A 72,089-nucleotide genomic window follows, 5' to 3' on the forward strand; every position below is an offset into this window, starting at 1 on the left:
GGCCACAGGGAAGGGCGACCGACGATCCATTCCCATTATCTATCACCTACCTATCTATGCTAGTATAAAGTTAACACCTCTTATATCTATCATTTATTTATTTAAATTATTATAAAGCGAATATCTCTTATAATGTTTTGAAGTCTTTGTTTTTTATACTGTCATGTGTCTATTTGTTTATTTAAAATTAAAAAAAAAAATTAAATAGATAAGAGTAGGCTATGTTAAATGAACAAGATTCTTACCACTTGAGTAGCACACAATATATAATAAATATTTTATTTTATGTCTACTTTTCTATTTAAAATTAAAAAAAAATTAAATAGATGAGAGTAGGGGACTTGAACCTTAGACTTATATCAAATAAATAAGACTGTTACCACTTGACTAGCACATAATATATAATAAATATTTTATTTTATTTTTATTTATTTGAATTACACACGCATCGCGTGTGGCAACCGCTAGTATATATATATACACATATGAGAGAGAGAGAGGGTTCACATATACCAGAGAGAGAAAGGGTGTAATTTTGGTCTGGTCCGACCCATTCGGGCTCGGGCCGAACCCAACTCATGTCGAGCCTTGCGGGCTCTCGCTAAAAAATCGGGTCGAGCCGGCCCACGGGTCAAAAAACTAGGCTCAAGTCCAAACCTAGGCCCAGGGGTATTCGGGCCAAGCCTTGGGTCGGGCCGGGCTTCAAAACGATGGCCCAGGCCCTGGCCCAAGGCCTCGAGTTGGGCTTGGGCCTAGACAGGCCTGTGGAAGCGCCCGAACGTCCCGGGGAAAATCATGTTTCGTTCATTTGGGCTTACCACAGTTCGGACTCAAAATGTCACGGTTTTGAATCTAATCTCACAATGTGCGATGTGAGACCGATAAATCACCAAAGAGTCCAAATCCGGCAACTCGTTTTGGAAAACTGATTTTTATAAAGAAGTGCCAAATATGGACTGTTTTGCCAGATATAGAGTCGTTACCTAAATATTTTATTTTGGGAGAATTTAGGAAACCCTGACTCGTGCCTAAGGCCACGTGTCCGTCATCACCAAAGTTGCCTTGGTTCGGGAACTTGGGTACGAGAGGGGAAGGTCATGCAATGAGAAACCCCGCTCGCCCGATCAAAGATCGACCTGTACTAAGTATGATATCTTATTTTTGAAAACACATGTGCTCTTATTTCGATTAATTAGCTAGTATTACTACGTGATGCGCTCAGCAAACAAGTATAGACTAGATTGCCTAATTTGGAACGAAGCATCACATATCCATTTGTTTGGAAAATGGTTTGAAGTTTGCTACTCGCAAGCAGGCTAAAATGCGGATTTCAATGAATTGTCCCAATTCAAGTAATCCAACCTTCACCCGCAGGCATTCAGGTAGTTATAGCAAATAAGCAGTTAGCCTCATGGCAAGCATGCTAGCATGGCAACATTAACACACATGCAGTATGCTAAAGCGTAAACACTCACAGTGTACTCCGAGCCAAAACAAAGAACTAGTTAGAAATCATGCATGATCCTAGTTCAGGTTAAAATGTCTAATGCAACGTATGCGAAAATGTACCTAAGATAGGCTCGGCTATTCTAGAATGTCATGTGAAATGTAACTTGATAACATGCTGTTAAACACGTATTCAAGTAATGTATTAAAAGTACAATGCAGTTAGTATGATGCGTCGAGCCCGATGCATGCAATACAGATGAATGGATGCACGCATGCGAGCATAAGGTATGCTAAATAAAATATGCCCTAAAACTAACCATCGTAAGCGGTTACGTAAAAAAGAGAAAGAAATGGGGATTGGAAGACATGCATCACACACACGCACGCTTATTACAATAATTGGCCCTCTTGAGGGAGAGATCGAATAAGAAGCTAACTAGCTAATCTAAGTTAATTAAACTAATTATTACAACACAATTAATTAACTAATCCTAGTTAACTAATTATTACAGAACGAATTGAATAGCTAACACATTAACTAATTAAAGTACAAACCAAAGCAAAAGCTAGCTATCTAAGCATGGCAGCTAAGGATAACAGTAAATCAGGAGGTTCTCGGAGGGAGAAAACTGGATGCATGCTCGGTCGCCTCGTTCGGAAATCCAATGCGATGCCCCGATTTGCCTCTGTTTTCATTTGTTTTCAGAAACTTGCACCAAGCTCCAGAAAGCTGAAACTTCACCTTGGGAGTCTTATGGGAGGGTGGCCGACCACTTTTGGTCTCTCTAGACAACTGCCAACCACTTTTGGTTGTTGAAAAACTAGAAAAGTGGTCGGCCAGCTAGTTTTTCTGGCTGACCGGCCAGTTGTTGCTGTTGAACTACAATTTGCTGCAACAGAGAGCAAAAAAGGGCATGGCAATGTATTTGCAAAATATGTGCACAACCACTCTCCCTATCATGTCATGAACTCAAGAGAGTGTAGGTTCTCGACCCTCGGGCCACCAATTGCGCATTTCAATGCATAATGGCCGAGAGGCGAAGTTGCATAATTCAATATGAAATGAATGTACAAGTAAACGCATAAAGCCTAAAACTCTATCATGTATGATCAAGAGCGTCGACGACCGGGAATTGAGGCATGTTTCATCACTTTAAGTATGAAACGTCCCTTGTTATGCAAGCAAGGAACATGGCATGCACAATGCTATGTAATGCAACCTTAGCATGCGAACATGTAACTACATGGCATACTCAATGCAACTAGCAACCTAGCATACACAATGCAAGGCATAACATGGCATACACAATGCTAAATGCTAAGAACTAGATGGCATACTCAATGCAAGTCAATCATGAGGGTTCTGAACACAATGTAATGCATGCATGCACAATGCAATGTAACAAGGGTAACAATGTGCAATGCACCAAACATGCTACAACATGCAAACCATATACTCAATGGACTTAAACTGAAATGGACAGACCTCAGTCATGCCAAAACAGTGGCCATAATGCTAAAATGAAGGCACCGAAAACACATACAAACATGCATGCCAATTGGCTCACCAACTAAGGCACTAAGGTGCAACTCTCAAGAACACTTAAAGAGTGAAAAGCATGGAAGTGTAGCAACACTAATTGCGCTGAAATTAGACAAGAAATGATGCCAAATCACTTAATCAACACAAGCATGGCATGCAATGGTCCTTAAAGCTTAAGACAAGCAAAGAGGACTACACATACATGGCACAAATGCATGAACTAAGTATGGACAGAGCTCAAGTAGGTCAAAATAAGGACCTAAACATGCTAAGATAAAGACTCAAAGGCCTAAGCATGCAAGCATACGAGCTAAGGCATAAACTAGGCAACAATGCATAACACTCAAAGGCACTTAAAGCATGATTGAGGTAGGAACATGTCAATGCTAAATGCTTTGAAATGTCATGTTAAGTGATGCCAAATCATATACACAACACTAGTGAAGCATGCAATGGTGCTCAAAGCTTGAGGCAAATAAGAGCATTTGTACTATAAGTATACAAAACATGAAGCATGTGACCAAGGCAACCCAAAACAGTCCTAGAACATGTTAAATAAGTCTAAAACATGCATGGAAAGAAGCCCAAATAGGCTAGCATGGAGGGTATAAGACATGGTGCATACAAGGCAAATAAGGCGGATTACACTACACCTATTAAGACCAAGCATGAAATGACTCGACCAATAAAAATCAGAGTTATATCATGGCATAATAACCCCAAAAATACATTGAAATGAGAGCTCGCAAGCTATGGCATGAAGACATACGCAATGGTTCATGTTAAGGCATAAAGGGGCAAACCCTCCAACGCATTGAATGAGTGACAAATTTGGATGCATGGCCATGAAACATGGACTGAAATCACATAATAAATGATGCTAAATCATTGAAACAGTCCAAGTAATGCATGCTAGAGGACTCAACACACAAAGCTAACAAGCTAGGTTGAACCATAGCTATACAAAGCAAGTCATGCATGGCCAAGACAACACAAATCAGACCTTAAACATGCTAAAACATGAACAAAGTCTTCTTAGAGCTAAGCCAAAAGCATGCTAAAATGATATGTTACAACATGATGCATGTTAGGCTATTTCATGGAATTACGCTACAAGTGTATGGAGCATGCAAGGGCCAACCAAACCAAACCAAACCAAAACAGAGTCATGATATGGCAAAACATCACCAAAAACATGCTGAAATGGAAAGAAAACAGGCTAGAATGACATGCTATTTCATGAAGCACATAAAGCTAGTTTGTGTGATTTACACTACAAGTGTATCAACCATGCATGGAGTGACCAAAGAAAGCATAAATAGTGTTATGCCTCAGCAAAACAAACACAAATACATGCTAAGAACAAGCTAACACAAGCTTAACAAATGTGCTCAAACATGAGGCATATGAAGGTAGTATACACAATACAAGGAGAGGGGATGACCCTCTCCTATTTAGGACACCAAAACCACCTTTCCACCACTGAAAATCCTCTGGATTTCAGTGGTAGAAAGGTCATGCAAAGGCTTCAATAAGAGCCTAAAGGGATGACTCAAAATAAAGCCTAACAAGGCCTAAGAGAGGGTAAATCACCCCAAACGAAAAAGTGACCTTAAACAACTATTTTAAGCATGTAAAAATAGAACTTTTTCTAGTTAAGAGTTAAGCTTAAAAACGTATTCAAGAAGGGCTAAAAGCTTAAGTAAGAAAGGGAGATTTAAAGGTCAAATGCTCGCCCTTGAAGACCTCCTTTACAACTGCAACTCCAGCAAATTCTTTGAGCTTAAACCAGTCCAAGAACACCAAAAACAACCCCTTAGCGCCTCAGCAACCAAAGGAAGGTGTTTGAGTGTGTGTTTGTGTACAAAAGTGAGACAAATCTACACTTTAAGGCACAAAACAAGAGAGAAATCAAGATGTATAGATATAGATTATATGTATGGCTTCAGGAAGTTTTTCTGAACCTAGAGGAGGGAGGGGGAGCCTTCCACTTATAGAAGAGGAAAGGCAAAGCTTCTAGGAAAAGCTAAGAACCAAGGCAATCTCTCCATACACGTGTATGGAGGATGGCCCTAATGTCCTCCAGCTGGCACAGCTGGAGGAAAATATCTCCAAAAAGGTGTCAAAAAGCAGCCGACCACTTGAAGTGGTCGACCTGCTACTTAAAGTGGTCGGCCGACCACTTCAAGTGACCTCTGAGAGCAAAAATTGGTTGGCCATGGTGGGAGAGAGTCCAGGGCATGAAAACAATGCAATGGTGTGGTGGCCGACCAGAAAATATGCCCTAAAGACCAAGAAAGCCAGTTGTCCGACCAGAAAACTGGCTGGCAGAGGAAGAATTGGTCGGCCAGGAGAAATACTGGTCTCCCACCCTTGTACCACCTTCCAAACAAGGAAAACAAGATTTATACCAAAAACAAACCAAAACGGATGCAAGACGAGAGATCGGGAGGCAAAGCACGCGGCCGAAAGCCTCGAAAACTAGCTGACGAGCACCAAAAGTGGTATGCAACCACAAAAGTGGTCTCCCGGACCACAGTGTTCCTCTAGGCAGAGGCAACAAGGTATGGTTCAAAAACCACGCCAAACGGAGAACGTTAAGCGGTCCCGAGCCAAGGTACGCGGCCGAAGGCTCCGAAAATCGGAAACTAGTCTCCAAACGGGAAAAGTGGTCTACGACCAAAAAAAGTGATCTACGACCACAAAGAGATGGTCTACAAGACCTCTCCCTCCCTCTGGGAAGAGAAAACAAAATTCGGTCCACAAACCGAGCCGAAGCACAAAAGAATTCAGAGGCCCGGAGGCAAGGCTCTCAACCAAAACTCTGAAACCTCTAAATGAGCACAACATACACCATCACCGAGCGCTCAATCAATGACGTCTGAGTCTTAAGGTCGGTCAAAAGTAGGGTGTCTACAAGGCCTTGACGGGCCGAGCCCACCTCGGGCCGCGGGCGGGCTTCGGGCTACCCACGGGCCCCGGGCCAAAATTACACCCCTAAGAGAGAGGGTTTTAGAGTTGGCAGTAAAGTCGAGTCTCCATCAGACTCGTCTCCTTACACCGTCAAACCAGGACTACAGTCCCTATAGTAAGGAATCCGTAAAATCTATAAGTTGATCTAGTCTAGTCTAATGAATTAGTTTTTTGAATTGTAATTTAGTTTCAGATTAAAAAATTAAAAATTTGAATCGCATATAAATAGTCTATATTTATTTTATATACACTCTCGCATAGTATCTTTTCTTATTTCATATAAAACCTAAACTCACATATTATCTTATTTTATTATTTTTTTAATTGATTTTTAGTTTTAATTTGTAATGATTTAAATATTTATGGTGGAACCAGTTTTCTTATGGTAGTTTAAATTCGAATTTGCTATTGTGGAACTAATATGATACTATGTTTTATGTTATTATGAAATTAAAATGTGCTATTTTTTTTTGTTATTTAATTATATGAATCCATGGTCTTAAACCGATCTAATCCGTATTTAAAAGGATTGGTTCGGATTGGTTCCACGATTTAAACGGATTAGATTAGTTCTAATTTTTTAGGAACTTTAGATAACGGATTGATACTAATTTTATCTCAATCCGGACCATGCTCTCCCTTATACCCCTATGCTTGTTTGCTGGGTCCCGCCTATCTATCTTCTTTAGAAATTAGAACAATTATTGATTGATCAGGGTACCAAGGAATTATGTTCTGATCAATTATAAATCCAGCTTCGATTTAGAGCACTAAATTAGCAACTTTAAAAAAAACACTAACGAGCTGGCAACCAACAAGGCAAGATGAAGAACATTTGTATATACAGTGCGTGTGTTTCACGCATTGTGTATAAAAAAAAAAATAGAAATCCCGCTCAAATGTAAAACAGAGGTATTGATGTTCTATTTTCAAGATCTATTCCAACTCTACCAGGTATAGATCTCTCATTCGCCGTCCCTTTTCTCCACCGTTCGGCGTCTTCTCTCTCCCCCACCCTGCGGCATTCGCTGTCTCCCTCTTCTTCGTATTCCCTTTTTCACTTTGAATCTGCAGATCTGTCGTTCACCGTCACTCTCCTCTACCGTCTATCGTCACTCTTCTCTACCGTCCGACGTCTTTCCCCTCATCCACCCTCCGGCGTCTTCCTCGGACAATTCCAAGAAGGTGACTTGCTACTTCGTGTTGCACTCTATGTCATGAGGGGAACCTCTACCCACAAGTTCACCCCCAAATGGCAAGGACCTTACCTAGTAAGAGAGGTTAACGAGAATGATTATTATAGAATTTCTAAACCAAACTCACAAACTCTCTTGAGCCCTATCAACGCCAAATGGCTAAAGACCTATTTTTCTTAGGATGAAAGTGAGGAATCACCCCTGAGAAATTTCATGTTACTGATGTAATCAAAATGGCAATGTAAGGCATGCTTACGATAAATTAAAAAAAAAAAAATCATTCGCTATCTCCATTCTCATTACACTTCATGCAACTGCTAACAATCAAAAAATTTTGAAAAAAAAGAAAAAAGAGAAATAATAATAATAATATTAATGTATACAGTACTTCGGGGTTTTTCATCACAAACATGTTAGCTCAATTCTCCATCACATGAACCCTTAATTCTCCAGTACAAGAAACTCTTCAGCTCACTTAACTTGGACCTATTTGGCTATCTAATTCAAAAGCCTCCTCTTCCATACTGACAAGTTAAGCCTCTACAACGGCTCTCCTCAACTCGAAATCGCCAAGTCCACATCAGCTAGCACCTTGGTCGCCCGCTCTAACTCCACCACAGCCTTCTCTCTAGAAGACGCCGACTCCATCAAAGCCTTGTTCATTTCCGCTAGCTCAACCTCGACATGGTGATTCTTTACTTGAGCCTTTATATGAGACAAACTCTCTCTGAGCCTGCTCATCTTAAACTCATGCCGTTGAAACTCAGCCATAGCAGCCCGAAATGACTGAAATGTGTCAGTAGAAGTCTCCGGAGTAAGGCCATGAAACCTTCTGAGCATATCGCAGAATGCCTCCAACAAATAGCGTCGTAAGAACACAGCTTCCAAACGTATGAAAGTGCTTGGCCTGTGATAAAAAATAAAGCTCAGTCTTGGCAAATACTCGCCTCGCACACCAGTAAATAGTACCTTACGATCGAGAACCCGTTCCTTACCGTCAGGCCCTGCCAAGGATATGCAACCATCATCAAGACGAGTCACAGTAAACTTACCATCCATGAAAGGTAAACTCGCTTGACTGTTACAACCACTGCCAGGAGCAATAGCATCATTAAGGACACAACTACCACTCTCACCAAATGGCCAACTAGTAGCAACTCCCGACAAAGCAAGCAAAGTACTAGGCTGAACATGCTGGACATCTACCAAAACAAAGCTAACTTGAGCACTAACTGAAGGCGCACTAAGACGAGCATCAATTGATGACAAACTGCTACTCCCACCAAATAAGAGACAGTAGGGACTCCACCAGAAGGCATGTAGGACTGAACATCAGACAAAGGCATCCGACCAGTCGGGTCATCAACATCGAACTCCCCATGCCCAACTAACTATTCTACCGGGTGACCTAACTGTAACAGAGAAGGAAGGTCACTCTACTCTTATCACATGGCGCAACAACCTGAGATCTCATCCTATCAATAGGAATGTCTTCCTACTCAAATGTAACCCTAGCAACATCATCATCCATCGCATTTAGATTAGCCTCTAAGTTATCCCCATCGTTACCCTTACCTTCGGAATCACTAAAACCACTAGCCTTACTTTGTCCTCGCAGCCGACAATGTGGAGGCAAATCAGCAGCAGAGTTCTCCTCCTCAGAAGGCACACCGACCGCCTTAGGCGCCACAAAAACATCAAGACGGATAGCTGACCTTTGTACCTGAAGAAACAAAGCGTCTATAGCAAGACTTTTTCGCCCCCCTTTTAGGAAGTTTGAAAAAAAGCCCTACAGTTCGGACTCCTACGGTTCTGAATCTAATCTCACAAGTGCAATGTGAAATTGATAAACATCAAAAAGTCCAAATCCGACAAATCGTTTAGAAAATGATTTTGAAAAAAAAGGCCAAAATTGGACTACTTTGCTAAATGCATAAGCTCCTCCTACAAAATAGGGCAAGGAACGTGATAAGAAGCTACAAGTCGCCATCGTCTCGGCATTACTCAGTCGACCATCAAAACCCACCTCGGAATCTCCCAAGTCATACATCTGAAATGGAACCACCTCGACAACAGGTGGAACATACGGACGAGCTATAAACTCACTCTCACCATGAAAGATATCCATCAATGGTCCCCAAATGCATGCCTTGTACCACCTAGTAGCTCTACCCTTTCGCTCCTCTCCAGGCTCAAAATTCGTCGGTATAGGAACAAGCCTAGGAAACCGCTCATATAAGAACATCTAAAGGAAAGAAGTCGATACATAACTAATAACATCATACCGACCTTTTGACTTCTCTGCTCCAACTTGATACATATCAAGCTGTCTGTATAGAGTCCCTAAAAACAATGGCCCAAGTGCAACCGAAAGACCAATCGTAAGATAAACAACAATATCAAACACAGACGGGTCTGCTCCATCCTTGGGTGATTCCTCTAAGATGTACCAACTTAACCAATATGAAAGGAAAATAGCAAGGTAAGTAGAACTACGCTTATACTTTTCGTATCTAGGCCCATTTACCCCATCTTGCCCTATCTCGGTTCCTCCCGTCGGAGATGGATTCAAGTCCCGATACTAATACCGTAGCCATCCCCCAAAGGTATTCTTATAATGTTCCCGACGCTGCGTACTCTCCTCTTTTATCATAGCCGCTCAATAGGAATCCCACCTCCGAAATCGAGGCTTTCAAAATCAATACAATCTTTAGATGACTCGGAATAGATGTATTAGCAAGTGGATCCGCTATACCAAGTAGAGGCAAACCAGTCAAAGCGCAAACATCCTCCAATGTAGGTGTCAATTCCCCCCCACCAAGTAACAAAGGTGTGAGAACTAGAACTCCAACGAGGAAATGCCACACTCAACCATGATGGCTCCCTCCTTACATTCAGCCTCATAATTGCCACTATGGCACCAGACACACCTGCGTTCTTTAAAATCTCATTGAAAGAAGAATCAATTAGCACCTCCTCAGCCCAAGTATCAAAACCCCCACCATTCTTAGTAAAAGCATAACTATCATGAGCTAGAAATGCATATAGGTAGAGGCCGTGTTCTATGTGCAACCGCATAATAGACTCGTGAGCTATCATTTCCTTTGCCCCCCTTTTTTGCCTCGGGTACTCCCAACAAAACCTAAGATGGATTAATAGTCCTCTTATCCTCAAACTGTTGCCAGAATCTGTCCCCGACTCCAAAATAAGGAGCATAGAACCATTGCTCGACAGAAGGCACTTTAGAAGCCTCTTCCTCACTTGCCTTGCTTGGTAACTTTTTGGCGGCTTTCTTCAACGGACACACAGCAGGTTTCCCCTTCATCCTGAGCAATCAATTTCTACTTGCATCATGCCAAATCGCAACAAGTAAATTTTGTATTCATGAATCATACTTATTCTAAAAAAAAAATTAAAAAAATTAAAAAAAAAATAAAATAATAAAATAATAATAATAATAATAATAATAATAATAATAATAATAATAATTAATTTAAATAAATGAATAAAAATAAATCTTCCAATTATTAGCTCTCCTTACTTTACTTCCTAAGTTCTCTCAAATCCCTGAAACCAGCTCTCTAATTTCACTGGCTCACCAATATGAATAGAGTTACATTCTCTTTATGTCTTCCTCAAGTCACCCAGTTCCTAGCTCTCAACATGAGGCGGACCAAATTTTAGTTTTAGCTCCCTAGCATGTGGCGAATAAAAGTCTCAGACCTAGTTTTTCTCCTAATTCTTGGCTCACCGATGTGTAGCTCTAACTACACTATTCTCATGTGATGTTGACTCTTAATATACCTTCATTATTTTAGACTCTTTCAATTTTACCAAGCTCACAACTCTCTTATTATGCTTAGAGCTAGCTCCTAATTCTCTCATGAATTTTCCCAAATGTCCAAAGTTAGAGCCTACTGTGAAAGCTCTCCAATTTCATAGCTCTCCAATATTTTATTATTAATTTTAGAACTCTTCAATTTTACAACTCTCCAATATTTTATTAGTTTTTGTTAGCGTTCTCTAAGCCATGGTTCTCCTGGTATTTTCATAGCTCACCAATATCTTAGCTCTCTATATTAGAGCTCTCTAATCTACAGCTCTCCAATATTTTATTATTATTCTTAGCGCTCTCTAATTTTTACAACTGTCTAACATTTTTTTTTTATAGAGTTCTCCAATTTCATCCAATTTTTACAACTCCAATATTTTATTCTTTAAACCTGCCCAATTTCATAGCTCTCCAACATTTTAATATTATTTTTAGAACTCTCCTTTCATAGCTCTTAGAGCTAGCTCCCAATTCTCTCATGAATTTTCCCAAGTGTCCGAAGTTAGAGCCCACTGTGAGAGCTCTCCAATTTCATGGCTCTCTAATATTTTATTATTAATTTTAGAGCTCTTCAATTTTACAACTCTCCAATATTTTATTAGTTTTTGTTAGTACTCTCTAAACCACGGCTCTTCTGGCATTTTCATAGATCACCAATTTCTTATTAGCTCTCTATATTAAAGCTCTCTAACTCCCAGTTCTCCAATATTTTAATTTTTAGAGCTCTCCAATTTTTACGCCTCTCTAATATTTTATTATTATTCTTAGAGCTCTCTAATTTTTATAACTCTCCAACATTTTATTATTATTTTTTTTATGGCTCTCCAATTTCATCCAATTTTTTAACTCCAATATTTTATTCTTATTTTTTAGAGCTCTTCAATTTCATAACTCTCCAACATTTTAATATTATTTTTAGAACTCTCCTTTCATAGCTCTTAGAGTTAGCTCCCAATTCTCTCATGAATTTCGCTAAGTGTCTGAAGCTAAAGCCCACATGTGATAGCTCACTAATTTCTTAGCTCTCCATATTAGTGCTCTTTAATTCATAGCTCTCTAATATTTTATTATTATTTTTAGAGTTTTCCAATTTTTACAACTCTCTGATATTTTATTATTATTTTTTTAAAGCTCTCCAATTTCATCTAATTTTTACAACTCTCCAATATTTTATTATTATTTTTTAGAGCTCTCCATTTTCATAGCTCTCAAATATTTTAATATTATCTCTAGAGCTCTCCTCTCATACCTCTTAGAGCTAGCTCCCAACTCTCTCGTGAAATTTGCCAAGTGCCTGATGGTTGAAGCCCACATTGTTAACATAAATTTCAGAACATAAACCTTACACTTTGGATCATTTACCATGTGTATTATCAAGAAATCAAGACAAAATGACATACCTGAATCCATTGATGAACGGTTAAACGGAAGCGTCTGATTGTCAATAAAACCTTTGATATTGACTATGTTATTGTCTTCTAATCCTTTCCCCTTTGGTGCCTTATGTTTCTCCTTGAGAGCATTTAGAAAGAAAAATGACAGTGTTCTTATTTTTTTTCCACTTGGGAAGGAATAGGGACCATAACCTTTTAAAGGTTGTAATTGGTTTTCAAAACTGAAAGGTTGTGGAAGTTCAAAAGGAATGAAAACCAACTTTAACCATTATTGGTTTTAATTTCTATTTATTGGTTTTCAAAACTGAAAGGTTGTGGAAGTTCAAAAGGAATGAAAACCAACTTTAACCATTATTGGTTTTAATTTCTATTTATTGGTTTTCAAAACTGAAAGGTTGTGGAAGTTCAAAAGGAATGAAAACCAACTTTAATCAATATGTTTTAATTTCTATTTCTGTCCCTCATAGAAATAGAAATTATACAACTAGTATCTACACATTAGGTCCATAACACATATACCCTTAAGCCTATTAACTAAATTGAATCACTTAAATTGTAGGCTTCTTATAAATGATAACACCACATTTAATTATGTGGTCCCATTGAGACATTATCTAACACACATGTGATACCTCTCCAATTTTATAGCTCTCTAATATTTTATTAGTGTCCTTAGAGCTCTTCAATTCCATAGCTCTCCAATATTTTATTATTAATTTTAGAGCCCTTCAATTTTACAACTCTTCAATATTTTATTTTTATTGTTAAAACTCTCTAAATCACGGCTCTCCTTGTGTTTTCATAACTCTAACATTTTATTATTATTTGTAGAGCTGTCCAATTTCACGGCTCTTTAATATTTTAATATTATTTTTAGAGCTCTCCTCTCATAGTTCTTAGAGCTAGCTCCCAATTCTCTCACGAATTTTGCCAAGTGTTCGAAATTCTCATGAAATTTGTTAAGTGTTCAATTTCATGGCTCTCCAATATTTTAACATTATTTTTAGAGCTCTCCTCTTCTAGTTCCTAGAGCTAGCTCTCAATTCTCTCACGAATTTTGCTAAGTGTCCGAAATTCTCATGAAATTTGAGTGTCCAATTTCATAGCTCTCCAACATTTATTATTATTTTTAGCGCTCTCCAATTTCATAACTCTCTAATATTTTAATATTATTTTTAGAGCTCTCCTCTCATAGTTCTTAGAGCTAGTTTCCAATTCTCTCTTGAATTTTGCTAAGTGTAGAACCCACAAGTCAAACGTCTCCAATTTCACAACTCTCTAATCTCATAGCTCTCCAATAATTTACTATTATTTAGAGCTCTTCACTAGCTCTCCACTTTTATACCTCTCTAATATCTTATTTTTATTCTTAGAGCGCCCCTCTCATCAATTCTCTCATAAAATTTGCTAAGTTAATGAAGCTAAAGCTCACGTGTGACTGTCCTCCAACTCCATAGTCTCTAATTTTTATCTCCTCTTTGAGCTACCTTTCAACTCTCTCTAAATGTTCCAAGTATAGATCTTCAATTTCATAGCTCTCTAGCATCTTATTATTATTCTTGGAGTTCTCCATTTTTCACATCTCTCTTCTATTTTATTATTATTTTTAGATCTCTCCATTTTTATAACTTTCCATATTAGAGCTCTCCTCTCATAGCCTTCAAGCTAGCTCTCAATTCTGTCATGAAAATTTGCTTAAGTGTAGATCTCCAAATTCATAACTCTTTAATATTTTATTCTACTATTTTATTATTATTCCCTAACCCTACAGCTTTCCAATTATTATTATTATTATTATTTTATTTATAAAAAAAAAAAAAAAAACTCTCCAACCCTTTGGCTCTCCATAGAGGCTTGCAATGGACTAATCCTATTAACAATCATCATTGTTTGTGTACTAAAAGGGTGTTTGAATGAACTAGAGAAGCCAGTTCAAAAAAAAAAAAAAAATGAACTAGAGAAGGGACGTATAATCGTAGGGTAATGAGCTGTTTTTTTTCCTCTTTTTTTTTTTTTGGGGGGGGGGGGGGGGGGGGGGGGGGGGGGCGGTTATTTTCCTGTGTAAACAAAAGTCAATTCTTGCGATATTTGCTTTTCTAATGTAAAATCGTGGAATGAAGAGAGAAATATCCCTGTATTTTGCGATGGTACAAATGCAAAGGCCAGCAAAATTCTAAAAGCAACTGTATTAACTTTCCTCCAGTGTGCTTGAAATTTCAGTCATCTACAAAACTATATCGAGCTTGCTCTTGCGTGCTCAATAAAATGTTTTTACAAGCCCAGCTTAACCCTAACATCTGTTCATTCAACAAGTTAAAATCTCGCCGTGCAATTCGCTTGCTATCTTCAATCAACTGAAACCAATGCCTCGAAACTGAATCTGAATTGTCAGGAGCTTCTAAAATGCTCTCCCACTTGCACACACTTGATAAAATAGCCTTGTGGATATGGCACGCCTACATGATAACATAAACACATCACATGAGATTAATCATAATTGGCATATACCCATTTGAAGTTAGCCCAAATAGATGAGCAAGAGGCAACATGGTTGTTTAATCTAGCAACATCTATTGGCTATTTCTTAATAAATGCAAGCTTGTGCAGTGCAGCGAATTAGCAAAACAGGATCTTCTACCTGCAACAAGCCCATGATAATATCTGCAGTGCCAGCCCCTTCCCGTACACAAAGGAGAATGCCTTGCTGTAAATCATCGATTGTAAAGAAAGAAAAAAAAAATGGTTAAAGAGTAAGAGTCCGCAAATAACTATGGGAGAGTCCAACCAAAAGCTTTTTTCATAATATACTCACTTGCTAGGTTTTTGCCATTCCACTGCAGAGGATCTCCAGACATATGAAATAGAAGTCTTCATTATTCAAAGATTGCATAGTCATCATCGACAATCTTGGTAATTGACTTTTGGGGTTTAAGCAACCAATTCTTATGGGCCACGATCCTCTGCCTAATCCAAATCTCACTAAATGCCGGTATCCAATTCTAAAGCACCCCATATAAAAGCAATAAACATATTTATGGAAAAATTAAGGTGCAAGACCTCACCTTTGTTCCACATGAAATCAATACCTTCTTCTTCACTCACATCTGCAGGTGAAGGGATACATACATCCCAACTGAATCCAGGTATTAATTATAACCTCAAGCCTATCCTGACAACGAGAAATGGATAATAAGATGCAATACCACAAAGCATTTTAAAGAGAATACAGACATTTCTTTCATCCCTGAAACAATGGAGCATTGTTGGAGAATATGTACTCCAACGGTGACTCATTTCCAAGAACATCGCACAAATGAGTTGGGGAATTTGTTTCTGTGGGTGGTTTTAAGCAAGCAATGGCACAGTAAAAATGATGTGGTTTGTTGCAGGCAATGGCACAGTAATTACTGATTACCCATTGAAACTGGTTTTGAATTTTGATAGCAAGACAACCAAAAAAAAAAGGGTTGATTAATGAAGAAGAAAAAAAGCAAGAGAATGTAATGTATAAACAAGTTATCTAATGGAGGCATGATATCCAAACATTTTTAGGAATCCATGAATAAAACATTTTTCGAGCATTAGCTTGTCAGGCACAACTTACCTATAGGAGACTAAAGCCAAAAACTTGAGATAGTACATGAGGGGAACTCATCAAATAGGGAGCAAAATTTACATTCTTTAAAAAAACAAAGTAGTCTCAATATGTGAGCAACACCTTTATTGAAGTTTTCATATACACACCCAATAATGTCAATAGAATGACTGTTAGTTTAGTACAAGCATAAAAGACCAACCTCAGTTAATGTCTGCTGATGAACATGCTTCAAACCTTGATAAATTCCAATGAGGTCGATTGCTGAGAAGATTGGGTACACGACAAAAGGCAAACTTGCTTGCAACCTTTCATATTAATGAAAAATTATCAGTTAGGAGCCAAGTAAAGCACAAGTGCCAGCATCACATTAGCAAATTAGATACATTACATCAGTTAAAAAGTCATAATTTTTTTATCCCTTTCGATCACATATTCATGGGGAGCACAGGTAATATAAAATAGAAAATTTTAGCAAACTAATCAATATTAAACATATTGCAATATAATGTAAACAAGGGAAAAGAATTCTACAATGTTGAATTGCAGCAATAAGATGTACAATATGGTCAACTTAGCTATCACAAAAGGATGGAACGATCATTGAATATCAATTTGATGAAGATTAGCTGTGGCACTATGGAACTAATTTAAAATCTGAAGATGAAAAGTAAAAAGCTTAGATTGTTTCTGAACAAAATGTTCAAGGCTGCGGCAAGCATAAGACCAAGGCTATCGAAGCACACTGTTTAAATCTGAAACCCAACCAAAGATCATTTCAATTTACATAAATAAGATACTAAGCACAACACACTGAATATGATAGGAAAATCTATAACCTGTGCCCTTGCAGAAACTTCACCAAGATTATCTGCTACTGCAAAACTTCGATGAACAGCAGTCTACAAATCCAAATATAACAACATTTAGACTCCAAGTAATAAGGTGAAAGCCAACTTTATGATTATCCAATGAATAAAATTCTGAACATCAGACCGCTCAGAATTAGAATTTATCTAACAGGTAAATCAGCTGAAAACATTCATATCATATCATTAACAACTAAAAATCCTTGAGGAATGAAGCATTTGCATTGACACTGATGGGAAGGCAATAACTGTTGTGTGAATTACATATATGACTGTCCAAGAAAACTGTTCAGAAGAAATAATTTAAAAGACTTGATAGAAAATGTTGCAGGGACCAAAAAAGTTGTTACACAAATTGATGAGGTTTTAGACTGACACCAGTTGCCAGGTAGCATGCTAGGCTTATTTGTTTAGTGATGTTTGCTATAGATGCGACAAGCAAGAAGTACTGGGGAAATGCAGGAGTCAGCAACTCAACCCCAATGCTCAGACTGAATAGCACAGATGTTGAAGACCTAACTCTCTACAAAGGAGAAAATAATTAATAAACAATTTATTAAAATCTAGTTATCAAATAATAGGGAACATACTCTGCAATGTCTTGCTTTGTAATTCTTTTTCAGTTACCAATTTTGCCACTCCATAATATTGTATTTCAGACTTTCCAGTATTTCTTTTGGAAAATAGAGAGTTATTGGTACATCATATAAAAGAATTTTTTTGTCCAAATTCAAAAATGAACTGTGGCGATTAGTAACTGGAAGACATGCCCAAAGAAATGTGTAAAATTGTAATTGCAGACATAGAGTATATGTGACCCCTCATTTTGGTAGGAATCAAAGTCATTCCTTCAAATTGGTATCAAAAGAAGATGCTAGGCTAGCAGTGTAGATGTACCTACTGAGCCTTCCAAGCCCATCTTTCAAGACCCAATTCAGGGCAGCGGCTGATGGAAGTGAATGAGAGTATCCAATTCCAATTGCTCGAAACATTGCCAATAAAAGGTATGTGACATAAGAATAAAATATACCTACATTTTACCTAATTTCGCACACCTTTTCCCTTTTCATGTCCAAATCCCTCCCCAAATTCCCCAACCAAACACAAACACAGCATAATTGTTTCCAATTAAGCATTTTCTCTCTGTTCATTCAAGTTTCTTTCGAAATCACAAGGAAAAGAAAGATCAAAGATGTCAGCGTCTGTTCTCATATTTGCTGCTCAGGGTATCTTGAATTCCTTGATTCCACTGGCAATTGAACAGATCAAACCGGTTTGGGGTTTCAAGGATGACCTGCTTGAAGATAGGTTGAAATTGACACAAGCTCTGTTATGTGATGCTGAGAACCACCGGGGACAGGTAAATCTAAAAACCATGCAAGTTTGGCTAAAGAAACTCAACTCTGTTGCGTGCAATGCTGATGATGTGCTGGATGAACTTGCCTTTGAAGTCCTTCGACGAAAGTTAGAGGTACAAAACCGATTCATGAGGAACAACAAGGTATGCAAGTTCTTCTTCTTCTACCTCTCAAATCCGCTGCTATTTCGTTTCAAGATGGCTAATAAGGTCAAGAATATCAATTTGTTGTTAGACAATCTTAAGAAAGATGCAGAAGGCATCGGTATTAGACCAGCTGATCAGATCTTAAACGCTAGTACTAGTGTTGAATCTTTACAGGTTTGATTAGAATGTTCTTGAAATTTGAGGATTTTGTATCCGTTCTAAAAAATCATCTATGGGATTTGATGAAATGACGTGTTTCAATTTTGAACAAATGCTTTTTTGATGCTCTAATTTTAACTAATTTTATTTTAGCTGATGAAGCTAAATGATCTACATTTCACAATGAGACGGTGCCCTAACTGTGGGTTCCTGAGAGCATTGCTTTTAACTGAGCTATGCCCAATTAAGCCATTGAAAGTTGCATATAGCTTCAGAAAACATGTACAGAGGTAGATTGAGTTAGGAGGCAATTAAACTAACGATGGAGTTGCAACAACAATCCACTTGGAGGATTGAAATATGTATGTAGTTCTAGTTTGGAGTTCAGATCATATGATTTAGTTTAATTCAATTTCAATTTTATCTGTTGTTGATTATCGATGATCTTATACCAGGTTAAACTTGTATGGGGCACCTAGATTTTTGTACCAATTTAAGTCACTATCCTGGTTCTTGAGATGATAGAACTACATAACTATAGTAATTGTACATATGCTGTGCTCTCATGTTAATCAAAATTTAATTTTATGGACTTTTTGTCCATCCTAAAAAATGATCTATAGGTTTCATTAGAATGTTTTTGAAATTTGAGGATTTTGTATCCATCCTAAAAAATCATCTATTGGTTTGATTAGAATGTTCCTGGAACTTGAGGATTTTATATCGCTTCTAAAAAATCATCCATAGGATTTGATGAAATGATATAATTCAATTTTGAACCAACGCTTCTCTAATATTCCAATTTCAAATAATCTCATTTTAGCTGCTGAAGCTAAATGATCTAAAACTCACAATGACATGGTGCCCTAACTGTGGGTTCCTGAGAGCATTGCTTCAGATGACATGTACTTAAACATGGATTTTCCATGCTATCTTGTATATCACTAATTCTAAAAGCCATAGTGCTTCATCCTACCTAGAGTATGCAAAAGTCAGCTAAGTTGACTTGACATTTCCAATTATAACACTTTGGTCAGTCATATTGATTTGTTGCATGTGCAGAGGTAGTTTGTGCAGGAGGCAATTAATCTAACGATGAATTTGCCACAACATTTCACTTGGAGGATTGAATTATGTTTGTAGTTTTGTTTGGAGTTCAAATTGTATGATTCAGTTTAATTCTATTTTAATTTTATCTGTTAATGCCTGCCTTTTTCTGCAAATTGGCTATATATGTTAGTTTCTTTGTTTTGGGACACTTCAATATATGATCTGTTACTTGGAGCATCTAACAAATTACATGTAACATTCTGTTGCCTTTTTTTTTTTTTTTTCATTTGTTTAATCTTCAAATCAAGTTTGGTTCATGTACAGAGTTAAATAACCCATCAAGTCATCTCTAACTCATTTGGAAACTTGTATTCATGTACAGATTATTTTGCATGTGAAGGCAAAAGAATTAATTTTGTCTATAGTTTTGTCATAAAGATCATGTGCAGCACAAAATTTGTAGGTGGTATTCTCCCTCTATCCCTAATTGATTAAGTATGGCATTCTTATAATAGGAAGTGCTAATCTTTCTTTAATGAAAGAATTGGCATGATCACTATCTGATATTTGAATTGAATTAAGGTAGCTTGCTGGAAATAGGTGCTTGAGCCGGAACTCTCGCATCAGTTGATCAGCTTATGCTATTGGAAGGGCCAAGTGCTTCCGAGTTAGCAAAGCTAAAACAAACATGAAAAAAATCAAGTGCAGCTCAAGATTTGCGGGTGGTGTTCTAATTCAGTCTGTTTCAGAATCTAATATTTGTGTTACCCAATCATTATGATATTCCCATTTCAATTGGGAGCCAATAAAACATATGAAAATTGCATATTCGATGTCTGGAATTTTGAATTATGTGAAGCTTACTCTTGGTTCTTAGTTTAAAGTGCTTTGTCTAGGATACTTTACGTAAGAAGCATCAAAGTTTGTAGACATTCATAAATCAATTTGTGTCTTTAGGCAGTGTCCTAGACCAAGCACTTCAAAGTTTGTAGACATCGATAAATCAATTTGCAAATGGAGAAACAACAGAGACTCAGAATTTGTTGTGCTCATACTCTCCCAGTTAATTCCTGCCTTTTTCTTCAAATTGGCAATATAGCATTCTGTTGTCTTTTGTTCTTCTTCTTCATTTCCTTATCAAGTTTGTGAATTAATGTACAGAGAGTATCACATGTGAAGCAAAAAGAATAATTCTGTTTGTAGTTCTGTGTCACAAAGATCAACTGCTGCTCAGGATTTGTAAGTGGTATTTTCTGTCTGTGTCTCTGTCTCTCTTACATTTGATCTAGTTATCTCCTCTTTGGCAAAATGCAGGCTGATAACATAATGTTCATAATTGGCTATCTCATCCAAATTAAAAGAAATCAGTTGAAGAGAAAACTAAAAAAAATGAAAATTTAATTGCAATATAGATGAGAGTTTTAAACTTTCAATTGTTTTGATGGTATTATGTTCTTTTCATTTATTCTATACTTCAGTCTCTTTCAGAATCTAATTTTTTGTGTGAACAAATTATTCTGATCTTTCCATTTGAATCGGAAGCCAACATAAGAAAATTACTTACTTTAATGCCATGATTTATGAAATTATAAGCTTACTCTTGGGTTCTTCACCCGATAAGCATCAAAGTTAAATATAAATTGCTTTCTGTCTTTAGGACGTATCTGCTTGATCAACTTCAGCACCTCATTGCCTTAAAAGTGTTGTCAATTGAAGATTTTGATGGATTGGAAGCTCTGTAGGAGTGTCTGGGTAACCTTTCATCTCTTTCATTCTTTGAAGCTTCAGAATTGCGAGAATCTGATGAATCTTCCTATGCTGGAAGCAATGCAATGCCTCACCAATTTATGATATTTGCATACTTATAATTGCCATGATTTCAGACACCAGCAGCGGTCCCGATAGTGTCTTGATACAATTTGCAGCAGCGCTAAATAGGCGCATCATTGAGCTGAGGTTTATGTTGACAAAGAAAATGATACAACAACTTTAAAGATTGAGGGTTCTCTTTTATCTATGGCTAGGTTTTATGCATTATAAATTTGTTAACATTTATAGTAGTACTGAACTGTGAGTCATCTGAGGCCTCTGGATCCTATTATGAAATCAATTCTGTATTTTATGTTGACAAAGAAAATGGTACAACAACTTTAAAGATTGAGGGTTCTCTTTTATCTATGGCTAGCTTTTATGCATTATAAATTTGTTAACATTTATAGTAGTACTGAACTGTGAGTCATCTGAGGCCTCTGGATCCTATTATGAAATCAATTCTGTATTTTTTTTTGTTGGTAACTTTAGTATATGAGAAATGCTATGCATCTCTAAAAAACTACTAAAAATTCTACACACAAGTTGTTGGAAATGGTAGAAAAATTCTGGGTAAAACCAGAATTTTTTCTCAAGTTTGGTCTATTTTTTAGGTGGGCCCCGAGCGTCGATTTACTCGGGTCAAAATGGTAACGCGTTCTATGCCGCGTTGTGATTCACGTGGTATATTTGGTTGCTCAAAACCATTACTGAGTGAATGGGAAATTGAAGCCAAAGTGTGCTCCATGGAAATGGAGTTTTGGTGGAAATTCCTTAAGGTTGTTAATTGACTTGTCCCACATTGATTTGGTGAGAAGTTTTGAAAGGGTTTATAAGGCTTAGGGTGAGATACTTGGGGTGTGCCCCAAGGGGTACCCAAGTGTTTTAGAGGGAGAGGTTATGGGCAAAATGGGCTAGACCCATTGGACCCAAAAATCACCACACACGCGCGCACCGCCGCCGTCCGGTCAGGCGGGCTTCTAATCTTTTTGGGCCAAAAACATTTGAATTTAATTTTATTTTTTTATTAAAATAAAATCCAGAATTCAAATTAAACTGGTTTGGATTTTTTGTTCATCCAAACAGGACCCTTCCTGTTTTCAAACAGAATTAAACTGGTTTGGATTTATTGCTCATCCAAACAGAGCCCTTTCTGTTTTTATCTGTTTGAATAATTAACCCAACAGATTCAAATCTGTTTAAATTTGAAACTAACAGGTTTCATACCTGTTCAATTCAAAACCAAGAGCCACCTTTACATCTATAAATAGACTAGCCTCCCATTTGGATTTTACTCCAATTTTCGTACTCCATTCTCTGCTTTAAATCTCTGCATTTTGCTGCATCTTATTTCTGAAAGAAAGAGTGTAAACACTTAGTGTGTTCGTAAGGCAAACAATTTGTAGTGCTGCTATTATTTGTGGTAAGATCATTTCATCCTGGGAGATAGACGTCCAAATTCTGATAGCACCGTGGAGAGGACGAATCTGTCTTAAGGACACAGTGTTAAACACTAGACTTGATCAGAAAAGTTATTCAAATAAATTAACCAAGTAAGTTGTTTAATTTTATTCTGTTTTTATATGTTTATTTAATCAGATTTTATTTTTGTTTTTGTAACAAAATAAAATCTGTGGTTTTATTTATTTATTTATTTATTTATTATTTCGAGTTTGATTTTTGTAATCAAACAAATTCTCTCCTTTTCTTTATTTCTTTAAATTCTATTTGTTGTTGTGTACACAATAGAATTAAATCTTTTAAATACAGTGAAGATTGTCCAACACAAGTCACACATTTAGCATTGCTCATAATGGTTGTTACTTATTGACTGATTTTCCTGTTATACAATTGATGTGAAATAAATAGGAAAAATGATTTTTCTTATTATTTTTTATTGTTATGCTTTTATTGATGTTGAATCACATTATATAATTCAGTTCAATATTAATTTTCTCTGTTGTTGATTATCCATGTTCTTGTACCGGGTTAAACTATTACATATATGCTTTTGTATCAATTTAGGTCACTACCCCTTGTTCTGAGATGATAAAACTACATAACGATTCTAATTGTAATTTTTTGTGCTCATATTCTCCCAGTTAATGCTTGTCTTTTTCTGCAAATTGGCAATATGGCATCCTGTTGCCTTTTCTTCTATTTTGTCATTTCCTTATCAAGTTTGTTTATTCATTTGCAGAGAGCATCGCATGTGAAACAAAAAGAATCATTCGGTTTATAGTCTTGTGTCACAAAGATTAAGCGCTGCTCAAGATTTGCAAGTGGTGTTTATTTTCTCGATCTTGCTCACACACATTTGATCTACTTATCTGCTTTTTGACAAAATGAGAGCTGATAACCTCACGTTCATAATTGGTCATCTCATCCAAATTAAAAGAAATTAGGTAAAGAGAAAACTAAAAGAAATGATAATTTCTTTGCAATATAGATGAGAGTTCTAAACTTTCAATTGTTTTGAAGGTATTAAGTTCTCTTCATTTGTTCCATGTACTTCAGCACCTCATTGCTTTAAAAAGTGTCGTCAATTGAAGATTTTGATGGATTGGAAGCTCTGTCGGAGTGTTTGGGTAACCTTTAATCTCTTCATTCTTTGAAGCTTCAGGATTGTGAGAATCTGATGAATCTTCCTACTCTGGAAGCAATGTAACGCCTCACCAATTTTTGATCTTTGCATACTTATAATGGAAAGATGTGCAAGGGAAAGCAGACAAGAAAACCAACTGCCAACTACCAAGAAAACCACCGTATGGGTTTTTTATATTGAAATTTATCACGTGAAACGATGACTTTTGTATATGCTTATTTACTTTCATCATATATATGACAAGCATCATGGATAAGCTACGTTCGTTGCTCCCAGACCCCAAGTAGGAACTAAACAGGTTATATTTATTTATTTATTTTAAATATTATAAAAAACTGACAATGCACTCTGATTTTCCAGACTTTGGCGATTTTCATTCCCATAATTTCAGACATCAGCAGCAGCCCCAACCATATCTTGATACAATTTGCTTATCATTTATCACAGTGGAAGTGCCAGTAGTGGCAACAAACACATCATTGAGCTCTACTCTCAGAGGTATATGTTGACAAAGAAAATGATACAAGTGCTTCAAAGATTCGGCTTTCATGCATTATAATTTTCTAAATATTTATAGTAGATGTTGAGTCATCTGAGGCTTCTTGATTCAATTGTGAAATCAATTCTTTTTTTTACTTTTGTTTTAGTAGTAACTTTAGTTTATAAAACAGAAGTCATTGAAAAGGAGTGTATTTGCTTTCTTTACACTACAAGAAAACATAGCAAAAAACACGGATTTTTAGCGACGCCGCGCCCCCCGTCGCAAAAAACGGTTTTTTGCGACGGTAACTGCACCTGTCGCAAATAATACCCCTTTCGCGACGGTACTGACCCGTCGGTAATGAAACCAAGCGGAGGGGTCGGAAATGCGGAAGTATTAGCGACGGTAAATAAAACCGTCGCAAAAAATCTTTTTTGGAGACGGCATATATCATTTGCGACGGAAATTTGCCGTCGCAAAAAATGATTAATTCAAACGGCGCCATTTTGCCTTCTATTTGCGACGGTCTACATCATACCGTCGCAAAAAGTCCAAAAAAAAAAACCCCTTCTTTTTCCTCTTGGCTGCCGCTCGATCCTCCTCCCAAATCCCTAACTTCACCCCCAAATTCCCCAAACGGCCTACGAGGAAGACATCGGTGGTGCGGCGACGACGGCTCCGGCGACAAGAGTGGTGCTCCAGCGACGACTCTCTCTCCCTCTGCGTATGCTCTCTCTCTCTCTCTCTCTCGGTCTGTGTATATATATATAAATCTGTGTATATATATATGCAATGTATATAAATCTATATATATATATATATATATAAATCTGAAATCTGTCTATATATATATATAAATCTGTTTATCCGAAATCTATATATATAAATCTGTCTATATATATATATATAAATCTGTCTATAGATATATATATAAATCTGTTTATTAATAACATACTTTAATTAAGAACATACTTTAATTAATAAATCTGTCTATATATATGTATATAAATCTGAAATCTGTCTATATATAACAGATTTGTCTCATGGTTATTAATAAATCTGTCTATATATATATATATATAAATCTGTCTATATATATATATATATATATAAATCTGTTTATTAATAACATACTTTAATTAAGAACATACTTTAATTAATAAATCTGTCTATATATATGTATATAAATTTGAAATCTGTCTATATATAACAGATTTGTCTCATGGTTATTAATAAATCTGTCTATATATATGTATATATATATATATATATATATATAAATCTGTTTATTTTTTAATTATTATCAACATTTATCAATTATTATCAATTAGTGTTTTTAATTTTTTTAATTATTTTTATGGTTGTTTTCATTTATATCTCTTCAACCATTATCATTTTTTTTTTCTATTTCATCCATAAATTATCAATTTTACCATTCAATCCTTCAAGTTTTTTATTTTTTTATTTTTTCCAAATCATATGCTCTAATTAGAAATAGTTTGTCAAAATCAGTAACAGTAGCAACCTAACATAATGTGAAAAATTTTAATCTTATAATTTAGACAACCACATCATCCGGCCAAACAACTATTTTCTTATTCATATTATATTAGAGCATCTCTATCAAAATAGTTATTTTTATTTTTTTAATTAAAACAGTGATTAAATCACTAAATTTCAACTCCATTGAACTAATAACTATCAAGTTAGCTATTTTAGTTTTCGTAGTTTTGGCTCAGTAAATGCAGTTAGTAGTTTCAGCTAGTCAAACATTAAAAATATATTATTTTTGGTATTTTTTAGTTACTTGTGTTGAGTTTACGAACTTAAGAACGAAATAAATTAAACTAATACTTTAATTGTTTAAATCGTCTCAAATTATATTGGTGTGTAAGAAGATTCAATTACAAATAACCATGAGACAAACTCAATTATAAAGTTAATTTGAGACGATTAAAAAACCATGAGACAAACTCAATTACAAATAACCATGAGACAAACTCAATTATAAACTCAATTATAAAGTTAATTTAAGAAGGTTTAATTAATTTAAACCTTAAATAGGAATTTTAGACATTTCGTTAATTTGCCAAATAGGATGTCGAGTGAATATTTATGTGTAGGTATTATATTTAGAGTTACTTTGGTGAGATATTCTTGTGGATGTGTACAGATGATGGATAAGAGTTGGATTGATTTGCCAAATAGGATGTCGAGTGAATACATTAATGGGATTGATGAATTCCTTGTGTTTGCCTACACCAATAGGATTGAAGGTTCGATGATCAGTTGTCCGTGTAGGAAGTGTGAGAATCGATACTATTTTGTACGAGATGGTGTACGGGAGCATCTGATTTTGAATGGTTTTTTTAAAAAATACAAACATTGGATTAATCATGGGGAATCTTACATATCTCTGCATAGTAATCGAGAGAATGAAACATTAGCTAATTTAGACATTGGAGATGATATGATTGGAATGATACAAGGGGCTATGGGAAATCCACATGCCGGTACAAGTGTTGAGGGTGATGAACCACAGGGGCCTGATCCCCGTGCATCTGAACCCCAGCTCGGTCCAAATGCAGAGACTGCAAAGTATTTCAAACTTCTTCAAGATGCACAAAGTGAATTGTATCCGGGTTGTCAGAAGTTCACATCTTTGTCATTCATTGTTCGACTTCTACATTTGAAGGTGCTTAATCAGTGGACGGACAAGTCTGTTGACATGTTGCTTGAGTTATTGAATGAGGCGTTTCCGTTGGGTGTGAAACTCCCGGACTCATATTATAAAGCTCAAAAGGTCACAACAGATTTGGGCTTCACGTATGAGACGTGGGATGCATGTCCCAACAGTTGCATGTTGTTTCGAAACGAGGACGCCAATCTTGATAAATGTGTCATATGCAACAGTTCTAGATGGAAATCAAATGGTGATGGTGGTTCAAATGGTCCTAACACAGGTGGCAAACAAGTAGCTGCAAAACAGATGAGGTATTTTCCTTTAAAGTCAAGGTTGCAGAGGTTGTTTATGTCATCCAAGACGGCCAAGTTAATGAGATGGCATGCAGAGGAACGAACTGATGATGGTGTCTTCAGGCATCCTGCGGACTCCCTTGCATGGAAAGATTTTGACCGTCGGAATATTGACTTTAGTAATGATTGCCGAAGTGTAAGGCTTGGCTTAGCATCTGATGGTTTTAACCCATTCAGGACGATGAACATAGTTCATAGCACTTGGGGGAGAAGACGGGGCTCGAATCGGGTTCCCGGTTTGGGAGTTAGAGTCGGATTTCACTTTAGGCAAACTACTTCTTTAAGAAACTTGAATTCGAGGCGTTAACGCCCCAAAATCACCAAACGGCGTCGGTTTAGCACGAAACTTGGCACACACGACCGCCTAGGCACGAGAGACTTGTGGGAGAAGACGGGGCTCGAATCGGGTTCCCGGTTTGGGAGTTAGAGTCGGATTTCACTTTAGGCAAACAACTTCCTTAAGAAACTTGAATTGGAGGAGTTAACGCCCCAAAATCACCAAACGGCGTCGGTTTAGCACGAAACTTGGCACACACGACCGCCTAGGCACGAGAGACTTGTGGGAGAAGACGGGGCTCGAATCGGGTTCTCGGTTTGGGAGTTAGAGTCGGATTTCACTTTAGGCAAACTACTTCCTTAAGAAACTTGAATTCGAGGCGTTAACGCCCCAAAATCACCAAACGGCGTCGGTTTAGCACGAAACTTGGCACACACGACCGCCTAGGCACGAGAGACTTGTGGGAGAAGACGGGGCTCGAATCGGGTTCCCGGTTTGGGAGTTAGAGTCGGATTTCACTTTAGGCAAACAACTTCCTTAAGAAACTTGAATTTGAGGAGTTAACGCCCCAAAATCACCAAACGGCGTCGGTTTAGCACGAAACTTGGCACACACGACCGCCTAGGCACGAGAGACTTGTGGGAGAAGACGGGGCTCGAATCGGGTTCCCGGTTTGGGAGTTAGAGTCGGATTTCACTTTAGGCAAACTACTTCTTTAAGAAACTTGAATTCGAGGCGTTAACGCCCCAAAATCACCAAACGGCGTCGGTTTAGCACGAAACTTGGCACACACGTCCGCCTAGACACGAGAGACTTGTGGGAGAAGACGGGGCTCGAATCGGGTTCCCGGTTTGGGAGTTAGAGCCGGATTTCGGTCCAGTCAAAATTATTTACTAAACTATCTTCCTAATTATATAGTAGTCAATTTTTTTTATATTTTTCTATAATTAAAATATTAACACATTATATGGTTTTTAATTATTTTTATCTTGTTTTTTTCAGATATTTCCTGAGTAGCAGTTGGCTTTTTCTGGAATGCGGGCGTATCAAGATTATGACTAATTTTTGTTTTTGTAACCTACGAACGAATGAAGACGAAAACTTTTGATTTTGATTTTGATTTTGATTTATGTTATTTAAATTTGGGAGCAACATTATGTATGTATTATGCGACGTTATGTAGTGGCATAATTTTTATTGTTCTGAATTTTTATTTATGTATTGCTATGAATTGAACAATATTATTAATTTTCATTATTTGTCAATTTTAGTTTATGTACGTATTTATATTATTCTGTAATTTTTCAATTTTTTATACTTATTTTTTATCTAATGCAGGTTATTTTAATTTTTTTAATAATTTATCGGCAGGGTTTTTTTTTTTATTTTTTATTTTTTGAGACGGGAGAAGAACCCGTCGCAAAAACCATTAATAGGCTTTTGCGACGGTACCAACACAGTCGCAAAAGCTGGCTTATTGAATGTACAGGACACCTTTAGCAACGGTAAACCGTGCCGTCGCCAATACTTATAGATGCCAGAGCCTTTAACGACGGTAATGTTCCCGTCTCAAAAACTCACTTTTAGCGACGGAAATTACGTGCCGTCGCGAAAAGTGATTTTCCCACCATTATTTGCGACGGGAAAAATGCCGTCGCAAAAAACTTGGCTTACCGTCGCAGAAACTAATGGCGACGGTACTTACCGTCGCGAAAGGTCTTTTGCAACCCCGTCTGTCGCGACCCCCCCTTACCGTCGCAAAAAGCCACATTACCGTCGCAAAAGACATTAGCGACGGCTTTCGGGGCATTTGCGACGGCCGTGTACCGTCGCAAAAAACAAATTTTTTTGTAGTGTTAGTTGAAGTCAGGATCATTCTTTTGAACAAAAGTAAAAGCATTCCTATTTAACACAACAACAAAATACTCCAAAGAGATCTCGCAAGTAGTGGTTGTTATTTGTTGGACCAAATTCGATTTTCTTGTTTTGCAATTGATGTGACATAAATAGAATTTTTTTTCCTTTTATGTCGCTGAATCAAATATATAATCCTGCCCAGATTAGCAAAGATGCTCATTTTATCATAGATCATTACCTCTCATTTCTGTTTTTGAAACAACAGATGGTGGTTGAAACCTAAGGCTTGTCATCAATCTATAAAACTCTTGAATTCATTTTAGAAATTAAATTCATAAATCCAAATGTAACTTAATATTCTTCCAATTTCATGTTCACGTGAGGCATTTTTCCATGACAATCCAGATTGATCTGAAGAGAGAATACAGAGCAGAGAGAGAGAGAATTATAGAGTGTATAATTCTTTGTTCCAAATATAGTGAAATCTGCTGCTCGTGGACGTAGGCGATTTGCCAAACCACATAAATCTTTGTGTGTTCTTGCTTGTATGTGATTGTCTTCTCCTTCCTAGGCAGAACATGATCATCAGGGCATTACACAAAATTAATGATAGTATTCACTTGTAGTTTAACAATGAGAACTTGTAGCATAGTTGACCAACTCAAACAAACAGAGATATTCATTGGACCCCACCAACTTCATATATATATATATATATATATATATATTTATTACAAATTTATCATACCAGCAAATTATAATTTTGTTCTCGTCCTTAACCACCGACCTCACCCCACTCCCATCCTGTCCACCATTCTCTCCCACCATCCTAGATCTGGTGACCCTTTGCACCGTTATTTGCTCCTCTCCAACTCCTACTTGTGACCCTCACTCCTACATTCCCCACCTCCCTCACCACTCCGCTAATGAGGAGGGGGGTCACCATTGGCTAGAGGTGAGAAACTGCTAGAGGAAAGGAGTTGCACGGGTGGGGATCCAAAAAAAAGGTAAATTTAATATTATGATGGGTGTTCAAAGAAAAAAAGAAGAAGATACGAAGCAATTTTGGTGAGTGAAAGTCTAATAAGGTAGGGATTCCAAAGAAATATGATGGGGTTACTAGTAGCACCCTAAAAAAATTGTTAAAAATATAATGTTTTCTCGTTTGCAGTTATGTTAACAATTTTAGCAATTTTAAAATAAAATAAAAAATTAATAAGAGACTATTTATAAATGTAAAGAGAATTAAATCTAAACAATTTGTGACAACCCTCACCTCTGATTGGTGCTAATCTCTGATTGAGCATGATAAGTAACTGATTAAGCTGAAATTCTAAACTAATTGCATGAGTATGTTGCTTTAATAGCATTTCTATCTGTTTGTCATTTAATCATCTGTTCATGTTTTGATTTCGAATTGCGAATTGGAAGCCGTATCGGCGACCGAATCAGAAACTGTTTAGTGTTATATGCTAATTAGGATTTAGGTGATTTTATGGTAGGTTTAATTAAATTTGATTTGGAATGATTAAATTAGATTAAATAATGTTATATCACACTAGTTTGGCTTTATTACATGTTTGCCACTAAGTGGATTATTCTAGGCCATTCACCTAATCTTGATTCACATGTGTTTGATGCATCATTTGCTCACCTTCTTGAGACCAAAACTGAGAAAGAGAGGAAGAGTAGGAGAAAAATTGATTTCAACAAGAATTAGCTTGGAGACTTAGAAGAATTGAGGGGAATTTGCATATTTGAGCTTCCACATCTAGAATTCAAGACATAAGGTAGAGAATTCATCCCCTCAATTGTGAATTTCAGTTGTTTCTTGCATGGTTCATGGAAATATTGGAGGTTAAAGTCAAGAATTAATTTGAAGAGTTGAATTGTGAGCTAATTCATGCATACATGTACATATTCTTGCATTTTGAGGTTGTTTTCATGAAAACTCTTACATGCATGTTCATATTTTGGTAGAGGTCCATGAATTCACCATGATTTTGAGCTCAACAATGCATTTGATCTTGTTTTGGAACACTAGAGCTCTTGAAAATTCGTGCATGTATGATTTTGCATTATTCTTCGTATTTACACTTAATTTTATGTTCAATTGGCTTGCTTTTGGGCTTGATTTCATAAATTGATCTTTGAAACATGTTGTACTATGAGTCTTCAAGTGTTTTCCAGAAAATTAGCCCAAAAGAAACGAGTTTGAGGCTTTAGAAGTTGAATTTTGTGCTTGAGGATCAATCTGGAAATTTCAGATTTTGGATCCACGCTCGAGCGGAGGACTTCACGCTCGAGTGTACACTCTGAGTACATGCACTTCCACTCGAGCGTAGGAAGTCATGCTCGAGTGTGAAATGCATATGCCCAGAAGTTCATATGTTTTGTAGTCCGCTCGAGCGAGGGTCGGAGTCTCACGCTCGAGTAGAGGTTGAGCGTCCGTCAAGCGAGAAAATCGTGCATCCAATACTTTTTCATGAGTTTACAGTCCGCTCAAGCGAGGGAAGTCACGCTTGAGTGGAGCTCCTTTGTCTGCATGTCCGCTCGAGCGTAGAAAGCCACGCTCGAGCGAGACCCCTGTTTCAGCAAAATTTTGAAAAGTGTTTTAAGGTACATTTTTGCATCCTCATTCCATCATAAGCATTCCTAGGCCATGTTTAAGGCATCTTAATGAGGATAATGTTATAGAACCACACCAGTATAGTTAGGGGCTAAGTTATTAATCCCGAGTGTGTGTTCGTTCTGCAACTGTAGGGTTGGCATCCGAGGACGCTCATTAGCTGCCTGTAGCCCAGTACTCTGTGAGTAACAATGTTGTAAAGATATGTTCAATTATGATTATTTTCTGAATGATCAACTGTACTACTTACTGAAATGTCTTTATTTAATGAATGAATGTCTGTCCTATTTGTAAACTGTACTCGTGGCATCCATGGCAACCTACTGTTACTGTTACTGTTACTGTTACTGTTACTGTTACAAAGATCTCTGTCGGTTCTAATGTTGGGACCACTACTGTTTACTGTTTGATGGCCATCAACTGACTATTTGGTCTGTTAAGACCTACTGTACTGTTTTGCTATTGGATGTACCACATATGACTACCATGATTCTAAATGACTGATTTACTGATGCAATTAACTATTTTAAATACTGAAAGGACATTCATTTTTCACCCCCTTTACGCATATGTTATTCACTGGGCTTTAACTCACTGTTTATATTTATATGTAGGTGTCCAGGCACCGGGTCGAAGCTAGGAGCGTCAAGTTAAGCTCCCGTTTTGTCAAGCCAACCTTTGTGCCTCACTTTGAGGTTCCATGTCTGTCCAAGATAGGGCTACTATGGGGTGTCTCAGTTCTACTCTTCTGTCTCTATTTTGTAATAAGTGTTTAAGACTTGACCATACAGTTTTGTTGAAGGGACTTGGTCCCTAACCCGAATGTTGGGTATATGACATATGTATATATGTTGGTTTATCCATGTGTCTTGTGCATAAAGTTTTTTTGCATTCAGGTTTTCATAGCTCATTGGATATCTTTTATTTACTGTTTTGGCTTCCGCCAGCCCCTTACTTTGTATTACTGTCCTTACTGTTAAGCAGGTCTTTGGTAATCACGTATTACTGGCCGGTTACGATGCTAAACCCATAGGGGCGGGTTTGAGTCGTGACACAATTCTAGTTGAACAACTATAGAAGTCCAACAATCACCTAACAAAGAGGCCCTGAAGAACAAATAAACAATAATGTTACAAATCCCAACAACCAGCTCAACAAAAAACACAATAATTTTGAAGAAATTATCAATAATTTTTACCTGTGGCAAGAATTAACCCCTTGAAGTATATAGTGATGGCCAATTGAGCTAATCAAATTGAATTTTTAACATCCCGTTTGTAATTAGTTTTATTTGACTCAAATTTAAAAATTTTAAGATTAAATTGATAAAATTAAAATTTACAAATTGCATATTAATCCCTTATTAAAAAATCCATGCAAATTCAATGATATTTCATACAACAATTCGATGCCCTTTCCTGGAATTAAAACATCAAAATCAACTTCTTTTTTTATTTTATTTTTATTTTTTTTATTTATAAACGAAGACAAAATTCTAATTGCAAAATCTTGATTCAATATTTTCTCATGCTATTTGTTAAAAAAACAACAACAACAACAATAACAATAATAATAATAAACAATCATGCTATGATATGACCATTGACTACGAAGCAACTTAGAAAAGATGCAATTAGCACCAGCAACCGAGCCTTTCAAGGCCTTCAGGTGTTCAATAGATATTGTTCATTATATTTTTTTCCTTAAAATTTCAAGAACTAATGTTATGTTTAGATTTTAATTTTTTGAAATGATTTATGAAGGAAAAAAAGGAAACCGAAAGGAAATGTGGAAAGAAAAAAATTTACTTCCAATCAATGATGTACCAAAAAATTTAAAATAACTCATTTTTATTAAGTAATTGAAATGATGAATGACCAATTTAATATGTTTTGTAATTTATTATTTTTCCAGAACATCATAAAAATAATGTGACATAACATGTTCAATCGCTTAATGATTATCTTTAACAACAGTGATAGGTGGTTTGAAAAATCATGCCTCGAATGGTTTGAAACACCCAAAACGACATCATTTTGACACATTTGAGCCATTCGAGCCACAAAAATTCGGGCCACTAAATATTTTCCTATCTTTAAATAATGGAGTGTCATGTTTTCTTACCCCTTTTTCAGTGTTTCCTTTTGCTAAAGTAGTTGGCATGATAAAGCTTTTCACTGTTTCCTTTTGTTTAAGTTGTTGCCATGATGCAACTTTAAAATGCAACAATCACGGCTTTAATCAAAAGAGACCCCACATTTTGATTTCTTATATTTTAAAAAATATTATGTCATTCAATAATTCTATATTAATTGTGTGCTTAATGAATAATAGGAGCTAAACGAATATATAGTCTTAAGTTAATAAAATAGTAAACAAATTATAAAACATCATTGAACATACATAAAAAAACGTGATAATTTGAACCAATTAAATAATCTCTGCCTTTTAGGAGAATATTTAAAGAGGGAGGCATAAAATTCCATTTTTAAACACATCATTCATGAACCCCCATTTTGCATTTCCCCTTAATAATGATGTACAATGAGCAAGAGCCATTAGGGCTGTAAAATAATACCAATTTTGTAGTTTTAATCTGTTTTTTATTTTTTTTAATGGGCTTGTAAATTGTTTAATATCCTGGTTTGGATCCTTTCTGACCCTTCCTCCTATTATCCTCACTTAACAAAAAAATAAAATAAAAATATAAGTTAATTATACTAAGACGCCTTCAATTATGAATTGATACATATTAACCTTCTCAATTTTGAAAATTATATAAATACATTTCTTTTGGAAATGATTTAAAGGGAGTAAAAGTAATATATTTTTATAATTGAAATGATCAAAATATAAGAATTCATAAATAATAAAATAAAATAATATTTATTAATAATTAAAAAAATCTTAACGTAAATAATCCTAAAAATAGATAATGATGTACAAGAATGTAATCATACAATTTTCTAATTGTACGCGGTTGAAGCCTGGAACAAGGCAACAACTATAAGAAAAGGAAATAGTGGAAAAATGTAAAGTCATGACTGTATAAAACGGTCTAATTCAGATCCCACATATTATTTTTCAATTCTACGCGGTTGAAGGTTGAATCAAGACAACAAACTTTAAGAAGCAATTTTAAGAAATTTTACGTCAATAAACTTTATTTTTGATGATTAAAAAAAAAACAACTTTAAGAAAAGCAAACAATGAAAGGTAAGAGGACATGACTTTCCGTTGTTCACATCAAGCATTCGTTTATTTTGTTGAAAACAAAAAAAAACATTAATGTTTTTCTGACGTTTAATACTAATAAGAAAAATGAAAGTTAAAGGAAATATTTTTGGCAGTCAATGAAAAATGTATATTGCCAACAACTTTTGAAAATAGTACTCTGAAATTGTAAAGAATATAGATTATCAAGAAAACACTCATGTGTTCACATTATACATCCAGAATAGAATACATGTTATCTACCCTTCTTGCCGTTATGCTTATGATATCCTTGTTCTATAGCAAACCCACACCCAGTACACATTCAATTATTCTCTTTCGGATTTAGTGCTATTCAATTTTGTTGTTCCTTTGTGAAGAAAGAAAGGAAAAGATGAGTGCATCTCCACTCTTCTCTGCTTCTCAGGTGATGTTGAATTACCTTATTCCACTAGCCGCCGAACAGATTAGTCTGGCATGGGGTTTCAAGGATGAGCTTCAAAGGCTTTGTGACAAGTTGGAATTGATTCGAGCTCTATTGCGTGATGCTGAGAACCGAGGAGTCATAATAAGGCTCGAAACTATACAACTTTGGCTCAAGAAACTCAAGTCCGTGGCATGCTGTGCTGATGATGTCCTGGATGAATTCAAGTTTGAAACACTTCGACGAAAGATTGAGGTACAAAACAGACTAAAGAAAAAGGTACGCAACTTCTTCTCCCTCTCAAATCCGCTGCCATTTCGTCTCAAGATGGCTCATAAGGTCAAGCATATCAATTTGTTGTTTGACAATCTTTGCAAAGAAGCAAATGACATTGGTCTTAGACCTGCTGATCAGATCTTAAATGCTGCTAGTACTAGTGTTGAACCTAGAGAATTGAATTTCAGGCTGACTCACCCCTTTGTAGATGATTCACAAGTTGTTGGAAGGGATGGTGATGTATCAACAGTGATAGACATGTTAATTGGCTCCTATGACAGTGGAGATGATTTATCTGTCATTGCCATTGTAGGAATGGGTGGGATGGGTAAGACAACCCTTGCTCAGCTAGTTTACAACAATGACAAGGTGGTGAAGCATTTTGGTGATCAAAGGATGTGGATTTGTGTATCTGATGATTTCATAGTTGAAAGGTTATTGAATCAGATGGTACAATCTCTTACTGGAGATAAATCTGAAACAGAAAATATTGAAGGAATAGTGAGAAAGCTTGGAGAAAAACTAAATGGGAAAAAATATTTGCTTCTACTCGACGATGTTTGGAATGAAAATCCAGACAAATGGGAGTGCATGAGAAATTCTTTGCTAGGGATAGGTGGCTCCAAGGGAAGCAAAATAATAGCTACAACCAGGAGTATGTGCGTGGTATCTACCATGAGGACATCTCTCACTCATCATTTGAGCCAACTATCAAAAAATGACAGTTGGACTATGTTTCGGAAAAGAGCATTTGCAAATGGAGGACCAATTGAAACTCAGAATTTGGTGGCTATTGGTAGAAATATGGTGGAAAAGTGTAAGGGTGTACCATTGGCAATAAAGTCACTAGGAGGTTTAATGTACTCTAAGCAATACAATTACGAATGGGTGTCGATCAAAAACAGTGAAATATGGAGATCAACTGAAATCAAAAGTGGAATTCAACCGATATTAAGGTTAAGTTTTGATCACTTACCATCACCGTATTTGAAACACTGTTTTGCGTATTGTTCTATTTTTCCAAAAGATTTCGACATTCAAAAGGATAAGTTGATTCAGCTTTGGATGGCTCAAGGATACCTCCAGCCTTCTTCGGAAAGCAATTTGGAAATGGAAGATGTTGGTAATAATTATTTTAATATTTTGTTGCACAATTCTTTATTTCAAGACATTAAATTGGATGTGTACAATAATATTCTCAGTTGCAAAATGCACGATCTTGTGCATGATTTGGCACTAGATGTCTCAGAGGGTAACTGTTTGGCTTTGACTTCGATTGCTAGTGAGGCTAATTACCATCCCGAGGTTCAACATCTATCATTTGATTTAAAGCGAAATATAAGTTTTGAAATTCCAAAAGAAAATGTTGGGAAACTGAGGACAATATTTTTAACTAAAAATGTCCCTAAAAACATTGCAGAAGTCAAGTGTATACGTGCCCTAAGTTCTGAAGCAATCTTTATGATAGAGTTACCATATCTAAGTTCATACATTTGAAATATCTTGATCTTCAATGGACAAGGATTAAAACTCTACCAAATTTCATCACCAAGCTCTACAATTTGCAAACACTGAGAGTTTCATCTTTTTATTTTCCTCCACTTCGTGGTTTGAAAGAGCTGCCTTCTACACCTTTTCCTTTGGAAAAGCTTCCAAAAAAGTTCTATGAGTTGGTGAGCTTGAGACATTTTTGTATTGATGATAATGAAGAAACCAGAAAATTGATGCCAATGATGATAGGGAAGTTGACTTCTTTGCAGACATTACCATTCTTTGTTGTTGGTGAGGATGAGGGCCATAAAATTGAAGAGCTGGGTAGCTTAAGCAAACTAAGAGGTAAATTAATGATTTACAATCTCGAACAGGTGAAAGGCAGGGAAGAAGCAGAAAAGGCAAATATATCAGGAAAGCTGAACATTCATGAGTTGGGATTTCATTGGGTTAGGGTGGGCAGTCCTTCAACGGTAGAAGACATTGCTAGCATTAACCACGAGGATGTGTTGGAAGGACTTAAACCTCACGGGAATCTTAAGGGTTTAAAGCTCCAGAATTTTGAAGGAAAAAATTTTGCATCATGGATGATGAGCGGTAGAGATGCGCAGTTGCTTCAAAATTTGGTTACGATCGAATTATCCGAGTGCACGAGATGTGAACAAGTCCCACCACTCGGACACCTTCCGCATCTTGAAGTTATCAAAATGTCTGGATTAAGTAATCTGAAACGTATTGGTCCTGAATTCTATGGTTGTCACAGTGTTGTTAATCATGATCATGATAATGATGGCATCATCACTGGTAGCTATAGTGGGGCAGCAACAGCAACAACAACAACAGAAAAAGCTATGGCCGTTGTATTTCCAGCACTAAGAGAACTTCATCTAGAAGATATGCCGAACATAGAAGAATGGTGTGGGCTTGGGGTATCATCATCGTCACCGGACACCACGATGTTCTTTCCTCTGCTTGAGTTTGTATGCATTAGTAATTGCCCTGAGTTGACTACAATTCCAGGTCACTTGTTATCCTTACAGGAATTGATTTGCAAATATAACTGGGCTTTTTCTGAGAAAACTAGAAATACGCATCGCCCTTACTTGATAATAGAGGCATCTGGGGTTTCGAAATGGAAGAATGGTGTTTTACTGGTAGATTTGCTGGAAAAAAGCGGCAACACCCTAAGAAAGCTGAGAGTAAGTGAATTGGAAGAGCTATGTTATTTGGCAAATAACTTACAAAACCTTGCGTCTCTTGAAGACTTGACGATAGAAAACTGCCCAAATCTAAAGTCTATAATTAAAGAAACAGAAGAAGAAGAAGAAGAAGAAGAAGAAGAAGAAGAAGAAGAAGCATCCAATTGCAGCGGCTTAACATCTCTTAAGTGGCTTCGGATTTCATGGTGCAGCAATTTGACATGTTTACCAAAGGAGCTGTTTCAACAAACCCTTGTAACATTAGAGATAGATGGGTGTCCGAATTTAATAATTGATCCACATGAATTATGCAGCAGGCTCACATCCCTTCAGAGCTTGACGATTCATCAATGTCCAAGATTGGTGGATTTTTGGAAGGAGAGGCTATTTTTCCTGACCGGCTTTCAAGCCCCAAACACTACCCCTTCCTCTCCTTGGTGTCTCTAACTCTATATGGCTGGGAAAGGCTCAAGTATCTGCCTGATCAACTTCAGCACCTCACTACCTTGAGACACTTGTCAATTTCATTTTTTGGACTGGAAACTCTGCCGGAGTGGCTGGGTAGCCTTTCATCTCTTCATTCTTTGGAGCTTTTCGGTTGCGAGAACTGATGAATCTTCCCACCCTGGAAGCAATGCAACGCCTCACCAATTTACAATCTTTGAACATTATTTGTTGTTCCCTTCTAAAGGAAAGATGCGAAAGGGAAAGCGGCCAAGAATGGCACAAGATTGCCCATATTCCATCCATCTACATCTCGGAGATTTATCTTTAAAGGTCACTTATATTTCTCCAATTGTTATCCATATCCACGATTTCTTCTCTTCTCTTCTCTTCTCACCCCCATCCCATCCCCCATCTTCCTAATGGTGTTTGCTGGTTTCCTTTTTTCTCACAACCCCTTTTTGGGTTTCAGGTCAGGAGATGAATGATGAATCTTCCTCTACAAATGATGCATCTTCTTCTTCAAGATGAACCATTAAATAGTCTACTGCCAATTATGTAATTTCTCTGTTAACTTTTCTCTCTCTCTCTCTCTCTCTCTCTCTCTCTCTCAAAATCCATCAGTTTTTTAGTCTAGCTTTTTTATATGTATTATACATTTTTATTTGGTCTCTAGTGTACGCTTTGCCAAATCATGAGTATGTAATGGTTTATAATATTTTTTTCACTCTTTGAAACTTATATATATTTTTTGTTTTTCTTCCTATTTCCAGGTTTGTTAATATCTCTGTGCTCCCACAAATTGCTATGTTACAGGGTCTCTTCTACAAGGAAGAGTTCCAATTTTTCTTCGAGTGCAAATGCTGGATTTATTAATAGTCGATGTAGGGAGAAGCGGTAATCGTTGGTGCACATGATTTTGCACAATCAGAGCAATGTTTTGCAAACTTTGTAGGTTGTTCCTTGAATGTTATTAGTCATTTGAATTATTTGTTTTGTAATTTTCAAGCTAAATAGTTCCACTTTGTCAGTTGAAGATTCTCGTTCAGTGAAAAACTAAATAATTTCTATAATCAGCCAGTCTTCAAAATGCTTTCCTGCTTAGTTTTGAGCCAAACTTTGATTTTCTATAGCTAACAAAAAATCAATTAGGAAGGCATGCCAGTACTCTTGCGTGTTGTATTTCATCCATCTTCATGACACAAATGTTGGTTTTATGTTGTTATTAACAAAGACATGTGAATTGAATGAGCTCATTTTCAGAAAATGGGAAGAGAAAAATGACTTCTTAATTATATTAGTCAACTTTGTTTTCAGAACATGGGAATTATTATGTTTTCTGCAACCAATTCAAAAAGCCAATTTTCAGTGTAAATCAAAAATGGAATTTTTTATCCTTCCTAAAAAATCATTTATAGGTTTGATTAGAATGTTCCTAAAATTTGAGGATTTTGTATCCGTTCTAAAAAATCATTAGTGGGATTTGGTGAAATGACATATTTCAATTTTGAAAAAATGCTTTTCTGATGTTCCAATTTTAACTAATTCCATTTTAGTTGATGAAGCTAAATGATCTAAATTTCACAATGAGATGGTGCTTGTGGGTTCCTGAGAGCGTTGCTTCTAACTGAGCTATGTCCAATTAAGCCACTGAAAGTTGTATATAACTTTAGAAAACATGTAGTTAGGTAGATTGAGTAAGAGGCAATTAAACTAACGATGGAGTTGCAATAACAATCCACTTGGAAGATTGAAACATGTACGTAGTTCTAGTTTGGAGTTCAGATCATATGATTAGTTTAATTCAATTTCAATTTTATCTGTTGTTGATTATCGATGTTCTCATACCAAGTTAAACTTATATGGGATACCTAGGCTTTTGTACCAATTTAAGTCACTATCATCCCTGGTTCTTGAGATGATAGAACTACAAAACTATAGTAATTGTATATATGTCTTGCTCATGTTCTCCCAGTTAATGAACTTTTTTTCTACAAATTGGCTATATATGTCAGTGTGCCAGTTTTGAGACACTTCAGAATATGATCGGTTACTTGGATCATCTGACATTTTGCATATAGCATTATGTTGCCTTTTTTTTTCCCTTGATCTCCTAATCAAGTTAGTTCATGTACGAAATAAATGACCCATCAAGTCATTACTAACTCACTTGGAAATTTTTGTATTCATGTACAGGTTATTGCATGTGAAGCTAAAAGAATAATTGTCTATAGTTTTGGGCTACGGAGATCAAACGCACCTCATGATTTGTGAGTGGTATGTTTTCCTCTCTCTCTCTCTCTCTCTCTCTCTCTCTCTCTCTCTCTCTCTTTCTCACACACACACACACACAAACTTATTTGATTTGTTTACCTAATTTTTGACAAAATGTAGGCAAATAACCTCATGTTCATAACTGGCATCTCATCCAAATTACAAGAAATCAAGTGATGACAGATATTAAGAAACAAAAATCCCATTACAATGTGGACGAGAGGTTTAATGTTTGTTTCAAAGGGATGAGTTTATTTTTTTTTTTTTTTTCATTCTTTCCCTGTAATTCAGTCTGTTTGAGGATCTAATTTTTGTGTTACCAATTTATTCTGATCTTATTTCAATTGGGAGCCAACAATACACGTGAAAATTGCATACTTGATGCCTTGAATTTTGAAATATGTGTTCTTAGTTTAAAGTGCGTGGTCTAGGTTACTTCATACTCGAAGCATTAAAGTTTGTAGACATTTATAAATCAGTTTGTGTCTTACACATTAGTGAGCCATAGCCCTTTTAACATCTGATATCTTTTGTTAAAAACCATGAATTTTTTATTATGTTGTTCTATTTGCTTTTGTTGTGGGTTTTTTTTTTTTTTTTTTCCCTCTACTTTTTCTACTATAAGAAAACTTTATTAGGCCATTGTATACTTCTTTTGTAGGTCTAGCAATAAGTTGATTCTTAATTTCCATTCTACAAAGCATTTCTAATCATTTCCTTTGATTTTATTTGGTATAGAATAGCTTGCAAGAAGAAACCCATCATATTCCTAGCTGGGAAATCCATGCACAACCTTGCGTGTGGTTTAATTTTATTTCATGCAGGTGGTCATTGAAATCATGAATTGTCACCATAGAAATAGACAAATCCACGGTGTTTTATATGGGCTTTGAGATGTGTCCAACTCTGTTTCTAGTAATAGTTGAGAGATGAGACCACGTTACTACAACTATGAGACTATGAACTCACCTATGGAATTTGATGAAATGACATGTTTCAATTTTGATTCAATGCTTTTCTGAGGTTCCAGTTTCAAATAATTTCATTTTAGCTAATAAAGCTAAATGATCTGAAACTCACAATGAGATGGTGCCCTAACTGTGGGTTCCTAACTGAGCGATGTCCAATTGAGTCACTGAAAGTTGCATATAGCTTCAGATGATATGTCCTTAAACACAGGTTTTCCATGCTATTTTGTATATCACTAATTCTAAAAGCCATCATAGTGCCTCATGCTACCTAGAGTATGCAAAAGTCACCTAAGTTGAGTTGACATTTCCAATTATAACACTTTGGTCAATCATATTGATTTGTTGCATATGCAGAGGTAGTTTGAGCAGGAGGCAATTAATCTAATGATGAAGTTGTAACAACATTCCACTTGGAGCATTGAATCATGTATGTAGTTCTTGTTTGGAGTTCAAATCGTATGATTCATTTCAATTCAATTTTTATTTTGTCTGTTAATGCCTGCCTTTTTTTGCATATTGGCTATATATATATATATATATATCAGTTTCTTTGTTTTGAGACACTTAAATAAATGATCTGTTACTTGGAGCATCTAACAAATTACATATAGCATTCTGTTTCCTTTTTTTTTTTTTTTTTTTGTAATCTCCAAATCAAGTTTGGTTCATGTACGGAGTTGAATAACCCATCAAGTCATCTGTAACCCATCTGGAAATGTGTATTCATGTACAGATTATTTTACATGTGAAGCCAAAAGACTAATTTTGTCTGTAGTTTTGGGTCACAAAGTTCGAGTGCAGCTGAAGATTTGCAGGTGGTATTCTCCCTTTATCCCTAATTGATTAACTATGACACTCCTATAATTAGAAAGCACTAATCTTTCTTTAATGAAAGAATTGGCGCAATCACTATCTGATATTTGAATTGAATTAAGGTAGCTTGCTGGAAATAGGTGCTTGAGCTGGAACTCTCTCGTCAGTTGGATCAACATACACTATTAGAAGGTCTAAGTGCTTCCGAGTCGAAAAGGATAGCTAGCAAAACTAAAACAAACTTGACAAAAATCAAGTGCAGCTCAAGATTTGCAGGTGGTTTTTTTTCCCCCCGTTCCTCCCTCTCTCCCCCCTCTCTCTCTCTTTCACACACACACACCCCCGCACTCGCTCGCACACACATATTCGATCTTTTTATCTTCTTTTGACAAAAAGCAGGCTGAAAACCTAATGTTCATAACTGGCATTCCATCCAAATTACAAGAAATCAAGCGAAGAGAAATATTAAATGATGAAAAATCCATTACAATATGGCCGAGAGGTTTAGGCCATGTTTGGTTTAACTCTCAAAATACAATTTTTGAAAAAAATTTCCATAATTTTGTTTGGTTGGAAATTTTTTGAAAAAAATTTCCAAAATCACTTTCTCTCTCCTACACATCAATCAATCACTTTTTCTCTCTCCTCTCTCCTCTCTCCTCTCTCCTCTCTCATTCTCAAAGACTTTTTCTCTCATACACATCTATTCAACTACAACAAAATATCAAATCATCTCAAACTCTCATACTCCAAAACTGTATCTAAAATATACAACCAAACAAACCAAAAAAATTTCTAAACTCTTTTCCCAAGATTTTTTTTTTTTTAAATTTGTCTCTCAAAACCAAACCAAACACACTCTTAATGTTTGTTTCTAAGGTAAAGATTTGTAGGTGGTTTTTTTTCTCCCCACCCCTCCCTCTCTCTCTCTCTCATACGCGCACACACACACACATGCACTTGCGCTCGCTCGCACACACATATTTGATCTTTTTATCTTCTTTTGACAAAAAGCAGCTGAAAACCTAATGTTCATAACTGGTATCCCAAGAAATCAGGCTAAGAGAAATATTAAAAGATGAAAAATCCATTACAATATAGCCGAGAGGTTTAATGTTTATTTCTAAGGTATTAAGTTCACCCCCCTCCTCCCCCCCCCCCCCCTTCTTTTTTAATTAAGTCTATTTCAGAATCTAATATTTGTGTTAATTATTCTAATCTTTCTCATTTCAATTGGGAGCCAACAAAACATATGAAAATTGCATACTTGATGCCTTGAATTTTGAATTATGTGGAGCTTACTCTTGGGTTATTAGTTTAAAGTGCTTGGTCTATGATACTTCAAGAAGCATCAAAGTTTGTAGACATTTACAAATCAATTTGTCTTTAGCAGTGTCTCGGAGTTTCTCTTACACTTCAGGGAGCCATAGCCCTTCCAACATCTGACATCCTATGTTAGAAAATAGAATTATTGAATATGTTGTTTTATTTGCTTTTGTAGTGATTTTTTTCCCTTTTTGTTGTGTAAGAAAACTAAATTAGGCCAAATCATATTTCTTTTGCATATTGCACTTTCTTTGATTTGATCTGGTAGAGTAGCTTGCAAGAAGAAACACATCCTATTCCTAGGTGAGGAATCCATCCACAACCTTGCTGGCTACGCATAATCTTTGAATTTGGGCAAAGATGGTAAGTATAAATTGTAGTCAATATGCTCAGATAATTTTCCTTTATCGATATATCAGAGCTAAATGCATATTTTTCTGACCAAATTAATGTTCCGGGCTCTAGCTATGGCCATCAAGGGAGCGAACTCATCATTCGAAGACTCTGGTTTCTCCTACTTCTACACATTCTACATTTCTAAATTTTTGAGTGAGAATCATCATCAGGTCAAGTGGAGTGCTATTGACTGAATTGTGAAAATCCATTCTTGGGTTTTTGGCAACTCTTCTAGTTTATTAAATAGTAGTCGATACAGAAGGAGTGCTTGTCAAATTTAGGTTCATTCGATCTTTTTTTGGTTGTATTGTGAAATTCATTTTGCATATTTACTGTAACATACAATAATGTTATTTCTCCCTTTTTATTGTTTTGTTGGTTGTTGAATTTAACCACAGCATGTAACCCAAGCCAGATAAATATAAATATGTATTCATTTCATCATATATTTTCAGTTGTTATCTCTTTGTTGCGTGGTTAATGAAAAACAAATACTCCTATATAGTGGATTTTTGTTTTTTCTATTAACAGAATCCACATTTAAATATATTGTTAATGATTGTTTGAGTAGTTGAATGACGAGCTAAATGGCTCTAAACTAGGAAGTTATTTGTAAAGTAATTATGCCATTGGTCCAACTCACCTATAAGCCATTGTATTTTGAAACTCCAAAAGAAATATTCATTAATGTTGCTCTTGTCCTTTCCAAAATGGTAATTGTTCTCCCTCTCTCTCTCACACATTGTTTTTCTTTCTTTTTTTACTGTTAATTTTTTTACTCTCTTTCTTCCCTTTATTCACCATTATTTCTAATAAATTGGTAATCTTGTAATCCATGTTCTGCACAGGAGATTAGAATCAAGTTCTCTGTTAATCTTCAGTTTAATTGATGGATCCTTTTCATGCTCTTCATTTTGTTGAATTTTTTTTTTTTTCCCCTCTTCTTAATCAAAGGCCTAAAATTGTTAGTTTCTCATGAACAAATGGTTATTTATTTAAGTCAATTTGGATGTGAATGGGAGTGAAGGTCCATTGATTAGTTCTAGATACGATTTCCTATATTAACTTGACATTTTCTCTATTCCTTTGATCTTATACAAAGATTTCACAACTAGCTTAATATAAGAGTTACAAACTTCTCACATTATGGGTAGTGATAGAGAGCTTTAACACTAGAACTCTAACATGAGCTCTAGTTAGGTGTCAAACCAAAAAAAAAAAAAAAAGGCAAGCCAAAACATCACATCATCATGTGAGATCCACCATTAGAGCTCTTAAATTAGATCTCCCAAACATTATTGATAAATAGAACATAAGGATAAAAAGGAGTGAGAGGAAGTCACAATAGACTATATAGTCCTAGATCTGACATATTGAATATTTTTCATTAAAATAAAGTTTGATCTCTATTATTTTTTATACAATCATAAATTTTTATTCTCATCTCATGATTTCAAATTCATTTGGAAAATTATATTTATAATCTTTGCATTTTGCTCATTGTATAAATTTACTATCTGCAATTTCAATTAGATCAATTTTGACCATTAATTTTAAATTTTGTGTCAATTTTGATCAAATTAATAACACTGATTACATTTTAATCAATCAAAAAACACTAACAATTTAATCAATGAGACAAAATCATGAATCCTGAGTCAATTGAGCCAATTGAAATTATAGAGACTAAAATTATAAATATCAAAATGACATAAGGACCGAAATATAAAAAATACCAACGTAATTTACACAATTAAGTATTATTATAACTTTAGGCATATTTGATTGACAGGATTAGAGCATGGATTGTGATTATTAATCCGTGAGCCCTATAATCCTGTATTTGTTTTGAAATTTTATTTTAGGATTACTAATCCAACAAATTTGTAGGATTATTAGTAATGAGTTAAGGGTGAGATTATATATCTTGAGCTGAGAAATAAAATAAAAAGACTCTCTTACCTATTAATTCAATGCAAATCACATAATAGATAATGGAATAATTTATCCTACTAATCCAATTAGATAGTGAATACCACATTAATTTGATGGGATTATTAATATCTTCACTATTAGTCTTGTGAATCAAACCTTAGAGGAATACTTAAATATTTCATCAATATACTAAGATGAATATAAAACTACTATTTTCATGTGCTTTTTCCTATCCTAATCACAATTTAATATGCATTAACATATTAATGCGTATATTTAAGGTGTTTTTAAATAAAAGACTTGTAGGAAGAGTTAGATTAAAGATTTGAAGAAGAATTTGGGGAGGCAAGGAAGACCAAACAACAAATTTGACAGAAATATAATTTTTACCCCAGTATCTTACTCTTAATATTTATGTTATCAACTCGTGACATTTTGACATTTTATATACTAAAATGCTTCATCAGCCTACCAACTTAACTGTAATGCGAATTAAAATAAACATTATAATTCCAAAGTAAATAATGCTATACAAACAAAAAGTTCATACATAAATTTCATACATAATGATGTGATTTATTATAAATCTTTTATTTCAAAACAAAACGCTATTAAAGATGAATTTATTTATAATAATAACATTATCACATCATTCTTGTCACGTTTTTTATATAAATTTTATGTATGTTTAGAACTTTTGTTCCAAAGTATGTAAGAGGGCTACAACTGTAGATGGGGGGACTAGCAATTATAAAACTCCCAAATCCACTGCTGCTATTAGATAGCACAATACATTGACAGTCAGAAATAATAATGCATTTCACAACATTCAAAAAGTGTCTAATTGCCATCTTCAAATAAAAATATCCAAGCTACAAAATTTCACCCAAAGAAACACAAACAAAATTTAATAGGTTTGAAACTAAACTGCAGAGCAGCATCATTGTGCACTAAGAACATCTAATATTTGACTCAAATTCCAAGCCCCCAAAGGCAAAGGTACTATACTACATTCATTTATCATCTTCATCATCCATCTCCTCATCAGCTCCTGCTGCTGCATTGAGGGCATTCAGTCGTTCAATCAAGCTAGCTTTCCTTTCATCACATGTCAGCTTCTTCAAGTTGTACCTGGTATACAATACAAGGTATAGAGAACTTACTAAACTATCCAAAAAATTGAATCACACTTCTAAACATCCAAGCAAAAAAGATGCTGTTGCAATTACTGCACTCAACCAGTGAATGAATGCTGGAATACCCAAACCAAATTTCAAAGGATTTGGGTTTTTGTTTTCAAAATTTTAAATTTTGAAAACACAATAACAACTCATTCAGCACATGCTTTTGCTTTCAGTTTTTTGAAAACTATTTTATAGACAAGGCTCCAAAATGTTACACAAGCAGTGTATTCAATTGTAGCCAAATCTAGTGCAATCACACCAATGAACATTTAAACAAAAGCTCATTCCCAATTTCAATTCTCTTGGGAAAAAACAATAATATGTTTCCTGTTCTGTACAAACAAAAAAACATGCAACCAAATGACAAGTCTCTTGCAACGTAGAAGTTGAGTTAAAGATCCAAACTTATCTGGCTGTTAACAAAAAAAAAAAAAAAAATGCACTAATGTACAGCCAGAACTAATATAATGATCTTGGGTTAAATGGATTAAAACCAAAGTAAAAGTATTGGCACCTTCTTAAGGCAAATAATAATGATAGGAATGGAAAGTAAAGCATAAACCAGACTTCCCTTGAAAACAAAAAATAAAAATAATATAAAAAAAATGATCACATAATTTCAAGTTATTTTTGGTGCTTACCTCTTTTGTGCTGCTTATGTGGCTCCTTCTCAGACTTCATTTGAGTGGGGTCTGCGCGGATGGCAGCATGAACTTTCTTGTGCAGCTCCTCAATGCCATCAGGCTCAATTCCTCTCTTGATGTACTCAACAAAATGAGACTGATACTTCTCTGGTTCATCTTCCATCAAAATCTACGTTACAACCAATAAAATCAAGTTCATGGCTGAAAAATAAGTGTTACAATAGGCATAAATTCACATCTTAACCGTTACCTTCATATATGCAGCGACATGCCCACCATAAATATACTTGCGGTGAACCTCAGCATCCAGCTGCTTAGAGTCCTTCGAGAAACCAGAAAATCTCTTATCACTGTGAGGGATATCCAACCCGCCATCCAATGCTCCCTGTAATGAAAGTATAGCACAGACATGAAATCGCATACAGGGACAAATAATTACAGCAAAGCAGGGAACATATAGACAGTGATGCAATAGCATGAATATTGCCCAAAGATCAAAGACAACTAGGCATGACAAATTAAAAAAAAAAAAAACCAGACAAAGTTGTGAAGTTCAACATCCCTTAATTCATTCATGACTTGAAACATACATACAGTTGAGGAACCCTGAGTCCTGGGGCATCTCATAAAATAAATTTTTTTTTAGAAAAGCCAAAAACTTGCATGACTGCTTTGCTGTAATGCTAGATTCACATCCCTAACTAAATAGGAATAGTTAAAAAATTGGCAGATGGCAACTATTGTGAACAACATTTTATGGTGCCATGAACCATTTTAGTTCCATTAGCAGAATGGATGCTCCCATTATACTACAGTATAACTTGCTGGTTGGAAAAGGATGTTCAAATTGACAAGAAAAACGCCTCCTTTGAATTGTTGGATTATATTAACAATTCAGGAATAAATAACAAACACAAAATTAACAAACACAATATTAGCTGGAACCAAATTTCATTTTGATAAAATTAAGATTAGCATAATAATTCTCATAAGCAAACATAACTTCAGACATATAGCAACAGACTAAAATACAAACGGATCAATTAGAACATTTCATCAACAATAAAACACTGTACATTTATGGTAAGAAAAGCTCATCCAACAATAAATATTTTAGCTTTCAGCCTAACAGCATTGGTAAGAGAGGGGCTCTTGTATATGGCTAGGAAGTCTTTACACTTGAAGCCATAACTGACCCAGAGTAAAGCAAATAAAATATGGCCCAAAAGAATAGAAAAGCGCATATGTCAAAATAAAGAGTGTTATGAAATAATATCTTCCACTTGCACAAACACTCTGTCAAAAAAAATGATATTACAATTAAACAGTATTAATATCACAAACAAGCAAAATTGGTAAAATGTCACAAAAAATATATATACCAATCTTCAAATTATCTGCATGTCATGAAAATTAAGAACATATGGAGCATCTCATTCTAGTAATAAGTTCAAATAGTATAATTGTTTATTGTAAAATGTGTGCATGGAAATTCCCTTCAGAGCACCAAAGACACGGTTCCCAGTGGTTGCTCTAATAAGGCCAAGATCAAGGAGAGCACAGAATGACCTCCTACTCTCTGCTGGCTCAACTGAGAAATCCTCTCCAGTTGAGTGACCATATAGAAGTCCATATGTAAATCTAACAATGGAAAAGAGGAAAAGGATACTATAAATGCTAAACATGAGGATACTATAAATGCTTAAACATGAATCAGGCATACCTCCACATTGCCCTCATTCTCATCCTCCATCTCGAGAATTTTCAAGACACGGCAGGCCAAGAGCAATCCGGTACAGTAAGCTGCCAACATCAGTTACAGAAATCAAAACCGCAGATAGAAGCAAGCAGCCATCGACCGAAAGACATGGGGAGAGATAAAGAGGAAACGAGAGGAGAGCAAAGAGTAGTTACGATACCTGCAGCATAATTTGTGAGACCTACTTCGAGCCCATAGCGAGGCAGCTCATGGGCATATGCTGAAGCAAGGACCATGTCCCCAGCAAATGCTAGCAGAAATTATTTGTGCAAATCTATTTTATCTTTTACTTGCCTGACAAAATGCAGGCTGATAACCTAATGTTCATAATTGGCATCCCATCCAATTTACAAGAAATCAAGAGAAAAGAAAAATTAGAAGAAAAGAAAATTCCATTACAATATAGAGGAGAGGTTCAATCTTTGTTGGAAGATATTAAGTTATTTTCATTTTCCCTATAATTCAGCCTGTTTCAGAATCTAATTGTTATTACCAAATTATTCAGATTTTCCCATTTCAATTGGGATCCAACAATATATATGAAATTTCATAATTGATGTTGTTAATTTTGAAATCTGTGGAGCTTACTATTGGGTCGTAAGTTTAAAGTTCCTGGTCTAGGGTACTCATGCAAGAAGCATCAAAGTTTGTAGACATTTATAAATCAGTTTGTGTCGCACTTCAGGGAGAAACAGCCCTTTTAAACATCTTATATCTTATTTTAAAAGCCATGAATTATTGATTATGTTGTTCAATTTGCTTTTGTTGTATTTTTTGTTTTTGTTTTTCTTTTCCTTTACTTTTTTTAATATAAGGAAACTAAGGCCGCCCTTGGCACGCAACAGTTTTAGTCTAAAAGTTAAAAAGTTACTAAAAAATCAAAAATTCTCTTTTCTTTCTAATTTTTGCACATCTTTTCGTAAAAAATCAAAAAGTCATTTCAAACATACTAATTTTTTTTCCTCATATTTTAGTCAAAAAAGCCAAAAAAAATTACTAAAATAGTTTGTTTCCAAATGAAGCCTAAATTAGTCCAAATTATATTTCTTTTGTAGGTCCAGCAACAACTTGATTTTTAAAATTTCCATTCTACAAATTCTAAGCAGTTTGACCAACCATTTTAGAAGGATAAAACATGCAAAAGACAAACTCTAAAAGGTAGATGCATTTTCTCTTCATTTGATCTGGTAGAGGAGCTTGCAAGAAAACCGTCCTAGGTGGGGAATCCATGCATAACCTTCCTAACCAGTGGTGGAGTTAAGAAATTAAATCAAAGGGCACTTATTAATTACAATATTAAAATTTTTTATAAAAATATTTAACATAAATTTTTACCATTAACTTCAAGAAAGACAAAAAAAAATAATAATAATAATAATCAATGTATTTGGTTTTAGTTTTCTGAATTCAGTTTTCTGAAAATTAAATTTTTTTATTTTTCGTATTTTTTTGGTTTTAGTGAATATTTTTTAAATTTTAAACATTTTTTTTTACTTTTTTAGATGCACATTGGTTAGATATGTATCCAAATAGAAAAATATTTGTGAAAAAAATATTTACAAAAATTAATAAATACACAAAAATACAAAAAATATACTGAATTTTCATATAATTTATATATTTTTTGGTATTTAGTGTATTTTTTAAAGATTTTTTTCACAAATATTATACTTTTTAGGTACATTAATGTTAGGTGTGTCTAAAAATTAAAAAAAAATTGCTTAAAATATTAAAAAAATTTATTGAAAACATTAAAATATGGAAAATAAAAATGTAAAATTTTTTAAAAACTGTTTTCTGAAAACTATAACCAAATAAGCTAAATATTATTTATAATTAGTGTATCATTGACAATATTAAAAAAAGTCATGGATATAAATTTTTAAAATAAATTATATAATAATAAAGTAATTTTTTGTACAAAATATGCATAAAAATTCAATATAATAGTTATACCACGCCATCATTAACATGTGATATCACCAACTAATAGTAAATAAACACATGGGGAATGAACGCTACATGTCAAATGTAACTAATAATTTAATAAATTCTATATTTTCATTGAGATTAATTATGTTTGTATATCAATAGTGATAGACATCACCATTATATTAAAATTTTCATAGATAATAATATCGTAATCAGTTTATTTTCAATCAAAATAATCATTATTATTCTTATTATTTTAAAAATGTCATTAACATTTAAAATAATATTTTTATAAATTCTTTTATTTAAAATATTTTCTTTATGTTTACTTAAAAAAAATACAAAATTCAAGGGGGCACGTGACCCCCTAGCCCCTTATTAACTCTGCCCCTGTTGCTGACTATACATAATCTTTGAATTTGGACAAGACGGTAAGTATATATTGTTGTGAATATATATGCTCTGACAATTTTCTTTTTCGATGTATCAAAGCTAACTACAAACTTTCTGATCAAATTCATGTTCCAAGCTTTAGCCTTTTACATGTTTCCATGATTGGAGGCATCAAATTCTATATTGATCTCCCCTTATATTTTTTTTTAAGTATAAAATCTTCTCGTGAGGTTTTGAAAATGACACTAGTCTCTCATCTGGTTGACTCACATGACATATACCGTCTCCATACCATTTTTGTTAGTAAGATTCACGGTTAAATGTTGAGGTCATCCATTCATATTTTTGAAATTACCATTTTTACTCTCTGAAGTCATATAAATATTTTAGAGTTTCAAGTTTATAGCAATTGCAGAGGCCTTGTGAAGTTTTTAAAATGAAACTACCTTTCCTCTATTTTGAAAAATTAAAGATTTTTCCTATCAAAATTTTGTTAGCTTAGTGGCTAGATGATCGTGTGCACGTGTTGGTCTCACTAAAGATATCTGTTAACTTTACACAGATACAAAACGTAATAAAATGCATCCGCTAGCCCATAAATGTCTCTATGATTATTATCGAATTGGGAGCAGCTTGTGTCCAGTCTGAGATAAGATCGGACGGTACTGTTGGATCCGTGGGGATCCATCACAGGTCCCGTTTTGATAATTCAAACCGATCAATGTGTAGAATTCGTCGAATACTATATATTATAAAAAAATCGCGTTGATCAGATATTGATAGCTATGTGATCAAAACAGTTTTTTGTCAACCGTTAATTTGTTCACCGTCCATTTTTTTTAATATAAAATTGATTTGATCACATAGCTATCGATATCCGATCAATGTGATTTTTTATAGACATATAGTGCTCGACAAATTCTACACATTGAACGGTTCGGATTATCAAAATAGGACTCATGGTGGCCCCCACGGGCCCAACAGCACTGTCCAGTCCGATCTTAGACTAGACACAAGCTTAATCGGACTAGACACAAGCTAAACCCTATCGAATTTCCATCTATCATCAGCACTTGACAATATGTCCAAATTTCCTCAACAATTAAGCACCCAAAAAAAAAATTGCAAAACACTAATTTCTCAACCCACCAACCCATGTAATGTAATGTAGACAAAACATGTAATGTAGATTTGTCGCGTGAGGTTAAATTAATTACCAATCTTGTGAGGCATATTGACATTACGATAAACAGAAAAGAGTAAATTAGGATTTGTCATTTCATTTATATCTTCTTTTTTTTATTTATAATTTTGTCTCTACATAAAATTGCCATTAATAAGAACTAATCCTAAACTTTCAAAACTCTAATTTCTCAACCCACCAACCCCTTCTTCACCGCCACCGCCACCGCCACCTCCATTCACTATTCGCCGCCATACCACCCCTTTCCACCCCCATTGACCTAAGCAAGATAAATATACATAGAGCTAATTATATGGACCTTCTTAAGGTATTTGATAATTACATATATTTTCCTTGTGATTTTTGAGATGACATAGAACTTGCAATTATTATTTGTGTATGGTGGGATCTCGGGTTTTGCTTTGATTGAGTTGGCCAATCATAATTGATCACTGAATATTTCTCCTCCACCCGCACCCGCACCTGCACCCACACCAGTATTAACTAGAATCATTGGAACATGCCAAAGTTATGCGAATTAAAAGGGCTGTGAAAGATTATTCCATTTGCTTAAAAAACCTTTTATTGCATATCTAAAGGAAAATAGAGTTCTCACCCCCAACCTCACGTAAAGTTATGATTCTTGAATTAAATCAAATCAAGGCAATTACTTAAATTAGCTTTCTTTCATGCAAAGAGTTTAAAAGATCAAATATTAAACTTGATGATGTCCTCTTGTTCAAGCTTGATAGAACCCATCAGTTTCCTCCATTAATGTTTGTTGTTACAATGATTATAATTTTATACCATATTTAGTTTATCATGTTACCGTGTAAATTGTCAAACCTATTAAACCAATGTAATTGTAATAAGTAATAACCACACATTTCAACTACGTATGTGTTAGCAAAAATTTGGTTTGGGTGTAATATCAACAAACAACAAACAAACCAATTTTCACAAACAACAGGATCAAGCAATGTAGTTGAGTGTCTTAATGCCTTGGCAGGTTCAAGGACTGCTTTGGAGGTTTACTTCTTGAAGAAACAAAGTACATACAACTAGAAATTTACTGATAGTAATCAAACTTGTCTTTTTAACCACAAGGATCAAATTACAAGTCTTTTAACACCACAATCAACAGAACTTTACACAGACTACAAATGCTAACTGCTACTGTTACCGCTACTCCTAATTACAAGAACTGCCACTCCTAGATTTCTTAGGTTGTGAGGTGATTTTTTTTCTATCCCTCCTCTTTCAAATTTCCAGCCTTTATGCCACTAGTCATGCTGTCCATATGCTGCCACGTGTTCCATCATGAAGCAAGTCACTTCCACTTCTTTAAATAACTACCCATAATCTCCACAACTGCCTGTAACTGCTTCCTCTGTTGTAGCCTTGTCTTTCTCTTTAATCTGTGTGAATAAACCACGTGTCTTGCATCAACATACCCCTAAACTCATGGCTCCACATTTGGCCATGTTCCATTACATTTTCAAGCATATCGACAGAAAAAACTACCTCTGCTATCACTGCATATGAAGCTGCTCTTTTAACTGCTTCAACCTTGTCACTTGTTCTGCATTTTAGAGCCCACAGGTATCACCAATCTTATGGTCCTTGCTCATACCACATACTGAATCATCTCTCTATGCTTGGACATGTTTATCAACAGACAGAAATAGTTTTTAGTGCCAACAATGCCCCCTTTATTCAAGACCAAAAAGGATTTAATGATTTGTGAAGTAAACCTACTCTCTTCTTGAAAATCTTCATGACAGGAGAGAGCAGGAAGGATGAACATCCGTCGGAAACCTTCTGTTTTGCTTTGTTCCAGTTCTGTTGCAGCAGGACCTTCTCCAGAAGTAGTAGCCGATTGGCCAGTCCACTGTATGGCCAACTAGTTCTCTAGGGCGGCCGACCACCTGGTTTGTACGGCTGTGGTGTCTTTCTAGTGAAACAGAGCAGATCCTAAGGCCCAAGACAGAGCTATTTTCAGACTGTAAACAGAGCAGCTTCTGGCAGTAAGCAGAGGGGGTTTTCGGAGGATGTTCTTGCTCGTGAGCACACGATTCCCAACCTTTCGTTTAATTCCTTTAGATTAGCTGCTTTGATTCATATTTGTATTTAATTAGTCATTTTTGTTCGGATTTGAAATAATTAATTAATTAGTTCATTTGTGTTTGTAATAATTAGTTAATTAGGACATTCGGACCCTATTGCGCGAGGGCAAATTTGTAACATAAGATGTATGTCTTCGAACCCCTATTTTTTTTTTCCTTTTTACTTATATGCTTACTGCGGTTGTATATAGCATCATGTTTTCTTTTATCATTCTCATGCTTTGTATCCATTTTTGCATACATTAAAATTTGGCTCATCATGCATAATGCTCTTACCAATTCCTAAATGATTATGTGCGCTACCTCATACTTTGAGTTGCTTCACATGTCATGTTAGTAGTCGAATTTAATGCGTCGCATTAGCCACTTACATATTAGGATCATGCATATTTCTAACTATCTTCTTTTCTTCGACTTGCCTCGGTTAAGTACTAGGTGAGCATTTTTGCTTTAGCATATCATATATGTGTTTGTGTTGCGATGTCGAGCATACTACCATGAGGTTATTTACTTACTTAAAATATCTCTATGAATACCTGTGGATGGAGGCTATTTCGCTTAAGTTGGAATGACCTTGATTATTATACATATGAACTCGTTTTTCCTTTGAGTTGCACATATTCAAAAACTCTTTTCAAAAAAGCATGAAATTAATGCATTCCAAAGGAATTGACATGGTCTATACTTATTTTGCTTCACATAGTAATGTTAGTATATTAATAATTAGAACATGAGCATATAATGTCCATAAAATTCACATCATGATTTAGTAGAGGCCGATCTTTGATCGAATGAGTGGGGTGCTCAATTTATGACATTTCCTCTCATAAGTAAGTTCCCGAACCGAGATACTTTGGTTATGACGACAAATGGCCTTTGGCATGAGTCACGAGTTTCCTAAATGTAACAACCCCGACCTGTGATTAGCTGTTTAACCATGATTAATTGTGCCCAATAATTAATTAAGGTGAGATTCTGAAGAAATTGCATGTGTGTCATATTATTTGTGCTCATATCTGTCTAATGTAGAAATATCTGTTTGAATTTCTATGGTCTTGTGAATTGAAGGCCTTATCGGCATCTGATCACGAAATTGACATGGTTTTTGTGTTAGTTGGAATTTTTAGAATTTTATGGTAAGTTTAATTAAAATTCGAATCGCAACGAATTAATTAGAATAATTAATGTCCATTTGGTTAATGGTAAGCTCAGTTATTTAAACCTTATTAATTAAGCCTATATAAGGCATGTTAAAGCTCTAGGACACATTTTACACCTTTATTTCTAGAATCTTGAGCTCAAAAACGTGAGAGTGGGGAAGAGCTAGAGTTTGAGACCAAAACAAGAGGAAGAACAAGGATTAGCTTGAGATTAAACTAGAGACTTACAGGAATTTGGAAGGAACTTTGAAGATTACACTTCTATACTTGAGAATTCAAGCTGGAGGTAGGAAATTCAACCCTTAGATTGTATAATTTTGATGCTTACACCATGGATTCAAGAGGATTGAGTGGATTACATGAAAATTTAACTAGAAATATAGAAATTGAGCCATACCATGCATGAATGCACTTCTATCACATTTTTGAGTTTGAATTTCAAACAAATTCCACATGCATGTGTCTATTATGACTTGGCTTTGAGAATTCACCATATTTCTTATCATTTGGCCTTAATTGATTATATTTTGGAAAGTTTAAGTTCATAGCAATTCATGCATGTTATGTTCATGGCATATTCATGAGTTTCAAGTTAAATTATGAGCAATTCACATGCTTTTGGACCTTGGTTTCAAAGAATAATCCTTACTTCACTATGCTTTCCAAGTTTATATAAGTTTCCTCAAGTTTTTGGTCCAAAAGACCATGTTTTGCAGCCTTGAAATTAAATTTTGCATTTGACAGAGCAATCTGGAAATTCCAGATTCTGCCTCTCCCCTTAAGCGATAGATTATGCACTCGAGCGACCACCCTGTGATCTTGCATCTTCGCTCGAGTGACCAGAAGTCCACTCGAGCGTGAAATGTATACTCCCAGAAGTTTACCATTTTTGTAAATCGCTCGAGCAACAAGTGTTGCACTTAAGAGAGGACCTAAGTCTTACGCTCGAGCGTCTGTCGAGTGTAAAAATCACACAACCAGTACTTTTGTAGAAGTTTACAAACCGCTCGAGCGGAAGAAGTTGTGCTTGAGCGACCACTCATGTTTTGCATGTTTGTTCGAGCGAAGGAAGTTACGCTCGAGCGGGACCCCAGTTTTCAACAAGTTTTGTTAAGGGTTCCAAAGTATATTTTGGCATCCACATTGCATCATAGGCATTCCTAGGCCATAATTAAGACATAATAATGAGGATAAGAAGTAGAAACACACCAACATAAGAAAGGATTAAGTTAGCAGGTGCGTAATTCAGTATGTGTTCATTCTGTAACTATGTAGGTCACATGCCATAAGATGTCTGATTTGCCCATTCTGTCTGTTTGCCTTGGAGCCATCTGTTAATTATGAGTAATAACTCTGTAAAGTTATGTTTGACTTTAATTATTTTCTGATGATATGAAATGATTAGGTTTCTGAAATGCAATGCTTTATATAAATGAATGATTGTCCATATTTTGCAAAGTATTCGTGGCAACAATTCCATGGCTCAAGGGTGTTATTCGTTTCTAGTCCGAAGGTTCCTTTATGGAACTAACAAGTTATCTGTACCCAACAGGAGGTTCTTTTATAGAACTGACAAGTTATCCGTACCTGGTCTGGAGGTTCCTTTATGGAACTGACAAGTTATCCGTACCCAGCCGGAGGTTCCTATATGGAATTGACAAGTATGACCCTTGATGCTCGGTATGTGATCTGTTAGCGCTAATAGATGAATGATTAAGTATGTATTCTGATTTTTGTTATTGACTTGAAAAAGAATGTAAACGTAAATCTGTTTCTGATATGAATTCTGGTTTCTGATTATGTTATGGACATCATCATTCATCAAACCCCTTTACTCCGATATTATTCATTGGGCTCTCACTCACTATGTATTTATTATGTATGTAAGTGAGTAGGCATGTGACCAAGCCTAAGTTGCTGCCTGCCGAGTTTTGGTGTTAGCCAGCTATTGTGCCTCCCGCGGAGGTTCCCTTTTGAGATCCAATCAAGTTTTTAAGTCTTGGGGATTTTTGTACCTTCTGTTGTTTATGTTTTGTTTGAACATGTTTTTCGAAAGTTCTGTATATATGGCTTTGGTGACAAAAGACTAATGTGTTGTGACGTCACAACTTATATATATATATAAGTTTGTTTTAAAGATTTTTATCTCATATATGTTAACACAGCTCTAATGGACAATGTATATTCCTATATTTGCTTCCTCCACCCCTTATATTATGTCATTTTGTTAAGAGGCCTTTAGTAATCCAAAGATTACTGGCCGATTACGACGCTAAACCTATAGGGGCAGGTTTGGGTCGTGACACTAAATTTCTTTAAAATATTTAGGTAGCGACTTTGAAATCTGGCAATGTAGTCCATTTTTGGCATCTCTAATGATTAATAGATTTTTCTAAGATTTGTTGGAAGAAGACTCTCATTCGTTTTTCTGCTTCACATTGCACTTGTGAAACCAGATTTCGAACCATGGAAGTCCGAACTGTAGGGTAATTGTATCCGAGAAGACTAAACCCCTCCGAGGAGCGCGAAAAACCAACTACACCTATGAATTAGCCATCTCATCTTATCACCAACCTAATGGGCCCCACATATACCTTCATATGCCTTAGCTATGGCTTTCATTTGGTCTGGCTGCCCAATGTAAAGAAAGGTCAAACCATCATGTGCCTTCCTAAATAAATCATCACCCATGATATCATAGTTCAGGACTTGATATCTTATTTGCCTGTCACTTCCTTCATTAGGACTCGGCAAGTACTTTATTAAAGGAAACCTCTAATTTTCCTTTGTCACATCTAAAGTAAAAATTGGCAAGAAATTTCTACACATGTTGCTAAGTGCAAAAAAAGTTCCTTCTCCTAATTCTAATCACCCTTTCTTGAGCTCCTTTAGAAATTTTCAAACCAGAAGCTACTTGAGCTATCTCATTGGCCTCCTTATTCTCAAGCCTATATCTATGTGTAAATGTGATGTGGTTAAAGAAATTGAATAACCACTTAACCTCGGTTAAATACTCATCTAGAGTACCACTTACACACCTGAACTCACCCAAGACCTATTTAATAACCAACTGTAAATCACCAAAGACTTGAAGGCTTCTAATTTTGAATTCGATGGCCAGCTCTAGGCCAATTAACAAGGCTTTATACTCAGCTTGATTACAAGATTATGCTCTTTCAGTTGATAAGCAAACTGATACATTTGCCTATTTGGTGCAATTAGCAAAACACTTGCCCCAATCCCTTCATCTGTCTTTGAACCATCAAACATCAACTTCCAAGGTTCATTCTCCACCATATTGACTTCATATAAATCTGAATCAACAAATACACCTGTGTTCTGCCAGAAAATCAGCTAAGCTTACCCTTTGACTGCTTTTTTTGGCACATACTTAAGACAATGTTCAATTAATGCTAAGATCCATTTGTCTTGCCTTCCTCTCAGGATTGGCTTGGACAACATGTACTTAATCACATCTATTTGTGCTATAATAAACACTTCTGTGAGCAGCATATAATGCCTAAGTTTAACAGTTGCAAAACGAAGTGTCAAACACAACTTCTCAACATAATTGTACCTAGTTTCAACATCATTTAACCTTCTACTTAGGTAATATATGACTTGCTTATCACCCATATCATTTTCTTGAGCCAATAAACAACCAATCGACAGGTCAGAGGCCAAAACGTACAACTTCAAAGGCTTACCTGCCACTAGGGGCATAGGCACTGGGGAGTTTGTTAAATATCTTTTGAGCAAATCAAAAACTTCTTAATGGCATGCTTCCAACTTAAAATCATGTTTTGATTTGATTTTTATCAAAGGAGAAAATGCTAAAGTTTCTTAGCCAAATTGGCTATGAATCTCCTCAAAAAATTGATTTTTTCAAGAAAACTTTGCAATTCCTTTTTATTGGTTGGAGGCTTGGCCTCCAGAATTGCTTTAGCCTTATTAGCATCCACTTCTATCCCTTTATGGTGCACTAAAAAACCTAGAAAATCCCCAGTAGCTACCCCAAATGCACATTTCAAAGGGTTTAACTTGAGTTTGTAAACTCTCATTCTTTGAAGTCTATTGCAAATGGTCCAGATGCTCATCAAAATTGTCAAATTTGATGGCTACATGTAGACGTCCCCGAACGCCCCGGGAGGAACGAGTCCCCCGTTCCGTTCGATATTGGGCTCACTACAGTTTAGGACTCTAAAATTGTCACGGTTCTAAATCTGAACCAAAGAGTCCAAATCCGGCAAATCGTTTTGAGAAAACAGATTTTGAAAGAAGTGCCAAACATGGACTGCTTTGCCAGATACAGAGTCGCCACCTAAATATTTTATTTTGGGAAAATTTAGGAAACCCTGACTCGTTTGCCTAAGGCCACGTGTCCGTCATCACCAAAGTTGCCTCGGCTCGGGAACTTGAGTACGATTGGGGAAGGTCACTTCGTGAGCACCCCCGCTCGCCCGATCAAAGATCGGCCTCTACTAACCATGATATCTATTTTTGAAAACATTATGCGTTCTTATTCCGGTTATTAGCCTAGATTTACTATGTGATGCGCACAGCATACAAGTATAGACTGGATCGCCTGAATTGGAACAAAACATTTCATGTTTGTTTGTTTGAAAATAGTTTGATGGTGCTACTCGCAAGTAGGCTAAGACGTGGATTTGCCACCCTCAGGTGGGCTTAGAAAACATGATTTTGCCACTATCTAGTGGGCTTAAAACACACATACCTAGCATACACAATGCTATGAAATGAAATGGCATACACAATGCACAATGGGCTTACACCAACATGAGTGGACCTCAGCCACACTCACATCAGTAGCCATAAGATGAAAAATGAGACACTCGAAATGCGTGCACACATGCACGCAAACCGAGGACCGACCCTAAGGCACCAAATGCCACTCTAACAAGACATGGCAAGGCATGGAATATGGTATGCAAACATGCAAGTTTCAGCACTGAAATGTGATGCAAAATGATCCCGAAACATGGAAACATGGCACCCGATGCATGGAATGGCCCCGAAACACAAAACTAGGCATACGGATTGGCCTATAGCTATACAAAACATGTATTATTTGATCATGAAGCATGAATAAAGATGAAAGACAGTCCCAAAACATGCATATTTCCAGTTTATAACAAGTCCCAAAAACGAATGCAAATAGGGCTAATCTATCATGCAAGAAAAGGCCTAAAATAGAGATTAAACACAAAGGGACAGAAGCTGGCCCCAAACAATGAATAGCCCTTAAACAAAGCTGAAGAGGGGCTCAAAATAATGCACTTTACAGTTTATGACCAAGTCCAAAACAGTGCAAAAGTAAGCTTAAAACACTATGCAAAAATAGGCCTAAAAGAAGGTTTAAACACAAAGAGCAAAAAGGGAGCCTCAAACAGCAAAGGACCCTTGATCAAACATGAATAGAGGGTCAAAATATGACTCTTTACAGTTCAGGTCGGAGTCCAAAAATACAAGCACAAGGAGCTAAAAAAAAATGCAAACAAAGGGGCCAAAAGAGGGATAAAGAGGAAAGTGATAGAACGAAGTCCCAAACAGTGAAGAGCCCTTCAACAAAGTTAAAGAGAGGCTCAAAATAAGGCAACTCACAGTTTATAGTAAAGCTCGAAACAGTTTACAAATAGGCCTAAAATACTATGCAAGAAAGAGGCCTAAAAGAGGCTTTTAACACAAAGTGTAAAAAAGAAGCCTCAAACAGGGAGAAGCCCTTAATCAAACATGAAATAGAGCTTAAAATAAGACTATTTTTAGTTAGGGTCAGAGCCCAAATATACGAGCACAAGGGGCTAGAATATAGATCAAAATAAAGCAAGAAAAGAGGAAAATGGGACTCACCTTTGTAGAACCAAGCTTCAATGACTTTTGGACCAAGTTTAGAAGCTCTTCACCTCTGGAAATCAGCTTCAAAGGTCTAGAATGGAGTATGGAGGCTTTGTGCTATGAGGTAGTGTAGAAGTGGTGCAGGAAACTTGGGGTTTTGGAGCTTGGAATAGAGAGAGAGAGAGAGAGAGATATAATGCAAGAGACTTAAAGCAAATTTTGTAACCCTCTAAAATACAGCTGGGGGTGCTAGTTATATAGGCAAAGGAGTGGAGAAAATGGGTGAAAAATTGGGGGAAAACCCAATTCAAATTTCCCCCCCAAAAGGCCAAACCCTCGGACATGGGTGAAGTGCAAAACAAAATAATGGCTGGAATGCACTTGGGACAAGGATCATGGCCGGCCAGCTCAAAAGGGAAAAAAAGGCCATTCACCAAATAGGTGGCCGGCCTGCTACTTTTCAGAACAAAAAATGGTTCTACCGGAAAAAAAGGTGGCCGTCCGGTGATTGGGAAGTCCAATGGTGGCCATTCAAGTGTCCAAATTGAAGCCCCGGAAGTTATCTTTCCAATGGCACAAACCTTGCATTAAAATTCCTCCTGTGGAAAAAGTTATGCTAGTTTCCGTGAAGCCGCGCAGATTCGGTCCTACTCGGGTCCATGCCGAACTTCTCCCAACCTTGTTTTCTTCTCTCCTCTCCTCTCCTCTCCTCTTCTCTTCAACTCCAAACCCTTAAACAAGGTGTTTTGAAAGATTTTTCAAAAGATTTCATCTCTCCTTCATTCATTTCCACTTTGTCCTCGCTCGGTTTACCGAAAAGTGCGACATTTAACAAAATGCGAGCGTCGGGACATCGTAGAAACTTTATTTCAAAAACGTTTTTGAAAGAGAGGGTTTCAAGGTCTAAAATCTTTTGATCAAGATTGTTTTGGTCCAAAAAGGGGTATGAAGTTGAGATTTGACTCTCTCTCCTTGCCGAAGAAATTGAACCTTTGCCCTGCGCATCTTTCAAAACCATCAGTCGCGTCCAAGTCTTAAAGGCGGTCAAAAATGGGGTGTCTACACTACATCATCAATGTAAACTTCTAAGTATTTCCCAATTAAGTCATAAAAATAAAATTCATTGCCCTTTGGTATGTTTCCCCTGCATTCTTCAATCCAAAAGGCATGACCACCCACTCAAATGTCCCTAAAGCACAAGGAAACCTGAAGGCTGTCTTATGGGTATCCTTTGCATTAATAAAAATCTTATTATACCTAGCATGTCCTTCCATAAAGGACAAAATCTTGCTCTTGGCTGTTAAGTCAACTAACAAGTCAGCCACTGGTATAGGATACTCATCCTTGGGAGTTGCTAGATTCAAATTCCTAAAATCTATGCACATTCTCAGCTTGTCATTCTTCTTCATAACAGGTACAATATTAGACAACCACTCAACATATCTAGTTGTTTTAATAAAACCTGTTTTGAGCAATCTCTCAATCTTTTCCTTGACCAACAAGGTGACTTCATTGGTCATCCTTCTTGGGGGGTTGCTTATAAGGAAGAAAATTCCCCTTGATTGGAAGTATGTGCTCCACCAATGTGCTATCTAATCCAGGCATTTCTTCATAATTCCAAACAAAGCAATTAACATACTCAAAAAGCAAACCAACCAGTTTGCTTTTACATTCATTAGATAGATTAGCATTTACATAGATGGGCCTTTTACAGGCCTTACTCCCTAACTTAAATTCTTCTAAAAGGTCTTGTACATCTACTTTGAGGTCATCAAGCTTGGTAAGAGCAGCCTCTAGATATTTTAGTTGCACCTCTTTATAACTCAGAGGGCTACTGTCGATAACATATTCTGCCCAAGAACAACTGGGAAACCACTTAGGACTAAACTTTCTTTCTAAAAAGAAATTAAAAAGCCTAGAAAAAAGAGATCTAATTACAATAGATGTCTCATCCAGCTTGTCTTCTTCAATCACTTGCATCTGCATCACTCTTGATCTTCAGCAACTTCCTCTACCACCGGCCTCTTTTGCTTCTGCATAAGGCTTGGCTTGGCTAATTCCTTCCTCAATGAAGGCCTTCAATTCATCATTAGTCAAGCATTTCCCTTAGGACTTGACCTCCTTTTCATGAATCACAATTGGACCCAAATCCTCATCATACAGCACAGCTTCTATATTGTTAACATCAATAACAAAAGAATTTGCATCTGTCCAGTACACTTTTATTCCTCCTTGGTTGCTGTGACCACCACTGGTTAGAATGATCAGAGCCTAGTGCAAAGAAGAGGGTACACACCCATTGAGGTGTATCCAATCTCTACCCAGTAACACATTGTAGTTAGAGGTGGAGTCTATCACAAAGAAGTTGTCCCCATAGACCTGGAACCAACCTGAAGCTACAAGGCCACTATTCCTCTGGCCTTAGATGACCCACCAACAAAATTACTTATATTAACATTGGTAGGAAGTAGGTCATCGACAGACTTCCCAATAGCTTTCAATATTCTTGAAGGAAGAATGTTGACAATAGCTCTGTGGTCAACCAACACTCTTTACACTGGTACTCCATCAAGGTGAGCCCTAACATATAAAGGCCTTAGATGCTTGATGAATTTGTCTTCTGGCTTTTGCAGCACAACCTTCTCCCCATCGAAAGATCTAAGCACCTCAATCAACCTTAGTGGCTTGGACTGTGCCTCGATCATTGCTATCTGAGCCACTGGTTTAGTCAGATCTTCCACATCGTCTGCCAATTTATCTAGCTAGCCTGGCTTGGCCTAGAACCTCTGAGGGATGGCCATAATCATGTTACACTCCTTAGAATAAGGCAAAGAACCAAGTTGAATGGCTACCAACTTCTCACCAAAGCCACCACTAGAACTGTCTGATTTGGCTTCTTCCTCCTTAGTTTCCTCACCTGAATTCATCATGTTGTCAGTGGCCAATTCCTGGCCTTGAACTTCTTTCAATGCCACATCTTCTCCATCTTTGTCATCTTCATCAGACATCAATTCTTTTTTTAATTCTTTCAGCTTTTGCTTCAACAAAGCTTTTTCAGACAGTTTCTCAGCAGGCTTGTCAATTGTCTTTTCTAGTTCTATTTTCCTTTTCAAAATTTGAATTGGTTTCACTAGATAGGCCTTAGAAGTTGACCCCTTCATCTCCTTAACCGAAGAAGCAGAAACCAATCCAACTTTGGTCCATACTAAGTCCTACCTCCCAGTTGGCTTATCTCCTGTAGCTCTACACATCATGGCATGGAACTTCTTTTGTTCCCTCCTTTTTTGAGTTCTTGTCTCTTCTATTGGTCTATAACCGCTTATAGGAAACTTTGGATAAGCTACTCCCTGCCATCCTAGATGGTGTGGTATTGGAGGCTTTACCATCTTTGGTTGAACTCGTTGCATATCTGGCCTCATTCTTAGGCCACGATACTACTGTTAGAGTCCCCCAAATGGTCTTACAAACTGTTGATGTCCTCCATATGGCCTTCCAGTTTGTTGATGGCCACTATGTAGTGTCTCAAATTGCTGCTATTAGCCAATGTATGCCCTTGTTAGTACCTTTGGATTTCCATACGGCTTGGAACCCTTTTGCTATTTTAGCATGGCCCTTATATTACTTGATCTACCAAAACGTGGATGAACAGGAGCTCCTTGGAACAAAAATGGGGCATCATCCTTACCATAATTCTCTATAGGGCCAAATATCCCTAAATCTGACCCATCATAGAACATACAATCATTATCAAATATCTGCAAGTCACCACTTCCCATAGTATTGAATCTGATGCTAACATCCTTTCCAATTTTTTAAATTTCATCTATCACAATGGCTTTGGCTCTTTCTTTTTTTATGCCACATCTAAAACAAATGAACCTCTCACTAGACTCTTCTTGAACTTTCTTCCCTTTTGCCTCTTTGGCAATCTTCTCTATCATTTCTTTATGGAGTTTCTCTAGTTCTACCAGGAGAACTCTGGGATTCTTCACCTTCTTCTTTTGGTCAGTCGACTGGAGGTTAGTTGCTACCATGTTGATCTCCACTATGTTTGGGAATGGGTCACTATCAATTACCATGACCCATTTATCTTTTTCAGCATACTTCAGCATTTCTTTGTGGATCAAGTCCTGCACACAATTTCGAAATGTGACACAATTGTTAGTAAAATGCCTAAAAGAGTTATGCCACTTACAATATTCCTTGCCAACCCTATCCCTTTCTCTTGGAATATTGTGGCCAGGAGTTAAAGTCAAAAACGTGTTTGCTAATAACTCATCAAACAATGCATCTACTTTTGATAAATTAAAAGGATACTGCATGTTCGACACAACCACATTCTTCTTGGTTGGCTACATTGCTGGCATACTCACAGGCTTGTAAGCTTTCTTTAATGTTTCACAAACCACAGGTTTTTTCTCTATTACTTGTGCAACATCTATGTTAACTTCCATGTCAAACTCAACCTCTTGGTAATAAGCCCCTAGTGAGGCTGCATTTCTCTGTTGTTCTTCCCTGAGAATAGCCTCATAGTTGGTTGCCCTTAAGGACAATTCAAATAAGTCTCTAAATATCATGACTTCAAACTTTTTCCTAAGCTCAAAGTCTAAACCATTTTGGGTTAGTCTTATGACTTCTATTTCAGGCATGTACACATGACATCTGTTTTCAGCTTTCTTAAACCTGTCGATGTACTGTTCTACACTTTCTCCTTATTTTTGTTTAAATTTTGATAGGTCTACCATTGTCACCTCAAGTTCAGTCCTAAAGAACTGATGAAACTGACTCTCCATCCCTTGCCAAGTATGGACAGAATTTTCTGGTAAATTTATAAACCATATAAATGTCACCTTAGATAGAGAATGAGGAAATAATGTAGTTAGTTTTTCGTGCTCCTCGGAGGGGTTTTGTTTCCTCAGGTACAATAGCCCTACAGTTCAGACTCCTGTGGTTCTGAATCTGGTTTATGTAATATGAAACAGAAAAACAAATAAGACTCCAAATTCGGCAAATCTTAGAAAATTCATTAATCATCAGCAATGCCAAAAATGGACTACATTGCCAAATTTCAGAGTCGCCACCTAAATATTTTTAGAAAATTTAAAAAAACTCGTGACTCGTGCCAAAGGTCACATGTTTATCGTAACCAAAGTTGTCTCAGTTTGGAAACTTAGGTATGAGAGGGGAAGGTCATGAATTTAGCACCCCACTCACCTGATTAAAGATCAGCCTGTACTAATCATGATGTGAATTTTATAAACATTATATGCTCATGTTCTAATTAATATACTAACATTACTACATGAAGCAAATAAGTATAGACTATTTCGCTTGCTTTGGAAATAACTTGATTTTATGTGATTTTTGAAAGAGTTTTGAGTGCACACAACTCAAAAGAAAAGAAATGAGCTCATACATACATTTTGATCAAAATCATCCCTAATGCAAGTAAAATAACCTTCAACCACAGGCATTCAAATAGTTTATTTCGAGTAAACACATAGCCTCATGGTAGTATGCTTGACATGGCAACACAAACACACATGCAATACGCTAAAGCAAAAATGCTCACCTAGTACTCTGAGGCAAGCCAAAGAAAAGAAAACAATTCGGAAAAATGCATGGCCCTAACAATGTACATGACTAACGCAACACATACAAAATGCAACTATTAGGTTCGAGTTATTAACATATCATATGGATCAACTTAAAGCATGTAGTAGCGCACGTATTCAAGTAAGTAAAATGACAATGATAGTCAAGACAAACCTTGATGCATGCAAAAATGGATACAAAGCATGGCAATGATATGAAACGAAAAACATGATACTATATGCTACCACGGTAAACATGTAAATAAAAGGAAGAAAGAAATGGGGGTTGAAAGACATACTAATATTACAAATTTGCCCTCGCACAAGAGGATCCGAATGTCCTAATCAACTAATTATTACAAACCCAGATGAATGAACTAATTAATTACTACATTTACAAATGAAAGCAACTAATTAATTACAAATACTAATCTAAAGGAATTAAACAAAAGGCGGGGAATCGCATGCGCACATCCAATGACATCCTCTAGAAACCTTTTTGTTTACTGTCAAAAAATAATTCTAGTTTGGCCTCAAGATCTACTCTGTTCATCCAACAACAGTTTGTTGTTTGCACACTCTGAAGCCCGACCAAATCCAATTAAACACGGTCGTGCCTCAATTTGGCTTGCCAAAAAAACCACCACTACCGTACAAGATTGTGATCGACCAGCCTGCTGAACTGGCCGGCCGTATAAGAGACTGGCCAGCCAGCCACTAATTTTGGAGAAATAATTGCTACCACAGAACTGAAACAGTGCAAAACAAAGGGTTTCCAAAAGTTGTTCATCCTTTCTGCTCCCTCTTGTCATGGAGATTTTCAAGGAGGAATGAGGTTTGCTTTCCAAATCATCAATCATTGCAAATTTTCTTGCATGATGATCGTAAGAGCAAAAGGAAAAGACTTGGCTAAACACACAAAAAGTGCTATGCTCCTTACCTCCTTCCTATCATAAAATTTGTTAAAGAAGAGGTAGGCATGCTTCACTCACAAATCATCAAGTCACAAGATAGTATATGATGATCATAGAGCAACCAAAATGAACAAAAGTAACAAATCAAAAAGTGTTGTCAACTCATCTCTCTACTCATGGAATAAGGATGAAACACCATTTTCCATGCTTCAAAGTGGAACTTGGAGAGAGTTTTCAACACTTCTCAACAAAGAGCTCTTTAGGAGCAACAAAGCATGTAAGGAAAAAAAGACAAAAAGCAAACTATCTATCAAAGCTTAAATGTACAACTTGCCAAAGTTGTTGAAAACTCCTCTTTTTCATGGAACAAGGATGAGACATCCATTTTCATGTGTTGAAAATGATCAATAAGAGAGTTTTTCAACACTTTGAACACGGAAGCTACTACCTAGCTTCAAGGTGGACAACAATAATATGAAAATAAGAAATTTACACTAGATAAGTGAACTTGTGGTGGGGTGGCTAAGCCTAAGCTCCAATCCTCCCATGACCATAAGGTTCCAAGAGACATAAGGAAAGCTAAAAATGATCAACTTAACGAATTGGCCGCTATATCCTAAAGCATAATAAGTAAGAGCACAAGTAGTGGGGAGGACTAGGACCCTTTTGTAAGCCCATATTCAATTCATATCACACACAAACAACCTAAAAACAGTGCTAAAAAGGTACTAAAATTTACTAAATAAAGTGAAAAGAAAGCAAAAAAAATGAAAGAAAACAAAGGGGTGCATAATAAGTGAACTAGCCAATGAAATGGTAGCTACCTCACTTACTTTTAACAAAGCTTTTATCACATTTTAAGCTTAAAATAAATCCGAAATAGCTCTATAAAAAGAAAGAAAAGAGAGACAAAAGATGGTGAAAAAGGTCAAAGTTTACCTCTTGAAAGAGAGGAAGAGCTTCCAAGTTAACAAAGCACAAAAGCTTTAAGTTTAAGCTTGTAAAGTGTATGTATTGTGTATCTATATTGTAAGAGGGTAGAGAAGATGGTTAGTCAAGCTTTTGGGCTCTTGGAGAATTTTTCTAACCTTAAACCATGAGGGGGTGTTGTATTTATAGAAAAATAGCTTCTCTCATCAGAAATATCTGCAAAGGGACAGCTAGTCCAAAGCATGTGCATGGGAGCAGGTGGCAGCTGTCAAAATATCTGTTGCGCTAAACATGACTAGCCAGCCATGAGGATGTACGGTCGACCCACAAAAATGGCCTGCCGGTCATTTTTTGTCTTGTTGCCATTGAGAGCTGGTCGGGCCTAAATATCCACGGTCGGATCCAAATACACACGACTAGGTGTAAAGTTTGAAAAGAGGATTTTTAAGGGGCTAAAACATTTTGGTCAGAATGAGGTGTAAGGTTTGGGTTTGGAGCTCAAAACTAAATTCTTTTGCTAAAGATTCGAAAGATTATACAGAATAACATTTCATCATCGAGTGTGCAGAGTGAGGTGCCCAAGTCTTAAGAACAGTCAAAATGAGGTGCCTACAAAGAGCTTCAGCTTTAAATTGTCATCATAACCAGGCTCACCACATTGAAGTATGAACTTACCTACATGTTCTATGTTTGACTACCTCTCTTCCCCCATAAACAAGGTAAATTCAGGAATTCTGTAGTTCCTTGGAATAGGGGTTATTTCTACCCATTGAGGACAAGGACTCCTGAACATTGGCCTATCTGGAGTTCTCAGGCCTAGGCCATACAATTCATGTATAATATTTATGATCTGTTGTCTATTTGGTATAGGGTCGTGACCTATCTGCACTTGTTGTTGCCTCCTTCCATAAAAATCTTATTGCAAATGAGGAGGTCTAGGTCCTTTAGGCCTTGGCTCAACAACATTAGGTTCCTTGTAATGTGCCTGATATGGTGGTTGGTATAGTGGTGGTGGTTAATATGGTGGTTATCGGTGTGGTTGCGGATATGGTGGTTGCTGACACAGTGGCTGTCGCAAGTCTTGTTGGAGTGGGGAAGGCCTAAGTTCCCTCAATTCTTGATAACATTGTTGGTACACAGGTTCCTGAACACTGAGGCCTCATCACCTCTGGTTAGCTTACCCTTTGGTCCATTAGGTTATGGTTACCATCTCTAGGGCCTTCATATGCCTGTTGTGCATACATTGGAGGCCTTTGTTGCCCCCTAGGTCTAGGTCTTGGTCCCATGTCATTGTTATTAAAGTCAAACACTAAATTTGGTGGGTGTCCTTTTATCCCATCAAACTCAAAGACAGGGTTTGAATTAAGTCTCTCATCATACTTCTCTTAGAGTGTAGG

General features: G+C 36.1%; 2 protein-coding genes, 1 long non-coding RNA gene and 1 pseudogene across 17 annotated transcripts; 2 read left to right on the top strand and 2 right to left on the bottom strand.

Annotated features, from left to right (window-relative positions):
- Positions 1 to 14,518: 14,518 nt before the first annotated feature.
- Positions 14,519 to 17,843, bottom strand: LOC114308539 (protein root UVB sensitive 4-like; annotated as a pseudogene). The gene is made up of 8 exons (XR_014356318.1): positions 17,753 to 17,843; positions 17,004 to 17,014; positions 16,790 to 16,884; positions 16,185 to 16,290; positions 15,450 to 15,556; positions 15,200 to 15,351; positions 15,026 to 15,091; positions 14,519 to 14,843 (listed from the first exon to the last, which is right to left on the bottom strand). The product of XR_014356318.1 is annotated as a protein root UVB sensitive 4-like (transcript).
- On the top strand, positions 16,197 to 33,119 carry LOC114308499 (uncharacterized). 2 transcript variants are annotated; one of them, XR_014356703.1, is made up of 5 exons: positions 16,197 to 20,803; positions 21,222 to 23,961; positions 24,084 to 24,138; positions 24,339 to 24,476; positions 32,873 to 33,119. It is a non-coding gene; the product is annotated as an uncharacterized LOC114308499 (long non-coding RNA). The 2 variants fall into 2 exon arrangements; XR_014356704.1 differs by lacking the exon at positions 32,873 to 33,119 and adding an exon at positions 28,775 to 29,025 and having other exon boundaries at positions 16,211 to 20,803.
- Positions 33,120 to 35,453: 2,334 nt separating this feature from the next.
- On the top strand, positions 35,454 to 45,548 carry LOC114307218 (putative disease resistance protein RGA4). Of its 13 annotated transcripts, none has more exons than XM_082909127.1 (9): positions 35,454 to 39,638; positions 39,778 to 39,863; positions 40,079 to 40,260; positions 41,502 to 41,582; positions 42,905 to 42,977; positions 43,284 to 43,365; positions 43,486 to 43,639; positions 44,958 to 45,052; positions 45,155 to 45,548. In XM_082909127.1, the coding sequence occupies exon 1, from the start codon at positions 35,866 to 35,868 to the stop codon at positions 37,666 to 37,668; it is 1,803 nt and encodes a 600-aa protein (XP_082765253.1). In that variant the 5' UTR covers positions 35,454 to 35,865; the 3' UTR covers positions 37,669 to 39,638; positions 39,778 to 39,863; positions 40,079 to 40,260; positions 41,502 to 41,582; positions 42,905 to 42,977; positions 43,284 to 43,365; positions 43,486 to 43,639; positions 44,958 to 45,052; positions 45,155 to 45,548. The 13 variants fall into 13 exon arrangements, with proteins under 13 accessions (XP_082765253.1, XP_082765251.1, XP_082765255.1 ...); XM_082909125.1 differs by having other exon boundaries at positions 44,963 to 45,052; XM_082909129.1 differs by having other exon boundaries at positions 43,490 to 43,639; positions 44,963 to 45,052.
- Positions 45,549 to 47,821: 2,273 nt separating this feature from the next.
- On the bottom strand, positions 47,822 to 50,959 carry LOC114307569 (large ribosomal subunit protein uL18-like). The gene is made up of 5 exons (XM_028252968.2): positions 50,768 to 50,959; positions 50,572 to 50,651; positions 49,099 to 49,233; positions 48,846 to 49,017; positions 47,822 to 48,151 (listed from the first exon to the last, which is right to left on the bottom strand). The coding sequence occupies exons 1-5, from the start codon at positions 50,841 to 50,843 to the stop codon at positions 48,141 to 48,143; spliced, it is 474 nt and encodes a 157-aa protein (XP_028108769.2). The 5' UTR covers positions 50,844 to 50,959; the 3' UTR covers positions 47,822 to 48,140.
- Positions 50,960 to 72,089: the final 21,130 nt, after the last annotated feature.

The sequence above is a fragment of the Camellia sinensis genome, chromosome 15, assembly GCF_055761805.1.
Source record: "Camellia sinensis isolate YWXY chromosome 15, ASM5576180v1, whole genome shotgun sequence".
NCBI classification, from domain to species: domain Eukaryota; kingdom Viridiplantae; phylum Streptophyta; class Magnoliopsida; order Ericales; family Theaceae; genus Camellia; species Camellia sinensis.

Excerpts from the sequence above, each read along its gene's own strand:
- LOC114307218 (XM_082909126.1), top strand. The coding sequence starts at position 35,866 with ATGAGTGCATCTCCACTCTTCTCTGCTTCTCAGGTGATGTTGAATTAC.
- LOC114307569 (XM_028252968.2), bottom strand. The coding sequence starts at position 50,843 with ATGGTCCTTGCTTCAGCATATGCCCATGAGCTGCCTCGCTATGGGCTC. Across the intron at positions 49,234-50,571 it reads AGAATGAGGGCAATGTGGAG|GGAGCATTGGATGGCGGGTT; the intron begins GTATGCCTGATT and ends CTTTCATTACAG. Across the intron at positions 49,018-49,098 it reads ATGTCGCTGCATATATGAAG|ATTTTGATGGAAGATGAACC; the intron begins GTAACGGTTAAG and ends GTTGTAACGTAG.